The sequence below is a fragment of the Malus domestica genome, chromosome 03 (genome assembly GCF_042453785.1).
Source record: "Malus domestica chromosome 03, GDT2T_hap1".
NCBI classification, from domain to species: Eukaryota; Viridiplantae; Streptophyta; class Magnoliopsida; order Rosales; family Rosaceae; genus Malus; species Malus domestica.
This window is the reverse complement of record NC_091663.1, coordinates 30,567,958-30,640,046: the sequence shown is the minus strand read 5'-3', so window position 1 is coordinate 30,640,046 and position 72,089 is coordinate 30,567,958. Positions and strand designations below refer to the sequence as shown.

Here is a 72,089-nt window from a genome sequence, read left to right as displayed (position 1 = left end):
TTGTCTGCTTTGGGCCCCGACCACACCCTCACGGTTTTGTTTTTGGGAACTCACGCGACCAAAAGTTCGTAGTGGGTCATTCATCCTGGGAATGCTATGGCCCCATTCTCGCTTAACTTCGTAGTTCCTATGGAACCCGAAGCCAGTGAGCTCCCAAAAGGCCTCGTGCTAGGTAGAGATGAGAATATACATATAAGGCTTACAAGATCCACTCCCCTGGAAGATTTGAGATGTTACACTACATATTTATTGAATACACCCTACGTAAAAAGTTAATGCTAAATGACTTGCATGCTCTAATATGAAATGGCTGCTTAGAATCCATAAGGTTTTTAAAACAAATTTTTTTTGGTTTTTTGTTTCTGAACACCCCAAAGTTAGATAACCTATATCCTAATATATTTTTTTTTTTTTCAAGCTCTCAAACCCATTTACACCTTCTATTGTAGAACAAAATCCTAATCACTAAAACCACAAACACATTAATGAAGAAAAGCTTATATACTTTTGACGAATGGAATATGAAATTGACTATTTAGAGACTCCGGATGACGTATATTTGTTTTGTTTATTTTTAAATAAAAAATAAAAAAAATTCCATCAATCTATAAATTATTTAAGAATATTTTCTATTTAGTTATTAACATGGGTGGGGTGCAATATTTTCATTCAGGTTTTGGGTAGGAAGATCGAAGATGCTATCCTCCAGACTCATCATCCATGGAGATTATCACATTGTACTTTGTCTTCGACACAGTGATTACTCGAACTTAATTTTGGGAAGACAGTAAAACAACCCTTCTCAGTTTAGTTCCAGGCACAGAGTAAACAAAATTTATCAATATAGTGGTAATTCCAATTCCAATTCTTTTTGAATATTCGATATTTTCCTATTATATTTATCTCTCTATCCAAGTTGAGGTTCTTCAGGGATGGTAATTTATGTAGTTGATATCTTACAATATGAATCCAAAAGATTATTTGAGTAGTTTAGAAATAAAAAATTAAAAGTTGTGAAGTTATATTTGACTCTAAATATGGTGGGGTAAGTTTTATTATCTCTAATGCATGTAAATCCATGTTCAACTTTTAACTTTTGTGCATTAGAGAGACATTGAGTCAAAATTTAGTCATATAGAACATTTGTATCTTGTAATTAAGGTGGTGGTCATTTTTAACTCTAGAGTTAAACCTAAAGTCAAATGTGACTTTGCATATAACTCCAAAGACATATATGACCCTAACTTTTTCGGTGCATTGTAGAAGAATTAAGTCATTTTAAGAATCAAATATAAATTTTAACTCCAAATATTTGTTAATGGTCGTTCGTGATGATGGATCAGTCCTACAACACCATGCTTGTAATTTGACAGACCTGTTTGGTAAGAAATTATTAGTCCTACTTGGAATTTAATAGATCTTCTTAGTTCTTTATGTTGATGACACAATAGTCATATGAACCAAGTCAAATTGAGACCAATATGCTTGAGATAAAAATATGCAGTCCTTTTCACAAATTGTATTTTGCTGACCATAGCAAGTTGTACTCGTATTTTGTCTTGTATATGCGCCCACCAATAAGAATTTATTCTGGCAAACAAAAGTTGGCTTTCACCTAATTATCAAACTTTATGATGTATCCCTTTGTTACACACAAATAAATAAGAACGTTAGTAACTTTCTTATCACACAGTCCAACATATTATACTGTTAGTTACCAGCTATATTTGCTAAGTAGATAAATCAGAATGTATATGCGATATTAATTGATAATATTTAAAAACATGTCATACTATCTGAGAAGAGATGAATATTCATCTATGGAAGATTTTCTCTCCTATCTATCCTCTTACCAAGACTCAAATGCAGTAAGCCACTTTCTCAAGTGAAAGGTATAAAGACCATTCACTCTAACCCTTCAATAAAACAGTGCATAAAACACATAAAAGTTTAGTGTGATAATTCAAGTTGTATTTTGCTGACCATACCAAGTTGTATTTGTCTTGTATGCCTTCTACTGAGAATTTCTTTTTGGCAAGAAAAGTTTTTACCTAATAAAAAACCTTATGATGTATTATTTCTTTGCTATATAGAATTAGTATGAGCATATAAAAATTTCTTGTCACACAATTGAACATATTATCTTGTTAGGTATTATCAATCAAATTGTTGAGTTGATAACGTACGTTTAGATACACAATTCTAACAAACAATCTGATAACATAACATGTCGGACTATCTAAAATAATATGATTATACCTTAAAAGATTTTCTCTCCCATCGTCTCTTTTTTAAGTGAGACTCATCGTAAGAAATGAAACTTTCTCAAATAAAGACATTATAAGTATTTTCATTTACTTTCATCATTCAATAAAACGCTGCATAAAATGGTATTAGTGGGATGAATTTTTAGCTCGATAATGTGACAAAGTTGAGCAAATAAAGTTGTGTAGGGATGGTGAGCAGTCACTCCAACCAGTAAGAAAGGTTGTTATAGTAAACTTATTATAAGGAGTAGTAGTAATTTTATCCTGTCGGATTAGGTCTCTGAGATTAGGGACATTTGAGGATGGAACATGGAAGTTCGAGGGACCACACTCCACACTCACATATTTGATACCTGATCCTCTCGTCTATCACAGGTTCATGATAGTTCCATCGAATTTTTAGGGCAGATATTAGCTGTCAACCGTATGACTTTTTATTAATACTTTTTTGTTAGTTTGTCTTAAAAGTCAAAGTGAATAATTATTAATATATTTATATTAGAAGTAGAAAAACCCAAGAATTCAGAGACCATCACATAACAATCTCAATGAATCATTGAGGGGATAGAAAATGACCCTGCATGCGCCCCAACAATCGTAAATTATCATGACAGACTTTGAAAAAAAAAATTGAAGATTGATTTTATTCCGATCCCTTTTCAGCTCATCCCAAATTCTTCATAGGTAACATGAGAATTCTAATATCATAATCATGCACCATGATAATGGTGCTCGAAGAAAAAACAACAAATATTAGTGTGTAGGATTAGGAGTGTGCTTCACTAGAAGAAAAAAGTTCATCTATCACGGTGAATGCCCGTGATAAATTGTAATCCACCACAAACACTGTGCCCGTTAGTATTCTGGATGTGATAAAAAGTTTCAATTTTTACCAGGGGCTATGTCCGTTGTTAAATGCAATATAACCACGGATTGTACCCGTGGTAGATTGAGATCTAACACCACGTGCTATGACCGTTGTCGATTACTAATTAACCACATCTAATGCCCGTTATAAATGATTACTTGATAATATTATAACATAATTTAAAAATACTTGAGTTTCCATATGAATACATAAACAACGGGAAGTCATAAAGTAGTATCCATGTAGTGGCTACTGAATACATAAACAATGGAAGTCATAAAGTAGTATCCATGTAGTGCCAAAGTATCATTTTCTAGTCTAAGTATGAACTAAAATTACTCTCCAACTCGGATGTACTTTGATGGCCAGGCAATTGTACTAGATATAGCATCCTCCAGGACACGAAATTCATTTGTAGGGCGGTACAAAGATATGTTCTCCACTCTGACAACAGTTACCCAAACTTTCCAGCAATTAGGACCAAGCACCATGTGATGAACTTTCGCCTCAGGATTTGTTGATTCTATTTCTCCAGTTGCAACAACTTGTCCATTTTCAAGCCAATTTAGTAACTTGCATGAAGACCCTTGTAAAATACCAACAAGTTGTAACTAGCATAAAGAAATCAAATAAGAACATCAATTTTAAATGATTAAGTTATCAAACTATTTAGCAAATATTATCAAGTGTGAGTTACTACCTGAGAAGTGGCTTTAGAACCTTCTTTTCTCTTAATGTTGTCTCTTTTTATGTTTGGACTACTTCTCTGTGACAACCAAACATGGAAGATACAAAATTCGATCAGTTTATATCAAAATCTCATAAGTTTCATAAGCTAACTATTTAGTACTTGTTCTCGTATACCTGGGAACTAGCTTTGGAAGCTTGTCTAGAAGCATCGTCAACTTCTCGTGCACTTCTTCTATCACATTGTATCTAATAACAAAACAAAAACAATCTAATTATCAACATCTGTTATGTCCTAGTATATCTGTACATAGGAATGGCCTCACAAAACAAAAATAATCTAATTATCTAATAACAAAACAGAAATTTGCTCTACCGCCAATGGAACCACAAAGAAGGAAATTGGCCGAGCAAAAGAATACATAGTGAAACAACTAGGATTAGAGAATGGTCAGTTGGTGGAGATGGGAACAATACATGCTGGGGACTTTATGGTGAGAAGTTTTTCGTTTTGATTTAATTCTGATTTAAAGAAAAAAACAACCAAACACATACATCTTACAGAAAATATCAGTTTTCCTAAGAAGAGATCCAAAAAAAGGTAGAGAAATTTGTGAAAAATGTTTTCATTCAATAATAGTCTAGTTATACATAGGAATGGCCTCACAATTTGCCCGAACATAACCTTCATCTTCATCACCTACACAATCATCAAGTCTATAAACATCTAATGGGGCATATGACATGTAAGCATCCTCGTCAAACTTTCCCTAGTCATAAGCTCTACTTGTTTTACTTGGTTTCCCAAGTCATAAGCTCTACTTGGTTTATAAACATTTAATGGAGCATATGACATGTACTAACTCTTTGAGACAATCAAACATAGAAAAAGCTAAGTTTGATTTACTTATATAAAAAATTTATAATTTCCACCGTGCTATATTTGGGATCATATATGTACCTAAGAACTAGCTTTTGAAGAGTGTCTAGAACCATCGTTACCCTCTAGTGCACTTTTTTTATTACATTGTAACTAATAAAAAGATAAATGCAAATAATCAAAATCAAATGAAACATCTGATAACAAGATAGATGCAAATAAACTATTAGCTGCATAGACTAACTAAGCTTCAAAGTGAACATGTTCACTATTTTATTTCTATCTAATGATGAAGACATCGAGACAAGTTATACAAAATCAGTTTCATACCTGGGGAGATGATCTGGAAACCTGGTAACTGGAATTGGGAACCTGTTTTACACCATTCTTAGTTCTTTGGAGATCTATACTGCCTCCCTGCGACTAGTGAATATGTAAGAAATAGAAGTTGATCAGTTTTAGATTCAACAAAATACCAATATTTACCAATGACACATTTTTACCTGAGGCCTATTTGTGGAGACTTGAATTGCATAATTGGTATTAGTTTCTTTACCATTTCCCTGCAGCGATATGATTAGAAGTTAGAATATATTTCCCTGCAGCTATATGACGTAAATCTTTTATCATTTTTATAAGTATATACAAAGTTGCATATATAATTACCTCATTTTGTTGTATAGCCAACACAAGATCAAACACTTCCCGCAATTTTCCTTCGACATTTTATAGTCGGTCTCTAAGCTCTCAATTACTCATGCCGGCATATGTTTGGGCATCATATCTAGAAGGTGTAACCCCATAACCACCTCCTCGAAGTCGACCTCGATGTTCAGGTCCAAGTGCTTGTTATAAAGCATCATATTTTATAGAACCATTGTTTGTTGTTGGCATTTCATTAACCAACTTAATGTCATCCTATACATTTAAAAATCATTTACAAGATTAAAAGAAAAATGAATAAAAAATAACACAAGGATAATTTCAAACTGAAGCTTTATACCATTTTCTTTTACACTATCTCATTTACGGGTTGACCATTTTTTCTTGTACGAGCAGCTATCCAGAGATTGACTCTATTTAAATCCTCCTCAGGTGTGCCTTTGTTTCTCTATTAATTAATCCATAATTTAAACTCCGTATAAGTGTGTTGTCACTGAAATGAAATTAAAAGATACATAAATGTTCATACCAACTCGTCATCCAAGCATGCATATCCTTTACGACTCATCACATGAGGGAGAGTATGGAATGATTTCGACTTTTTGAACTTCTCACTAATTGCCTAACAAAGAAAAATAGATAACAAGAAACTTCATTTAACCAACATCCATTCATTGAAAACCTAATCATTAATGTTGTTTGTACCATACTTGACCAATCCCGAAACTACTAAGCACCGGTCAACGTTATACCGTTAAGGACCCAGAAGAGTTTCCTTCCAACCAGGAGGCCAATCACAGCGCGACACGTGTAGATATTAGAAGCCAATCATAGCGCGACACATGTAGACATCAGAAGCCAATCATAGCACGACACGTGTCAACATCAGATGCCAATCACAACACGACACGTGTCAATGTCAGAATGAAACTAGAAACTCTCTTCTATAAATAGAGATCATTCTCTCACAATATTTTCTAATGTCATTTGTACTAAATCATTCACTAGTACTCACAAAAGGAAAGCTTGAACCTATGTACTTGTGTAAACCCTTCACAATTCATGAGAACTCCTCTACTCCGTGGACGTAGCCAATCTGGGTGAACCACGTACATCTTGTGTTTGCTTCCCTGTCTCTATCCATTTACATACTTATCCACGCTAGTGACCGGAGCAATCTAGCGAAGGTCACAAACTTAACACTTTCTGTTGTACCAAAGTCCTCACTGATTTTGTGCATCAACATTTGGCGTCGTCTATGGGAATGACACTTATTCCCACTCTCTTCAGCTTTGCCAAGCTCGTTTCCACCATTCGCACACTCTCTTTTGACCAGGCATCCATCTCCAACATGAGGAGCGAAGGAAGCCATAGCACACAGAATGACACCCCTCTTGCACCTAGTGTGAAGCAATGAAAGAATGAAAGAAAGAGGGTTGCTCTTCAAGCTAAAGTCGATAAGCTAGAAGCTCAAAACAACAAGATAGCAATGAAGAATGAGGTTTTCCAAGAGCAGTATGAGAAGCTCTTTGAGACGCTCCACGAAACTAGGCGTACTCAAACACACGAGCTCGTTGCCCCTGTGGGCATCAACCATCATCTGGGTGCCCTCTAACACGAAGGGTCACTTTCCTTCGACATGGGTATCCCTGATGAGGAGCAAGCTAATCATCAAAACATTGATCAACATAAGACTTCTCTCAACCCAGATGCTTCGACCCAAAGCAGAAAACAAATGAGGAAGACACTTCCTTGCAGAAAGGTTGGAAGGATCAAAAGTCGTTTATCATGACTGTTGAGACTTCTTAAAGCAACGTCAAGATAATCCCCTCCACATATGCTCGAAGATCAATAACCCAAGGGTTTCTGAAAGACTTGGTCTCCTCTCACAACCCAGGCCAGCTGCCAATCTAAGGAAGGAACGACAGGTCCCAGAGGAACATGAAGGTACAGGGGACTCTGAGATATTCCAACAGACTCGCCCTAGAAGTTAGTAAGCGAGTCCAAGAAAAAACCACACGCCCTTGCTCAAACTTTCCTACTTCCAAGAGGCGATGGAGACTTATGAAAGAAAATTTCAGTGGTACATGACTCCACTCAGGACCCCCTTGTCCTACAGCTCCTTGAGGAAGTAAACAGGTTGAAGACCGAATGTCAAGTCGAGATACCTGACTAGAACCAACCCAGGCCTGGCCCTCTCACAAGAAGGATCCTCGACACCCCCTTCAAGCGAAGACAAAACAAAAGCTTGGTTTACAACTCTATACTGAAAGGGAAGACCCAATTGAACACCTTAACCTCTTTGAGTTCACCATGGCATATCGGATTCACATCGACAAAGAGCAATGTCTTCTCTTCCTCTCCACCCTCTCTGGCGGAGCTCTAAATTGGTATTGCCGTCTTTCACCTGAAACAGTATACTCATTTGAGGAACTGAGGAAACTGTTTGTCTCTCAACACATCTTTCAGACCGATTGCTTGCATTCTGCAGATGACTTGTACACTATTCGCCAGAAGTCAGATGAGTCACTACGAGAGTATGCCAGTCACTTCAGCCATGAGTATTCTCGCTGGCTGAGGCAGATGACAAGACCACCCTCAAGGCCTTCACGGCAGGCCTACGTGATTGTTTCTTTAAGTACATGATCAATGCCAATACTTAAAAGACTTACTCTGAGGTGATGGCACATACTTACAATCACGCCTCCGCCGAAGCAAGGACATACCAAGGGAACCCCCATATGGTTAACCCCTATCAACAAGTGGGAAGTGGAAGTCAAGTTCTACCAAGTGAGGAGATATTGGCCATTCAGACACCCATTACATCATCTTCTGCCTCATTTAGCTACTCGCTAAGCCACCAAACATATATGTTTCTTGGTAAGAAGAAGGATTTTTACTCTCAGCAAGCCCATTACAACAAGATGGATAAAAGTTCGTATCAAGACAACCAGGGATGAATGTACCGTCGACTATTATAACTATGGGGCCAAGCCTCGCTCTTTCAAAGTGGGGGACTAGGTACTGAAGGAAATGCTATTATAAGAAGGCATACACATTACAAATGTTTTGACTCTCAACCGCTTGAGATCATTTGTCACACAAGCCATTCGGCAAATATTTAAAGAAGAGGGAATTCAGACAACTTCTTCTGAGTCTTTTGCGTTCGTAGCACTGGAACACTTGGTCTACGCTGACCTACCCTTATACTCAAACTCATAGCTTCAACATGCGTAGTTTGACACAAAGTATGTGATACTAAGTGTTACAACCAACATGGTTCACATATCAAAAGCATGGATCCCTTCATGCATAACAAATCATTCATAAGCATCACTCATATCAATCAACATAAACATCATACATTCCAACACATTCATACATAAACATTATACATTCCAACACATCCATACATAAGCCAGCTGTGCTTCGAAAAGGTTCAACATACTTTATGTCATTCGACACTTGATACAATGTGCCTAGACACCTTGCCCTTATTCCACCAACCAGGTGATGAAATGTACAACCCATACTCTCCTTCATGCCACCAACTAGGTGATGAAATGTACAACCCATACTCTAACATCATTTGGCAACTTGCCATGCATGCCACCAACCAGGTGAACAAGGAACTCATCTTTATGCCATCAATCAGGTGATGAAATGTACAACCCGTACTCTCCTTCATGCCACCAACCAGGTGATAAAAAGTACAACCCGTACTCTAATATCATTTGGCAACTTTCCATTCATGTCACCAACCAAGTGATGAAATGTACAACCCGTACTCTCCAATATCATTTGGCAACTTGCCACTCATGTCACCAACCAGGTGAAGAAGGAACTTTTCCTCGTGCCACCAACCATGTGATGAAATGTGATGAAGGAACTCACCTTCGTACCACCAATCAAGTGATGAAAGCAACTTACCATTCATTCCACATACCAGAAGACGAGTGGTACAACTTGTACATATGAACTCCTAGCATTCACAAATAATAAAAAACCCTCAAGCTTGACAACTCAACTAGGGGAGCACTTATGCCCAACAAGAGTTATAGTCACCAACAAAGTCTTATTGCAAGCCAACAACAACTTCAGTGCATGCCATACAAAGATCAAGCTATTCAGCCCTCTTGCATCTGCTTCAAACATTTCCCATCTGTAACAATGCAAACATTACAACTCGTAGAAAGCTTCACACACCCTTGATCAAGACAGTGTGAAGCAAAACCAATTTATGGTGCCAACAAGAGCTTCATCAAAGGAGTTCAATCACAATTCTCAAAAGCTTCACACACTCTTGATCAAGACAATGTGAAGCAAAACCAATTTATAGTGCTAACAAAAGCTTCATCAATGGAGGGCAACCACAATTCTCAAAAGCTTCACACACTCTTGATCAAAACAGTGTGAAGCAAAACCAATTTATGGTGCCAACAAGAGCTTCACCAATGGAGGGCAACCATAATTCTCAAAAGCTTCACACACTTTTGATCAAGACAGTGTGAAGCAAAACCAATTTATAGTGCTAACAAAAACTTCATCAAAGGAGTTCAACCACAATTCTCAAAAGCTTCACACACTCTTGATCAAGACAATGTGAAGCAAAACCAATTTATGGTGCTAACAAGAGCTTCATCAATGGAGGGCAACCACAGTTCTCAAAAGTTTCACACACTCTTGATCAAGACAGTATGAAGCAAAACCAATTTATGGTGCCAACAAGAGCTTCATCAATGGAGGGGAGGGCAACCATAATTCTCAAAAGCTTCACACACTCTTGATCAAGACAGTGTGAAGCAAAACCAATTTATGGTGCCAACAAAAGCTTCATCAATGGATGGCAACTACAATTCTCAAACCTTCGAAGCAAATTCAATTTATATGATTCATCCAAACCTTCGACTACTACAAGGTGTGGCTTGCATCAAAATCTCTTGCTCAACAGTGTGGAAGCAAATGTATATGTTGTCTCTCCCACATTTTCAAATTTCTAGTTTCCCAAAAAAAAAAAAAAAGGGAAATTCAACAAAGCTTCATCAATGGAGGATAACTACAAATTCACAAAAGCTTCACACTATCTTGATCAAGATAGTGTGAAGCAAAATCAATTTGTGGTACCCAACAAAGCTTCACCACAAAAGCTTTACCAACAAAAACTTCATCAATGGAGGACAACTACAAATTCTCAAAAGTTTCACACTATCTTGATCAAGATAGTGTGAAGTAAAATCAATTCATGATACCCAACAAAAGCTTCAACTCCAAAGCTTCACCTACAAAAGCTTCACCCACAATAGCTTCACCCATAAAAGCTTCACCAACAAAAGCTTCATCCACAAAAGCTTCCCCCACCACAAAAGCTTTACTCACAAAAGCTTCACCTACAAAGCTTCACCTACAAAAGCTTCACACTATCTTAATCAAGATAGTGTGAAGCAAAATCAATTCATGGTACCCAACAAAGTTTCAACCTCAAAGTTTCGTGATTACTCAATGGCTTGGATCTTGCAAGTCCCCAACCGAGGAGCTTCCCTTACTCAGGAACTTAGGGGAACACTGTTTGTACCATACTTGACCAATCCCGAAACTACTGAGCACCAGTGAACGTTATATCATCAAAGACCCAGAAGAGTTTCCCTCCAACCAGGAGGACAATCACAGCACAACACGTGTCGACATCAGAAGCCAATCATAGCGCGACACGTGTCAACATCAGAAGCCAATCACAACACGACACGTGTCAATGTCAGAATGAAACTAGAAACTCTCTTCTATAAATAGAGATCATTCTCTCACAATATTTGCTAATGTCATTTGTACTAAATCATTCACTAGTACTCACAAAATGAGAGCTTGAACCTATGTACTTGTGTAAATCCTTCACAATTAATGAGAACTCCTTTACTCCGTGGACGTAGCCAATCTGGGTGAACCACGTACATCTTGTGTTTGCTTCCCTGTCTCTATCCATTTACATACTTATCCACGCTAGTGATCGAAGCAATCTAGCGAAGGTCACAAACTTAACACTTTCTGTTGTACCAAAATCCTCACTAATTTTGTGCATCAACAAATGTAAAATTTAATACAAACAAGCTTACAGCAAACTCAGGAGAGCATCGATGTTTAACAAATTTGTCCCAATCAGCTTATTTCTTAACATTAGCAGGCCTCAAGAATGCATACACATCTCCAAGTTCGATGAGATAATTTAAATGCTTATTCAGAACAAGAAAACGAAATCAAAAGATATAGGATAAAAGAAACCTAAGTGATGTAGAGAGGTTGCCAATAATTGAGGGAGAGATGACCGGAGAGACGACCAAACCGAGACCGGCTGGAGACGGAAGAGATGGAGAAACAAAAGGATTGACGTTTTCTTTTTAGGGTTTTTGTCTAGTTTCACAATTTCACACGAGGGGAAATAATTGGGATTTTAGATTTTAATATATCGTCCAAAATATTTAAAAAAAAAATCCACCACAAGCCGATGGCGTGGTGAATTTTCAAAAGGTGGCGTGGTCATTTGAAGTAACCACAACGAGCATATTGTGTGGTGCTTTTGATATTCCATCACGGGATTAAAAACCGTTGTAGATTATTCACTTTTAACAACGGATCAGAATCTGACTGTGGTGAATTAATGTTATCTACCACGAGCTACATTTAACCGTGATAATTGAATAGTTTCCACCACGAGCTGTTGATTCCTGTGATGGAATTGATGTGGTACATATGCTGTTATGTAACAGATAATTTCCAACGGGCGAGAAACACTTGCTCAAAAGTTTTGGGATATGAGCATTGGCGAAGCTACATAGGGGCAAGGAGGGGCGACCGCCCCCCTCCGGTCGTCGGAAATCGCAATGAAAGCGAGAATTCGACCACTCCGATCTTCTGAACCTGCTGAAATTTGGAAGCGCTACACTGCTGAGTTTTAATTTTATTGATGTGGTCTTCTTTTAGAAACGCACTACCAGCGCACCATTTTAATTCTCTTCCCTCTCTCTCATTTGTTTAGACTATAGAAATACAAAAGGTTGATGTTTGTTATTGTTCTTTTTCAATCCTTGTTATTACTTCTAGTATTTAAAATTATAATACAAATGATTGATGTTTGTTATTGTTCTTTCTCTATTCTTGTTATTATTTCTAGTATTCAAAATTATTTTATATTTTGTTCTTTAATTCTTGAGAAATGATGATTTTGAGAACTTGATTCAGATATACAAAACTTTTGTGAGGAAAATGATATTAGTGTTCTTATTATGTGAGAGATGTTTTTGCTTTTATTGAGAGATGTTTATATTGCAATAGATGTACAACAATTGTGTGATAGTTTGATTTATATATTGAGATGTTTTTATTGATAATGAGTTTATTATGCGACCGTTTCAGGACATGAAGCATTGCCAGCAACAATTGCAAGTTGTTTGTATTGATAAATTATTAACGACATTAATATTATCTATTATCTAAAAGAATAATTTGATTGTCTCCTTTTTTTTTTTTTAATCTATTATGCTTTTAAATTTCGCCCCTCCCATCGAAAATTCCTGGCTTCGCCACTGGATATGAGTGGCTGGTCCAACAATTGCACTGGCTACTTTACATTCCACAACTATCTTGCACAATTATCGTGACGAAAAACAACAAAATGATGGGAGTTATTCACAACCAACCGTAGAGCACGATCACGAGGAAACCTCAAATTTATTTGGTGAAATTGACAAGATCTCCCAATACGATATAAAATAATAAAAATTCTCTATAATATCAAAATCATGTTAATAATAATAATGGAGTACATGACTTCATGGAAAACATACGGCTTGAGCCAAGTAGTATAGAACTTCGGATTTTCCAATGGAAGCTTTCGATGGTGGTGGCGGTGGAGATCTAAGATGGTGGGGAGAGATTGGTGGTCAAATATCATTTGTCAGCTGGGAATTTGTATCTCGATTTACAACCTTGCAGTTGGGCTATGGGCGGAGTCGGTGGTGGTCGTGATTCATCACTGGTGCGGTGATATCTTGTAGTGGTGGTTTGGGCAACGAGATTAGATACGTCTGTGCTTGTGGTAGTGGCTTGGATGGAGACGGAGAGATGGCGATGGTAGAGAGAGATTGAGCGTCGAGAGTCGAGACAGAGAGAATACAAAGAAAGTTAGGACTGGGAGCCTTTGGACTATGGCCTTGGAGAGGTATGATATAGAATCCAACAATAAAGATTTAATCTCACTTGACTAAGTAAGGTTTTTTTAGTAGTTTAAAATTACCAAACTAACATTTTTCTTAATGGGTTGAAAAAGGTTACTCGCAGGTAGACCTGTTAAGAACTCGTTATTAACTAGCTCTTAACGAATTCAATAACGACTCGATTAGTTAACGTGTTTCTTGATTCATGTTGTTTTCGTGTCATTTCGTATCAGATTAAATGGTCGTGCAAGGAATTGCCAGCTCTTATACGAGCTATGGCAATTCAATCTCTAATATGAGCTTAAAACATAAATATTAGGCTTTTGAATTGTCTCTTAGTACTATGGTATAGTGATATTTCTCTTCACTTGTAAGAGAAAAACCTTAAGTTCGATTCTCGCCAAAGACTCATTATCAGGTTTAGCTCTTATTTAAAACAAAAAATGTGTGGGATTAGTCCAATCCGTTCTCTTATCATTGCCCAAGTGAATCCAATTGAGCCGGTGAGCGAGAAATGATCCTTCGAGTTTTCAACTGCACATCCTGTCAACTCTAAATTCACCTAAACCAGGAATCGCTTTCTTTACATCCCTTTTATAACCATTTTGATAATCATTTTCTTGACGGAAATGATAAACACACATGTTTAATTATGATCGTTGATTGTATTTGATTTAACTAATTTGATTGATAAAAATAAAAAAGGGAACTTTAACGAAAAGCACCCGGTACTGTTCACTTTAATGAAAAACCACATTTTTACACTAAAAAGTCAATCATGTTACTATTCACTTTACCCTTTATTTTGTCCTTATCATTAAAACTCAAAGTTTTCAAGCCCTTTCATTAGTTTTCCTAATAAAAAAAGGTGTGTGAAAATGAACTCTTTTTTTGTACTAATGAATTTTTATTTTATTTCAATTGATATCGTGGGAGTGAAAAATCAAACTCGAAATATGTAGTGCAAATGTGAATGCTCACAAATAAATGAGTTACAAATGATTTTAATAGGTACATCGTGTGAATGATGACAACGTAGAGGTCCATTACAACCCGACTACAATGCATGCATGCATGACAAACAGCGAAACGCCAAACCTAGACCTGTAAACGGGTCGGGTTTATCGGGTTTGGGTCGGGTTCAATCATACCTATTAAGCTAACGGGTCACCCAAACTCGACCCGTTAAGTTAACAGATCATCCGAACCCGACCCGTTAATCTATCGGGTCACCTGTTAACATTTTTTTTTTTTCAATACAATTACAAAACTGCAAGGATGTATAAAAGGGTGCTGACAGTGAAAAAGGTACTGACTTGGATATATAGTAAACAGACAAGGAGCTGCGACTTGGATTTCTCTGGTTCTGGAACTCTTCCCGGAGACTCTCGAGCTCCTCTCTGCAATTTGAAGTGTCACGAATCCCTAATTACGCGAAAATATCGGTCGCTCCTGCCGCAAATGCTTTGGATCTGCTTATCAATTGTCGAACCCAAGTTGGCTTTGTCGTCGCAGTAGTAGTGCTACTACTCATCACCCAAAGCACTTGGTCGTAATATTCATCATCTAATGAAGATGTAGTTGTTATAATTGCAACTGAATTATTCCATGAGAATAATGGTACAAGGTGCTTGAAATCCTGCAATTCTCCTGGCAGACGCATCACATGGAAAACCTCATTGTGTAAGTTGAACGAAAGAACAGCGAGCTCGTACCCCGTCTGCAGTACCAAACAATACAAGAATCCATTCAAGCCTTGAATGGAGCTACGGATGATGTCTTCGAAGAGGATGGAGAGGAGGGTTGACCTGCGGATCATGGAGCGGGGGAGATTTCTTGGGAGAGATGGTGGAGGGAGCGGAGGAGGGTCTGGTCGGAGAGCTTGGGCGATAAGAAGGCCCTTGCCGATAAGGTGTGGTTATAATTTATAACGGATGCTAACGGTTGATTCAAAATGATCTGTTATTTAATAGGTTCACCCGTTAAGCATACATTTAAATATTAATATTAACGGGTCAAGCCGGATCGGATCTAAAATACCAAGTCTAGCCAGACCCAAACTCGGCAGACGCCTTCACAGTAACCAACTAGGAGTCTTTGATTATACCGCAGCTCTCATGCGGTGACATCGGAGTTGCTTCGGTAGCCCAAAAAATCATTCCGGATAACGCTAATGGTACCGTAGTTTGCATAAAGAACAGATCCACCGGAGAAAAACCTATTGGCTTACGATGATAGTGACGTTCCGGGCTCGACTATCGTTGAATTCGAAGAGAAAGACGACAAGTTGCTTCAAAGGTATCAGGTAGTTACGGTGGACAGTAAGACCATCGCTCTCCGGAGCTTGTACAACAAGTTTTGCAGGCATGACAGCAATACCGACAACACTGTTAAATGTCCCACATTGGTGGGTTCAAAGAAACCCAATGGATTTAAATATAATTACTTTACTCTAACTAATATCGATGTTTTTTGTTATAAAATCTCACACCTAATGGATTGGACAGGTGGTAAAGGTGGGGATTTTAGCTTACTTTTAACAGCCATCAAACCGAGCATGACTAAAGAAACATATTTGCTTGTCGAAGAGCCCGTTCTGAAGAGGACCGTTTCCGTTGATTTCCCTTCGATGATGCGGGACTCCGCTCACAGTGCTCAGCCAAACTGCCACAAACAAAACTAGCAAAGATGATCCCGTCGCCATAACCATCAGCTTCGCACACAAATTCTCCACGAAGCTTGTCGATTAAGGCGGGCGCCAAGATCACCTTTGAAACCAGGATTCCATTTGTCATGAAAGGTAGGATATCGAAGTTTCGGTGGAGGCCAGCTACACGCACGAATACGGTGGACTGTCAGATCCAGGTTCAGTTGGCGAAAGAGGAGGTAGAGGTGAGCATGACACCGTCATCATCATCGTTATAAAAAAATTAAAGGGTTTTTACACACGTTTGTTGCATATATGCTTTTAGTTTGTGCACCAAACTTGGATCGCAAATGATAAATTAATAACACTGTCATGCTAGGAGATTCAAGCCACTGCGGCTTGGCAAAACCCTGGAATTGGTGCAGCAGTATATCTCGACTAGACCTGTAAACAGGTCAGGTTTATTAGGTTTAGATCGGGTTGAACTCGATCCGTTAAGTTAACGGGTCACTTGAACCCGACCCGTTAAACTAACGGGTCACCCGTTTCACCCGTTAACAATTATTTTTTTTTTTTTTTTTTGCATAAAGTTTATTTTTTGTTATTAAGACTTTACTAAAATTACTAAAATATTCTCAACTAACGGGTGTTAACGGGTCCTAACGGGTCTAACGGGTTGACCCAAAGTGATCCGTTATTTAACGGGTTGTTAACAGGTTCACCCGTTAACGACCCGACCCGTTAAGCATCCACTCAAATACAAATATTAACGGGTTGAGTCGGGTCGGGTTAACAGGTTAGGTCCAAAATGTCAAGCCTACTCTTCACCAAGGAAGAAAATATCGGTAATATCGGAAATATCGGTAGTCCGAAAACACGGAAATATCGATGGAAATATCGGGATAATATCGATATCGATAAAAATTACATGGAAACCATGGAAATTGTAAGAAAAACTTGGAAATTTTTAATGAAACTTTGCAGGATGTTTATTTAGTCAATTATCTATTAGTTTATCACAAAAAATTGGAAGGAAATGCATTGCATGATGGATTTAACTGATTTAAGTTCATTATATAGCGAGCTGGCAAACATTGTAAGTAGAAAATATGTAGTAATTAATGAAAGAAGTTTAAACACACCATAATCATTTATATATAATTAATTAGTACAATATTGGGAGGTTTTATTTAGGATATTAAAAAAAAGAAAAGGGAAGTGAATAAAATGATAAAGAATAATGTGCCGAATTTGACACTGGTTTTCCGACCAAACCACGGCGAGTTGTCTGGCGTGCTAGGTATCAATCTCTTCGTCTCGTCGAGTAGTACAACTTTCCTTTTTGTTTCACTCAATTTCGTTGAGTATTGAAAAAGTTATACTTATTTGAATCTTACCCAGTTTCCGGCGACCTCAGTGACTTTCGAGGCATTTTCCGGCCAAACCACGACGATTCAGACGTCGTGTAGGTACCATTCTCTTCGTCTCTTCGAGGGCTACAACTTTCGTTTTTGTCTTGCTTGCTTTTGTTGAGTTTTGACAAAGTTATGGCCGTTTAAAGTGGGTGTGGATTTCCGGCCGAAATTCCTATTTTCTTCCTTGGTCGAGTCCCACATCGCCCATGCGAAGGCAGTGAGCAAGCAAGAAGGCCTTTAAAATCCACATTCCCAAGCTCAGAAAAGTATATATTGGTTGGCCTTTGAGCTATGATCAAGTGTAGTATGTGTTGGGATTTCTCAACATTTTTAAGTATTTTTGAATATTATATTTCGATATTATTGATAATTTTGAAAATATCGTGATATTATCGATAATATTGTGATATTTTCAAAATTATCGATAATATCGAAATATAATATTCAAAAATACTTAAAAATGTTGAGAAATCCCAACGCATACTACACTTGATCATAGCCCAAAGGCCAACCAATATATACTTTCAAATCTTCAAAAAAACGATAATATCGGCGAAATATCGCCGATATTATCGATTTTTTCTTCCTTGCTCTTGACAATGTCCCTTTAATTTCTTCCTTGCTCTTGACAATGTCCCTTTAAGAAAACAACAGTCCAATTGAATCGTTCCATGACTCAGTCGTATTGTAGATCGATGTCTCAGTTCCGCCCATTCTGTTCAATTTCAGTTCTTTTATGCTTTTAAATTGATGCTCCGAATTACGCGGTCCTTTACACTTTGCAGAACACTAAATAATATGAAACTGCAGAATGAATTCTTCGCTCAATCAATATTAAAAGTGCAGAGTGACATACACAAAAATGAAAGCCAAATGAGAAAAAATGGCGTTACAGACAACACAGCCGATGAGGCATTCAATGATTAGCAACAACAAATTTTAGCCTCGGAGTGAAATTTTCAATTGTTCACTGGCAGTAAACCTTGGGATACAACCCCTATAAAACTATTTCTACCATTAAAGTGCGCGAGCAAGAGTTTTAAACTCGTTCAAACAAGACTGGAGTGTCTTTTGACGCTTCTGAAGCGATTGTCGCTCATTCTGCAGTACATCAATTGCGCCAGGTACGACAAACATGTCCATGAACTTCTCATCGCTCACAGCGAACAAATCCAAACCAATAGCCAGAACAAGCCGATCCCGACTGCATAAAACAGGAAAATATATAACAATGTTACCATAACTGTCATAAGTCTGCCAAGGAATGATTTCCATGAAAATATACATATTAGTATGATTTATATCCAAGCCAAATTATGTGGAATAAAACAATAGAATTTAAAGAACGACGAATTTGTTTTATTTGTAGCAGGGTTCTGAAGCATTAAGTATTTGAGGGCATTTTGCAGGGTTCAGTAGGAAAGTTAAAAATACGTATGAAAGAAGTACGAAAGACAGACAGGAGGAAAACAAAGACATGAAAAACGAAATGACGCGTATATTTCGAAATGTTCCAATTTCACGAAAAATCTCGCTGTCTTGAAAGTTTTGAGTTGCAGAAGTAGACTAACTACTAAAATAGTGAAGCAAGGTCTTTGGTAAGATCAGCAACCTGTGTGTTCAATCAAAATATAGTTAAGGAAACTCACCAAGGTGTTAGGAAACCAGAATTCAAAGCTGATGCCACATTTCTCTCCACAAGAACTTCACGTATCCGCCCGAAATGCTGTGCAGCTGATGAACAGATTTCTGTATAAGCTGTGGTTGATTTTAAAGTGCCATCAACATTTCCAAACAAAAGGGAACCACCATTTTGTTGTGTTCTTGTATTGTCAGAATTTCTGTTATTTCCAGGCATTCTTGAAATCCGCTTTCTTGCTCCTATGTCAATGCCATTCCCAAGATCCTTCTTCAAGCCACCATCACATGGCTGATCAGGTGATGGGGTCTCAGGCACCGTCATTTGGCTTTCTCGAAGAGCATCTCTGGCATCTGTACCTTTTCCAGGAGTAGTTTGTTGTGCATTCTTTTCTGGAGGTATATTCTCCTGATCTTTCATCGTGGCATCAGATAACTCAAGTAAAAATGATGTGACTGAAGGCTGGTTAAAGTTATAAGAAGAGGCTGTACTGGAGCCAAAACCGCTTTGAAAGTCATTGCCATAACAAACCAAAGAGTATGGACTTGTAACTGAATCGAGGTGGTGCCGAACTAGTTGCTTGCACTGTTTAGCAAGCTCCTTTATAAATCGGTTGTGTGCCTGCCTAAGAGCAGCATGGAAACCAATATATCCATCCATATTTCCAGATTTCCTCCCACCTACACAGTAAACAAGTAGCCCAAGGTTTTAATACCAGAACTGAGTACTATGAGTCCCATAAATATTAACGTTCGTATTTGAATCCTAGGTTGGAGAACTCAACAAAAAGAAATCAGGGGAAAATATAAAAGAGAAGCATTTATGTAATAGGTGTTAATGCAGGAAGCCAAAGATACAGTGAATATTCAAATCCAAGGAGCATGAAATTTCTCAAAGTTCCACATTCTACTCATTCCCTCATCTGTTAATGCACATTTCATGTAAAACATTTGATCTGGAAAAATGAAAGTGCAAGGAAGACAGCATTTTACATTCTGAATCACGGTTGTGAGTTCGTTCTATGGCAAGATCAAAAAGATTTCCCAAAACAAATGCAAGCCGATCGCATGCAGAGTCAAGAAGAGGAGCAAGCCATGAGCGTGCAGCAGAACGTGCAATCTCTGCAGCTGCATCCATCACTGCTCTACCCCCTCCTCGGCTAGCATGGGCAAGTAGGATATTTGCCACCTGTTAGAAGAAGTCTTAGAACTCGCCTCTGTACAAATTATAAAAAATTCCTAGCTATATTGATCTAGCAGAATATGTATTACCTTCTCCCTAGACACTGGAGGACATTCAATTGAATATGCCGCACAGTGAAATTCATGCATAACCCTTTCAAATGCAGCTCCTCCATAAAGTCGAAGGGTAGCATTGGGAGGCATTATATCTGCTGTGATGCCAGGCCATCCCCCAATACCACTTTCCGATTGCTCCTCCATAGTTGTTTTCCCCCATTGCTCAGGGGCAGGGTCTGCTGCTCCATCAATCAAAGTAGCCTTCGAAATTTACCAATAAGAGGGAATACAGTCAAGCTATACCTCTCAAACTCAAAATTAATCAGAACCTCGAAAAGAGAAGATTTTATTGTAGCATATGAACAAAAGATGATGAAATACGCTGACAAATTACTTGTAAATAGAATGAGAATCAACAATTAAATTTTTCTCTGACGAGTGCTTTTTTGGTTTGCAGACTAAGTTTTTTCCTGACTACTTGTGGCATTCGCATTAATGGAGCAGCAATGGAGGATGATTGGAAAAAATAGAAAAGACACGCATATAATAAGCGTTGAGAACTTCAGGAAATACTATGGAAAGTTAAACTTAAATTCAAGTAAAACTTATACTTTGTATTATATTTTTGAAAACATGTCACAGATATTAGTTATTACTTACCACATGATTGCTTATAGAAGCTGCATACAACATTGCAGATCTCCTGAGCTGAGCAACATCAGAGGTGGCCTGTATTTTTGAGTCCACTTTGGCTAGTTCACAGGTGACATCACTGCAGCGCTGCTCAAGCAAAGCAAGAGTTGCTGGTGCGGCTTCTTTGTACCTTTTCTGAAGCTCGGATTCTAAATAGTCTCTCAAACAGCTAAATCCAATATATGGTCTGAACTTCTCTTCATCAAAGCCTCCCTTAACACCCTCACGAAGGTGTCGTAAAACTTCACAATCTACTTGAGCTATCTGCCGGCGAAATTCATCATTTGAAATAGTATTCCTATCCTTTGGCAGTGCAACAAAAAATGGATGAGTGTTATCGCCAAGATAACCACTTGCACTCAAATAGCGGTCCACCTCCCACCGGTCACTAAACTCCTGCATATATTACATTCATAAATCCAAAATTAACATATCAGACAGCATATCAACAGAAGTACAGAGCCAATTTACACTGCACCATGCCATGAATACTTAGTGAGCTATTCATATATTTCAGTTCTCAGTAACATTATTTACCATGCCATAAATGGGCTAATGAAGATTTAAACAACTACATACCTTTAACCGATTATCAAACTTCGAGACCACGATAATCGTCCTTCGAAAGGTCGGATCAATATCCCGAATGGCGTCCAACCACAACGAGGAGCACCACTCCACACTACTTTGTTGGAGAAACAAGAGTATACGATGTGGAGGACTAGCCAGTGACTTCACCATGGAAAGAATTTCATCAGGAGTTCTTTCAGGTTCTCCTTTCTTTGCCTACCAGCAAAATTCAAACCATTAACACAAATCAAAATAAACACACATATGTTGCAGTACTTGAATCGTAAAACCCACCTTAAGAACAAAGCCCGGAGTATCTATAATGGTGAGGTTCGGGCAGTGTGCGTATTCTGCTCTCATGACAATTGGCTTTGAAGAAACTGCACCTTTAGTTTTCTTCAACAGTGTCTCAGTGCGGGACTTAATGATGTCTGCAATGGCCGATGGCAAAACGACTGGGCTTCCATATTCTTCAGTATCCTCTTCCTGTTTACAATACTCTAATGATTAATACATTGTGTAATTAAACCATCATATATCACACAACTGAAATTATTGGAGGAAGTCCAAGGGCATTAAAAAAAATTGCAAGAACATCACCTACATAGTCAGGCTTGAAAGTTTAGATTTCAACAGTATGAAACTTTAGTTATGTCGAATGTTGTGTAGTAAATGACTGAGTAGAGTTACCGCTTTCCTTTGGAACCAACACCAGATAAATGGAAACCCTTTTTTCTTTCCGTTTTTCATTTCTATCAGTTTTTCGATTTGCTTTAAACCCAAAAAAAATATATCAAAAAGGAAAACAACATTTCAGAAACCATCCTACCCAACCTTTGTGCCAAAAACTCGATCAGTACACCATTTATAACAAGTTTTCTGCATTGATCGTAATTGCGTTAGTATTCCACATTTCTGCATATGACAAAGACTAATAAAACTCAAATCTTCATGGCCGTTTATTTCCCCCAATTTCTCAGAAACAGAATATAGCTCATTACACACAATTCCAAATGTGCTTTTTTTATTCCCATATGCTTCGAAATGTCGAAAACATTAAGAATCCGCAGAAAACAAGTACATTTAAAGCTCAAACTATCGTCAATTTTCCCAAGAATCCTCAGCAACCAAACAGAATGGACTAAAAAACCCTAAAATCATCACGAACTAACTAGAACAACAAAATGCAAAACAATGAAGGAGCTACGAATGGCATACGAAAGAAGGCAGACCTGGAATCGGCAGCGGGGCTCGAGTGCGGTGGGGTCGTGGACCATTTGGAGAATGAGAGGACGGCGAGTGCCCATCTCGACTTCCCGGACATTGAAGCGAAACCCGAGGAGTGCTTCGAGGAGAGAGCTCTTGCCGTCCGACTGTCCGCCGAGGGCAACGATCTCTGGAATCGGGAGTTTCTCTCCGAATGCCACCGTGGCCGCCTGGAGGCGATTGTAGGCCTCGAATCGGGACTTGGAGTTGGCGAGGGAGGCCAACGACGAAGACGACATTTCGCTCTCGGCGGTGGAATAGGGGTGAGAATGTTTCCGGGAGCGGGATGATTTTCCCGACGGGGTTTTGGTCGGGGTTGTGCGGGTGGTGGTGTTTGCGGACATTGCTGCACAGAGGAGTGAGAGAAAAAGGAAAGAGAGAATGTGAGCGTGGGAAAATTGGGGGGTTTTTTGAATTCGAATTTTAAGAAATGAAGCCGATCAGACGCGAACGGCATGCCGTTGTTTTGTGGGTTGGGTTTGGTTTCGGGGGTGAGAAGAAGATGGGCTGGATTTTCGGCTCATATCTCTTTTAGGTCCAGCTAATCGTTTATTTTGCTTGACAAATAAGGAGTTTTGTTTTTTCCTTTGAGTAATTGCTTTACTAAACAACAAGAGATAGTACACTTTTTTTTTTGTTAGTCATCGACAGAGTTTGAACCCACATCATCATGCAAGGGCTTAACATTTTTCTACCACTGTAGTAAACGACCACTTGCACAAGAGATAGTACACTAAATAGCACAAAATTATTCATACCAAACATGAATATCATAGATTGAAGTTACATCTTTAATAAAAGACACGCTGCTTAATTATGAAGTTGATTACTGTTTTTTATTTTGTCAATAGTTTAATAAGGACAATTTTGAATGAGAAATGTTGAGGAGACTCTTTCAAAAGTGAAACTCTTCGTGACCTATTTGTCATCTTATGTTTTTCGCATTATCTTCTATATATATAAAGCCAAAAGGAAAAAATAGTGAAACATTCATAAATCCAAAATTGACCCTTTATTTACAGTTATGAGAAAAACAAAAAATATAAAAAATAGGGATAAAATGGTAAAAACGTGGGGTAGGAGAGAAAAAAGAGGACACAAATTAGACATGCAGAGAGACTTGGAAACTGTATTTGAAACAGTTGTTGTAGTAGTCCCACTTCAACTTCCCCACACCAACTTCCCCATCTTTGTGCTCCAACTTCTTCCCGTTCCTCCTCCACTCTCTCTCTATGGGTCTTACTCCTCCATACAAAAACCAAATTGTTGTCTAAAGAAACGGAGTCCATTCCATCGTCGCCAAATCCCATCATCTTCTCGAACTAGTAGTTATGTTGGAGAGACCTTGACGCTGCTGCGAAGGCACCGCAATGGGCGTCATCATCCTTTATTTCCAATCTGGTCTCGGAATCGGTAATCGCCAATTAATTTTTAAATTTTTCCTTGATAATTGTCGAATTAGCTTGAAATTGCCATGAAGATCCAATTAATTTCTGAATTCTTCCTTGATAATTGTCGAATTAATTCGAACTTGCCCAGAGAGATGAAGAAGATGAAGATAGTGACGTAAAACGTGAACAGGCTCAAATTGCTGATTTTATTAGATCGGCTTACAGGAAACCAAACTACAACGGCGGGAATTGACCGCCGCCCTGGTCATGGCAGAGGGCTACGAGCCCTTCTCCTGCAGCCGCACCTCCGAAAGAGGTTGCACCAGGTACTCTAGGTAAGTGTTTGTTGAAATGCCTCAATCACCCACACCACACTCTTCAAATGTTGCACCTTTAGTTTCGAATTTTGATTCAATTTTTTTGCATAAAATGTGGTTTGGTCCGACATTTTGCCAGTTGAAGTTGACGTTATCGGGTGACGAAGTGGTGTTGCCGGTGGCGGCGGAGGAAGCATTCACTGGAGTTCTTGACAGTGGGAAAGGACAAATGAATGCAGTTGCAGAAGGGCTTAAGGAGTTTTTGAGAGATGACCTACTGAAGTTGATGGCAAAGGGTGGTGTGTTGTAACGGATCATGGGCATTTTGGTATGTTTGGCTTAGATTCACGCTTAAAATTCAATTCTCTGTGATTTCATTTTTTGGAGAAAGTTTAAAGATTTGTATTTATAGTGGTTGTGTAGTTCTCTTTTCAATTTGAATGGGCCTCGAGCAAGGAAAAATAAAACTGTAAGGATACAGTTTAAGTTCAAGTTTTTCAATTTGTAGTTCTCTTTTATATCATTCAGAACGTTGGGCAGAGGAAATCCTCAATCTGCAAAACACGTTATTGCAGGTTTGGAGTTACACTTTATTTTTATTGTAATTAGTTGAATGCAAGTGTATTATGGGACATGCGTACTTTCTGTGCAGACTGAGTTAGAGAGGGAGCGTATGGCTTTGGAGTTGGAGGAAAAAAAAAGCCCAAGCTGAAAGAGAGAAGATGGTGCAACAACAAGCTAAGAAAATTGAGAACCTCAGCTCAATGGTGTTGTATTCAAATAGAGATAGAATCGCGATTGCTTTAAAAAGGTTTGCATGACTAATTAATTTTCATTTCGAACTTCTGTATAATAGTTGATGTTCATATTTATGTTCAATTCCTAATTTTGTTGTTCTGAAAATGAAAAGTACCTACTTAAAAGAGTAAAATTCTATTATCTATAAACACAAAAGATGTGCTTGATATTATAATGTGCCGTTGCCAATGAGATAAGATTTAGTTAAACACTCTCTGTTGAATCAATAATTTTAGCACGTTACGAGTTAGGAGACGTGGTCGATGATCGCCAGTGCCAACTCAAGAACTCAAGACAAGCCTCCAATTTTGCCTTCACACGCTTCCTCTCTTTTATTTGGAGCAATTGGAGATGGCGACCCAAAATAATAACTAGCCAAGGTATACTTCAGTTTTCCATTTTATTAATTGTCATATGTAGAGAGACAAATAGAGCAGTTATGTACTATGAGTATCAGGTCTCTTTGTCTACATTGCGGGTAGTCAAATGGTTGAAACAGTTTGTTGTTAAATGGCTTTATTTGCATTTTACAACTTTCATTGGAATAATATTTGATTGAGTTAAAACCTTGATTTATGAATTTACACGTTTTTATTTGTTTCTCTATCATGTGGTTGGCATCATTTCAGTCCAATAACTCTCGAGATAGTTAAGTTGAGGAATTTAGTGCTGATGATTTCCTTTTTTCCTGCTGTTTATAGATATGCATGTCATTTTATTCATTTTTCATGTTAACTTTGTTCTACAAGCTTCATGTGGCTTAAAGCATTGAAGTTATTCATTTTAAAAATATATCTATTTAGGTGTTTTGGAAAAGGTATTTTATGTGCATAAAGGCTATTAAGCTTAACAAATTGTACCCTCTTGCTAACTTCATCAACTTATGTTTGTGAGGCAAAAATGAGATGACTTGGTTGTTTAATCAAGTTAATATTTTGATTAAAACAATCCATTGTTGCTGCTTATTAATTGTTATTTAATTGAATTTGGTTTTCTCAAGATTCAGGATTATGTTTACTTCTTGGCGAATTAGAGAAGTTTTGATCGACTATGAGGCAACGTGGGATGCTATTAAATTTTAGTTATGCCCTCACTATTGAATGCTTTCTCTTAATTTCTTTTTTGTAGAACAACATTGTTAATTGTCTTCATATGTTCAGATTGATTTCTTCTGCTTTCTGTTACACCATATGTTCAATAACAATGATGTAGCCGGGTTTGCTATGCAAATATGTGTTTTTGTTACACCATAGGCTCAAACATGAAGTTTAAGACACATTACATTTAAATTTGACGGTGCAAACATTTTTTCATACAATAAAACCCGTAAAACTCACAGTCAATCTGTTTGTCTTTATCCATGTCCGCTTTCTCTTCATATTAATTCTATTTGTTCCTGCTTAGATGATTTTGTGTATTGTCTATCCCAAATATTTAGCTTACATAGGTGCATGTCAATTTCATTCAACGCATGTGACTTGGAGGGAAGCATAAAAGCCATGGTTAACACAAAATAAGGAAAAGCTTCCCGAGTAAGAGGAATGTTGGTAATGTTACTTCCAACATTAAGATTCAAAACATATGTATGTATGCACGAGACGTAGTACGTAGTTTCTGGAAAAACAAGAGACACATGAGTGCTAGTAAAGTTACCTTAAAATAATTTCACCATAAAACTGGGGAAGCATTTTGTCTCAGCAATGTCTAGCTCTTCAGACTCTTGTTTTACAACTAATTAAATTAAATCATTGAGTTCCACTCCTCTTTTTATTCTCCAAGTCTTATAAAAAGACTAATAAATCCAGAACAAATTTAATGATTTAATGACAAAGAAATACTAAGGGGACTCTCTCTAAAAAGCGAAACTCTCCATGGATCTCTACCAGCTCACAGTTTAACGTTTATTTTCGTGCCAACATTGTAAAATATTGTGCCAAAAGTATGAGGTGACAGATAGTCCATGCAGAGTCTCATTTTGAGAGAGTCCCCTTAGCGTTTCTCATAATGATAAGTAAAGACTTTAGATTGTTTCAATTTTGATGGATCTGTTCTTCCTTTGAGTTTCATCCTGCTCTTAAGCCCGAAAATTTTGATGTTTCTCCAAGATCGTAAAATCCCTCATTGGCGTCTGTTATCGTTGATTTAGGATATTCAAACACCTGTAATTAATCTGCAGGTGGTCGACATCAAGTATATAATTTGTGAAGCAAACATGGTGGCAGATCAATTAGCTACGTATGGATGGAGTAACTTGCGTGCTACGTAACATTTCTAACGACTCAAACGAAGGATTTGAGAGCAGTGGTGGATCTAGGGTTTGAACCTTGGGGTCCTAGTGTTAAGTTCAAGTTTTTCAGATAAAAACAGAGCGCAAAGCACACAAAAACATAAATCAGTTTATTCACTTGGTGGACTTGTTGTAAACATATCAACAGATATCAGCACATGCCGAAGCAATCAGATAAGTGATATAAAGAAAATTTGTCAAGTGTTGTCGACGCAACATGTCGAGATATGTCTAACATGCATTATATCAAACATTTAGTAGGCACAAAAGAGATCCGTATCAAACATTTGAAGAGTCATCGAAAGACTTCACCTATATATTTTCCTCACTCATATGGTCCTGAGATCACCTTGGTCCCTATTTCCATTCACCTTGTTTGAGAGTATGTATAAATAAAAGCCCTAATAGACAATAATTTGGGTTCGAAGTGGCGCGACATGCACTATTGCACTTTGTCTTTCAATTTGGATTTCATGAAAAGCTACCTCACTTCAATTGGAGCTAGCATTGTACTTCTTAAAAGACAAATCCTGGCGGAGTTAAAATTTCACGTCAGAGGAGACCTAGCAGTTCGCTGGAGCTAAACCTCCAACTCTTCAATGCACATGGCACGTGATGGTAAGTATCCAAAGCCCTATGTAGATTTGTTGTGAGGTGCTAAAGTGCAATGCTCCTTGGCGCATAGAGAAACAAGTATCCAAAGCCCCTCAATTTGTAAACAACTTGTGACAAATTAAAATAAATGTTGATGCATGGTAAATAGTGAATTGTCTTAATAGTTAGGGGTCTTTATTTTCAATTCATTGTGGCCTAAGTTCAAATCTTTCTCCCTTATTTTAGTGTAGAATATCGTTTGTACTAAAAATAAACGTATATTACTCATTTAGCCTTTTTATGTTTCTAGTTTTTCTAACAAGGTTAAAAAAAAAAGGAATAAGGGTTGCTACTGACCTTCTAAGTCGTACCTTCTATCTCTATCTTCTTGGTTCTCCACCACATTATGCAATCTTGCACGATAATTAGAAACCGTCTACTTTTTAATTCATGCTTTAAATATCAACTTCGTGAAAGACCAATCAATTGTTTAACCGTTTGATTAATGTTGTCATAATTTTAGTGTTTAACAAAACGACATGATTTCTCTATTTATTAGACAATAGTTAGATAACTAGATAATTTTGATAGAGTTAATTTTTAAATAATAATTTGAATCATCGTGCAATATACAAAAGATAATAAATAAAAAATAGAAGAAAAAAGTTTAAACGAAAAGGTTGCCATCATTAGACAAAACTTCACATAAGGCGTCAGATGTAGGTGGCCAGAATAAAAAGAAGAATTAGCTAGTAATTGGGTCAACACGCGTAATCTCTGTTTGATTTGGTCAGAAATCAGAGGGCAAGAGTGCACGAGAGCTGTCAAACGCTTCCGATTTTGGCAGTCCTGATTTGTTTATATACGTTGACAAAACATTGGATCAACCAACCAACCTTAGTGGGTGTAACATGGCCTCCTTGTGACATAAACGCACTTTCTGCCGAAATAGAAGATCCTCAATGAGCAATGCTTATTACTTATTTTTCAATGATTATACTGAATTTTATATTACTCCTTTTTAAATATATCACTCTTATTATGTTTTACGGTTTGTATTTTGTTTGTAAATGATAAAACTTTCTGTTAAGTTTACACAATAAGTTAGCATAATGATTTGGTATTGAATCATCATTTATAGAAATAAAAAAATGTATATGTACACATACTGTTGTAATTAAAAATCTTTGCTTAATGCTGTCTAGGCACTAGCCAGATGATCACCGTTCCGATTAATTTCCAGATGTTTGAAAATTAATAAATGACGCCTAGAAATGTTTAGGCACCCACCCATATCACAATTCTCACTTAAACAAAACATAGATAGCTTACATTTTGCATTCTAATTTTTCACTAAATTGTTAGAGGCTTGTTGAATATTTGGATGAACACTCATTATATGTTTGTTCCCCATGTTTTTAATATGTTCTAATACTTTATGATCTATATGTCATTCTACTTAGCAGTTCATAAATCCCAACATAAATATGTATTTCTTTTAAATATTAATAGATACTTATTTATACGATATATAACAAGTTTACCTATATGCCTCACCTAGCCACTAAGCCCCAACCTGACCCTCTGCTAGCACTTAGCGTTTTTTAAAACCTTACACATCAACACATTTCCTGAAAGCTAACATTTTTTACTTGAAAATAGAGAGATATTTGTAAATAGATCAAAATCCACGACAACTCATGGTTTTTACATTTATCGAAAAATAAGAAGTTTTGAACACATTACATAAACCACTCACATCGAAGACATAAAATCTCGCCAAGACAAGCTATCTGCCGAATCTCACTAATCCTGAATAACACAAGACCTTCCATTTACATATTTTGAAAAATATCAATATTAAGTAATAAATATATCAAATTATTTTAGCAATAGTAAAAGAACTCTCAAGATCGTGGATGAGAAATAAAAATATGTTGATCGTATGGTGATTGTATGTGACACATCTTCCTTTTGTCAATACACATGTTATCATCATGTTAGACAATGCAATGAATATAAGAATTTTTTTAGTAACTCTTACAAATATTTTCTTATGTTATTTTTTATAAATGATAATTTTTAGTAACTTTTACAAATATTTTCTTATGTTATTTTTTATAAATGATATAGAAATATTCACAAATATTACATAAAATAAACTCAAAACAAATTACGACACTACAATAAAACAAACCACAATTAACTTATTAGTAAATTCACCACAAATACACACACACACACACATACATGTATACACACAATCCTCATTCAAACAAGGTGGAGATCACAAGTAGCACTAGACCAAAGACTATTGGTTATACATATTTATTTGTTTATTAAGTGATTCTTATATATGCTCTAATTTCAACTCTTGTTACTTAATTTGAAAATTATTTTTCTGAAAATCTATTATTAAATAAATAAAAGTCTTAGTTGACAACTTAATACATGTACAAAAGTCACACACACAAATGTTTTCTTCTTCTTTTATATGTATAGGTGACTATACTTATGTGAAGGGTTGCCAATGTGACAACGAATCTAAGGCTCTTCCAAGGGCGGAGAATTAGGAAGCCAACTTCTTTGATCTCATGTGCTTTAGCCGAATATAATGCACTAATCAATGAATTAATCTTAACTCATTAGTTGCGCCTAATTGGTTTATTCTCCTTGTTTATCAATTGCAAAGTAGACTTTCCTTGAAACTCAACTTTTAAGTTTTTAATAAAATAGAGAGAGAAAATAAAAACTCAACTTTATAAATGTTTAATTTTATATTTAAACAAACAACCTACAGTATAAATATCCACATCCTCCCTTTCTTTACACTCTTGTGGCCAACGAACCCCCTATTTTTTGAGACAATGGCCAACCTCCTCAAGCTCACCACCATTTTCTTCCTCATGTTACATTCATTCCTAGCTCTGCATTTTCAAATGGCCTTCTCATCGTCGGAGCTCGAAGACAATGACGAAGTGTACGTAATCGACTCCCCGAATCCCAACTTCAGATCAAGAAGCAGGTTCTTGGCCAGCATCATCAAAAAAGGTGCACAATGTAACCCAATCAAGAACATTTGCAATGGGATTTCTGCAAACAAAGGGACCGGCATTCTCTATTGCTGCAAGAAACATTGCCGAAATGTTCTTAGCGATAAGAACAATTGTGGAAAATGTGGGAATAAATGCAAGTTTGGAATGCGTTGTTGCAATGGAACTTGCATGAATACTACTTCGGATGCCAACAACTGTGGCAAGTGTGGTAAAAAATGCAAGTATGGGGTTAAATGTGAGTATGGATACTGTGGGTATGCTTAGAAATATATGTTCATTGTTAATAATAAATATGATGTGGTGGACAAGTTGAGTCGAACATTAATTGTGAATGTAGAGAAATACGTGTTCTATCACTGGAGCTAGAAGCCCCAGTTTTGTATTTCATTATTGCGTTTATACGTCACAATGAACGATATAACTACTTTTAATAAGGTGGCTTGGGTGTTCATCTTGTTTTAATTATCATGTTCTTCGCAATTTAGTAGCTAAGCTAGGTTTGTAATCTGTTTAAACAGCTGCTTCTTTTCCAATTTTCTTCAAAAGCAAGTCCTCCTTAATTTTCGCTCAAAGCCTGTAAAGGTTGTTTGTTTTGCTTTCCAAATGCGATTGAGAGTTTGGAAAACTTGCTGAAATATAATTTACAAATTTAAATTACTGAAATGATTATTTTTTGGGATTTGATCTATGTCGTCAATGCATCATTTTCTTTAGGCGAAATTAATGTTAGTGGTTTTATTAGCATTTTAAGAAAAAGGACAACTTCAAATAGGACGTCCTGGGTTAAATCTATGGATCCTCAAACAAAAAACAAGGCCAACTTGCCAATCTAATAGCCACTATATCAGGGAATTTTTGTGTGTGAAAAACATGAGAACACATCCAGCACTCCAAAGCCAAAAGAACTTCAATCCCGGCAACTAAAATTTCAATCATTTCATAATCCACCTCATGGGAGACTCTGCACACAAAATTTCCAACAAAACTAGTAAGAGAACACTCCTTTGCATATATACAAGCAACACTAACTCTAAAGAAAAATGGCAAAAGAAACAAATAGTGATCACGACAATATGGACTATGCACACAGAACCACCAATGATGCTATTGGTTAATCAGGATAAACCGCATCAACGACACCACGAGACATGAACAAAATAGAGCCAAACTTCGATGCAGCGTATGCCTGAACTTTTGAAGAGAACCTCAGGCTTTTAGGCTACAAAAAATGCCAACTCAAGACTCCTTTAGATCCATGAGCAGTTATATAACATGTAACAAGTGCTCGCAACTTTGATAAAACCAATTGGTGTTACATTCGATCAAACCAATTGGTGTCCAGGCATTGCGAATGTTCGGGAGAGCGTCTGCCCTATTGGGCTTAGTTCAGCCCTCTCTGTACCAACATAAATCTTCGATTAAAAAATTAGTAGTAAAGGTGCACACAAATTAATCGAGAATATGTTGAATATATCAATGACATAATGACATTAGAAAAAGAAAAAAAGATATGAGAGATTTGAGTGAGTTTAAATTGGAATTACTGTAATATCGTTAATTTAAAAGTAATTATTAAGACTCTTTATTAAAATAAGGGATGCTGGCTAAAATGATTTAACATCAAATTTCAATTTTTGAATTGAACAAAATTAAATCGACAACATATGGATGAGATGTCAACGATATAGCGAGGAGATATCAACTACATATTTAAACATTTATCATTTGAGCAATCAGAGACTGAAATTAGATCGTCTCAGCCAAAAGCCTTAAAAAAAAATGAAATATAGGAAAAAAATGACATCCTATTATCCTAAATTCCTAATTTGTTTTAACAACCCTAGGAAGGATTTTGGTTTTTTTTTTTTTTTTGAGCAAAGGATATTCACTAAGGGTGCGTTTGTTGCACCGGACTGTCTCGGACTGGACTAGCTTCAAGGACTAAGCTGGACTAACTTAGTGAAGCATTTGGTGCAGTGTCGGATTAAGAAGCAAAATAATTAACAAACTTTAAAATTATATTATTTAATCCCTATCTTTTTTAATATGTTTTTATAAATTATCAAATTATAATATTATACTATTTAATCTATATGTTTTTTAATACTTTATTTTTTTTTCATTTTTTTTTCTTTTTCTAGAATTCTCTTGTCTCCTTCCCCAAATCTCTCTACTTTCCCGTCCATCTCCCTCTCAATCTCTCTCCCTCTCTCTCTCTCTCTATTTTCTCCATCATCAACAATTCCATTCTTTTCACACATTCTCAGAAAGTCGGGTGAGGAAGTCGACAAGTATCCGACGAGTGAGGAAGTCGGGTAAAAAACCTACCTCACATTCAATTCGATTACTAATCAGTCGGGTGAGGAAGTCGACAAATATCCGACGAGCAAGAGAGAAGGCAGTTTGGTAATTACTGGACAGCCATGGCGGCAGATCCTGTATCAAACAACAAACCACTGTCATCTTCCAAGGCCCCAGATCCAGCCAACCCAAACTCTTCTCCGAGGTGGAGCCCAGCGATTTGAGACCTGTTGGGAAAGTTGGCGAGCGAAGCAAACGAACGAAGAAGACAAGCAAAGCTGACGAACAAAGCCGGTCTTAGTAGTCCTGTTGTTTTCGGGGGGGGGGGGGGTCTCGGTAAGACCACCTAAGGAGGTTGCTAGTCGAGGCGAGTCCCTCGTAGTACCATTAAAAGTAGTATGTGTTCCAAACAAACACTGGACTATACTCCAATCCAGTCCAGTGAGACTTACAGAAGCCAAACAAACGGGCCCTAAGGGGTTGAGAGCGGGTTAAGCCTCACAATGGGCAACAATAATATTGTTCAAATTCGCATTTGGCGAGAATCGAACCTAAAACCTCTAACGTACAAGTGAAGATGAAGGATTTTGGTTTATTAGTTAGTATCCGTACACGGTTTTTTTTGTTGAAACATACACTTAGCACTCCTATGCTCTCTTTTTTTTTGAGAACCTTGAGGGGGGACATAGGACCAAACCCCTCCAAAATAAAACCTAAAAGGTAAGAACATGCAAGAAAAGCTGCAAAACAAAAAAGATTATCCAAAAGGATTAGGTAAAAAATAAAATGACACATCAACAAGAACAAATAAAATTGTAGGTCCCGCCTATGAAATCTAATTGCAGAAAAGGAAGAATCTCAAGAGGAGGATCGACATGCCAAACAAGAGAAGATGAGAGAAGCTCAAAATTGGATAATTTGTGAGCAACTGCATTCCCCTCTCAAAATGTATGAGCATAACGAAAAACCATATGTTGCAACCAAGAAATACAGTTTCTCCAATGAGTCTAGAGCAACCAAGGAGGAAAAGGAAAACCAGAAGCAAAGTAAGATACTGCACCATGCACGACTTAAAATTTTCTATTCTATTTCCACATTTTATTTGTAAGATGCTTTATATATATAGGGCCAAGTTTTGGGGACACACAATTTGACACATGTTCTTGTAGAACTCACTCCGTAATGTATTTCAACTATTTGAACCATTTATCTTTTAGGTCTTCCCTCAAAGATCATGTCTACCAAAACCCCAATCCAAAACCATATGACCGTTAGGTTAAACTTAGTCTTTGTTTGTAGAATCGTATTTGTTCATTTCTTCACTACAGATGAATGCCTTAATGATTTCAAATTTGTCTAATTTTTTTTAAGGATGATCTATTTAGGATGTTCAGATTGTTGATATACATTACAAAGTGGGTGCTACAAAACGGGTGTCAAAATGTGTGTCAAGGTGTTTTTTGCTGTGCACAACGCTAGTATACCAATCAAATAAAAATGTCTAAATAAAATAAAAATTTGAAAGTCACGCCTAGAGCACATGATTAAAAGCTCTAAGTCATATACGTAGTGTGTCTGAGTGCTTGTGGAGAGATTATTTTTCAGTTTTATAAGAAAAAAAAATTGTGGACTATATGTTGCATTTTCGGATCTAAATCAAGTCTTTGAAAAACAAAAAATTGTGGCTAAAGAAGAAGGACTTGAATACGACAGTTGCATTGTGGCCACGGTTCATCGGAGTGGCACACAATGCACTTGACCCCATCGGTATGAGAGTGATCATTGATCAACCGCACTGCGGTCGCCTCCCGATCATATATTTTTCTCCTTTTTTTCTCTATACCTTTCTATAAAAAAAAATTCCACACATCAACTTCAAGAGTGGTTAGTTGTCTTCCAAAAATGGTCTCTCTACTTCATATATGCTCTTTACTTCTCTTCCAAAAATGGAAGTTGTTCATGTATTTCAAACTCTTATTCATATAGATGCTTTTGCTTGCAAGGTTAAAAAACGTCACCCCGTATGTCTTGATAATCGCTACCACTTGCTAGTTAAGAATAAGATGGGTACAGCGACTAGTGAGTAGTGACTGGATCTCCGAGGATTATTACATACGTACGTACGCCCAATGCGAAAGCAATTTAATGTTAGCGGGATTGTGAAACGAAATGGCAACACATTATATATAAAGAAACATCATCAGGCATAAATGATAATATAGTTCAGGTAATTAAAAAGTTACGTATGAAGAACGGTCATGTAGTTCAAGTGATTAAGAATGTTTCTATGCACGCGTCAAGCTCCCGTGTTTGATTTTCTCTCTTCCCTCACAAAGTTAAACACGAAAGCAGGAGATTCCGACGACAGAAAAAGCACTACTGGATTTGTGTTCTTCATGGGAGACACTGCATTCACATGGATGTCAAAGAAGCAACCGATTGTCACTCTCTCTACCTGCGAAGCTGAATACGTAGCTACTACCTCATGTGTCTGTCATGCAATCTGGCTAAGAAACTTGCTGAAAGAATTAAGCATGCCACAAGAAGACCCAACAGAGATCTATGTCGACAACAAGTCTGCAATAGCTCTAGCAAAGAATCCAGTATTCCATGACAGGAGCAAACACATAGATACCCGCTATCATTACATAAGAGAGTGCATTGCAAGAAAGGATGTGCAAGTGGAATATGTGAAGTCTCAAGACCAAGTCGCCGACATATTCACCAAACCACTCAAGCAAGAAGACTTCGTCAGATTGAGGAACACAATTGGCGTCACAAGACAAGACTAAGGGGGGATATTGAAACATAATCTTGTTCTTGGCCCAAGAAGATGATCTAGCCCATAGAAAACTCATGAAATGTGCTAGAAAATTCTAGCAAAAGGTTGTCGGTGCATTAGGCATGCATACTAAAAAAATCTAGAGAGTTCTTGCAATATTTAAGTAGGCTTGCAAGTAGAAATATCTAGAACCACAAAACTTGTGGCTAGAAGGAATTTAGTCTAACTCCGCCGACTTGGTGAGTCGGTTAATCAAGGCTATAAATAGAGATTGTGTTGCTATGTAAGTAGCAAGAAGAAGTGAGAGCAAGTAAGAGAGCAAGAAGTGTGAGAGTGTGAGAGTGTTTGAGTGTTTCCTCTTATACTAAGTTTGTGAGTGAATGAAAATCTTGTGTAATACATTGAGTGTTCTTTCTTTCTCTTGCCTATTAATTCCGCTGCATTACATTCTTCTTTGTGAGATAAACGTCTCCAAAGTAGTGAAGTCTTTTTAAGCCCCAACAAAGTGGTACCAGAGCTATGGCTAGCAACGTTATGGCAGCCTTCCAAGTTCCAGTTCTCGACAACAACAACTTCGATAATTGGAGTATCAAAATGAAAGCCCTTTTGGGAGTACATGATGTATGGGAAGTCGTGGAGAAAGGCTACACTGAGCCAGAAGATGAAGCTACTCTGTCTCAACCCCAGAAGGATGAGTTTGAAAGATTCAAGAAAGAGAGACAAGAAGGCTCTCTACCTCATCTACCAAGCATTAGATGACAATGGCTTTGAGAAGGTCTCGAGTGCAACCTCTGCCAAGCAAGCATGGGAGAAGCTTCAAACCTCTTACAAATGAGCCGAACAAGTGAAAAAGGTTAGTCTTCAAGTACTAAGAGGTGAGTTCGAATCTCTACAAATGAAAGGGTCTGAATCAATCTCTGATTGTTTTTCAAGAGTCTTAGTCATTTCCAATCAATTAAAAAGAAATGGAGAAAAGTTAGAAGATGTTAGAATTATGGAGAAGATACTACGCTCGTTGGACCCTAAGTTCGAGCACATTGTCGTGACGATTGAAGAAACAAAAAACTTGGAAGAAATTAGTATAGAGCAATTAATGGGTTCGCTACAAGCATATGAAGAGAAACATAAGAAAAGGCAAGGGAATGATGAGCAGCTCCTCAAGACGCATGTCCAACCAAAAAAGAAAGAAGAAAGCTTGGACAACGAGAGAAGCCAGTATGAAAGAAGTCGAGGTCGCGGACGTGGACATGGACGTGGATGTGGTTGGAACTTCAACAACCATAGCAACTACGAAAGAGGAGGAATATGAACAAAAGGTCGTGGAAGAGAGCGCTCAAACTTGAGGTATGAAAAATCTCAAGTTCAATGCTACAACTGTCAAAAGTTTGGGCATTATGCTTGGGAATGTAAAGCTCCAAGCAATAGGCCTGATGAGAAGGTCAATTATGTGAAAGAAGAGAAAGAAGATAATGGCATTGTGTTATTAGCATGCAAGAACAATGATGGAGACCAAGACTATACATGGTACCTTGACACCGGCACTAGCAACCACATGTGCGAAAGAAGAAGCATGTTCGTAGAGCTCAATGAATCGGTGAGTGGCAACGTTTCTTTTGGAGACGAATCCAAAATACCCGTCAAAGGAAAAGGTAACATCCTTATTCCCCTAAAAAATGGCGGTCACCAATTAATTTCAAATGTCTACTACGTGCCCAATATAAAAAGCAACATTTTGAGCTTGGGACAACTCTTAGAAAAAGGTTATGATATTCACATGAAAAATTATAGCCTTTTTCTTAGAGATGACAAAGGAAGATTAATTGCCAAGGTGAAAATGTCAAAGAATAAGATGTTTCCCATGAACATTCAAAACGATGTTGCAAAGTGTCTCAAGATATGTTACAAAGACACATCTTGGCTTTGGCATCTTCGTTTTGGGCATCTTAACTTTGGGGGACTGGAGTTATTATCCAAGAAGGAGATGGTGAGAGGCTTACTGTGCATCAGTCGCCCTGATCAAGCTTGCAAAGGATGTTTACTTAGGAAACAGTTCAGGAAAAGCTTTCCAAATGAGTCGACCACAAGAGCCCAGAAGCCACTTGAGCTCATTCACACCGATGTGTGTGGTCAAATAAAACCAAGGTCTTTGGGTAAAAATAATTATTTCATTCTCTTCATTGATGAATTTTCAAGAAAAACCTGGGTGTATTTCTTAAAGTAGAAATTAGAGGCATTTGGAGCATTCAAGAAGTTCAAAGCTGCTGTAGAGAAAGACAGTGGTTGCAAGATCAAAGCCATGAGATCTGATCGAGAAGGAGAATTCACTTTAAAGGAATTTCAAGAATTCTGTGAAGCCAATGGAATTCGTCGACCTTTGACAGTTCCAAGATCCCCTCAACAAAATGGTGTGGCAGAAAGAAAAAATCGAACCATCCCCAACATGGCTCGAAGCATGCTAAAAAACAAGAGATTGCCTAAGAAGTTGTGGGCATAAGCGGTAGCATGTGATGTCTACCTATCCAATCGGTCTCCAACAAGAAGTGTGTAGGGAAAGACTCCGCAAGAAGCATGGAGTGGAAGAAAACCAGGTATCTCTCATCTAAGAATTTTTGGAAGCATAGCCCATGTACATGTACCAGACGAGAGGAGAACCAAACTCGACGACAAAAGTGAGAAGTTCATCTTTATCGGCTATGACTCAAATTCAAAAGGCTATAAGCTGTATAATCCAAACAATGGAAAGATGGTGATCAGTCGAGACGTGATGTTCGATGAAGAAGGAGAATAAGATTTTTGCTCTCATGCAGGTGATCTTCACTTCTTTCCTCAGTTTGAAGAAGAGAATGAACAAGGGATGATAGAGCAAGCAAGAGAGGTTCAACAAGAGTCCACTACTCCACCTGCTTCACCAACATCAACCAATCATGGTAATTCACCAGCATCAACATTATCAAATGGGAGTCTAAATGAAAGAGAAGTACCACGCACAAGAAGTCTATGAGATCTTTATGAGGTAACTGAAAGACTTGATAATCCTACACTTTTCTGTCTTTTTGCTGATTGTGAACCAGTTGACTTCCAAGAAGCAGTGCAAGATACTAAGTGGAGGAAAGCAATGGATGAAGAAATTGAAGCAATCCAAAAGAGCGATATATGGGAACTCGCTATTCTTCCGAAAGGACACAAAGCCATTGGAGTCAAGTGGGTGTATAAGACAAAGAAGAATGCCAACGGAGAGGTTGAAAGATACAAGGCGAGACTAGTGGCGAAGGGCTATAGTCAAAGAGCCGGAATCAACTATGATGAGGTATTTGCACCCGTTGCTCGGTTGGAAACTACACGATTACTAATTTCTTTGGCATCTCAAAACAAATGGAAGATTTAACAAATAGATGTGAAGTCCGCTTTCCTAAATGGAGTCATTGAAGAAGAAATCTACATTCAGCAACCGCGAGGCTATGAAATCAAAGGGCATGAAGACAAAGTTTTGAAGCTGAAGAAAGCCCTTTATGGGTTAAAACAAGCTCCACGAGTATGGAATAGTCGCATTGACAAGTACTTCCAAGAAAACAACTTCACCAAGTGCCCTCATGAACATGCTCTCTACGTCAAAGTCAAAGATGGAGATATTCTAATTGTGTGCTTATATGTGGACGATCTAATCTTCATCGGAAGTAATCCAAGCATGTATGAAGAGTTCAAAAGAGTGATAACCAAAGAATTCGAGATGATCGACATCGGGATGATGGCATACTACCTAGGCATTGAAGTCAAGCAGAACGAAGAAGGCATTTTCATCTCCCAAGAAAGCTACACAAAGGAAATACTGAAAAAGTTCAAAATGGACAACTGTAAGCCCATAAGCACGCCAATGGAGTGTGGAGTCAAACTAACCAAGCATGACGAAAGAGAAAGTGTAGATCCAACATTTTTCAAGAGTTTAGTTGGAAGTTTGCGCTACTTAACTTGCACAAGACCATATATTCTATACCGTCGGATTAGTCAGTCGCTACATGGAGAATCCCACAACTACACATTTGAAGACCGCCAAAAGAATTCTTCGATACCTTAAAGGTACTGTTAACTTTGGCTTGTTCTAGTCAAGTTCTAGTAACTACAAACTTGTTGGATATAACGACAGTGATTAGGCAAGAGATTCCGACGATAGAAAAAGCAGTACTGGATTTGTGTTCTTCATGGGAGACACTGCATTCACATGGATGTCAAAGAAGCAACCGATTGTCACTCTCTCTACCTGCGAAGCTGAATACGTAGCTACTACCTCATGTGTTTGTCATGCAATCTGGCTAAGAAACTTGCTGAAAGAATTAAGCATGCCACAAGAAGATCCAACAGAGATCTATGTCGACAACAAGTCTGCAATAGCTCTAGCAAAGAATCCAGTATTCCATGACAGGAGCAAACACATAGATACCCGCTATCATTACATAAGATAGTGCATTGCAAGAAAGGATGTGCAAGTGGAATATGTGAAGTCTCAAGACCAAGTCGCCGACATATTCACCAAACCACTCAGGCAAGAAGACTTTGTCAGATTGAGGAACACAATTGGCGTCACAAGACAAGATTAAGGGGGGATGTTGAAACATAATCTTGTTCTTGGCCCAAGAAGGTGATCCAGCCCATAGAAAACTCATGAAATGTGCTAGAAAATTCTAGCAAAAGGTTGTCGGTGCATTAGGCATGCATACTAAAAAAATCTAGAGAGTTCTTGCAATATTTAAGTAGGCTTGCAAGTAGAAATATCTAGAACCACAAAACTTGTGGCTAGAAGGAATTTAGTCCAATTCCGCCGACTTGGTGAGTTGGTTAATCAAGGCTATAAATAGAGATTGTGTTGCTATGTAAGTAGCAAGAAGAAGTGAGAGCAAGTAAGAGAGCAAGAAGTCTGAGAGTGTGAGAGTGTTTGAGTGTTTCCTTTTGTACTAAGTTTGTGAGTGAATAAAAATCTTGTGTAATACATTGAGTGTTCTTTCTTTCTCTTGCCTATTAATTAATTCCGCTGCATTACATTTTTCTTTGTGAGATAAACGTCTCCAAAGTAGTGAAGTCTTTTTAAGCCCCAACACACCGCAGTGTCTGTTACCGACATTTCACCAAAGCTGTAGAGAAATGATTGATACATGGGAAAGTTTGGTGGCCGAAGAGGGTTCATGTGAGTTAGATATGTGTGGTCTTCGCTTGAGAGTTTGACAAGCGATGTGATTTCTCGAGCTGCATTTGGAAGTAGCGATGGGGAGGGAAGGAAAATATTCCAACTTCTAAAAGAGCAAACGAAAATTTTCGCAATAAGTTTAAGAAGTGTTTATATCACAGGATGGAGGTAAAATTTAAATATATATATATATATATTTTTTTTTTATGGAAAAAGAAGAAAAAAATGTTACAACCATTGAAGAAAGTGCTTCAATTTGTGCAGTTTTCTACCAACCAAGATGAACAAGAGGATGAAGGGCATTAACAAGGAACTAAGACGGTTACTCAAGGGTATCATAAACAAAAGAGAAGAAGCGATTAAGACAGGTGAAGCCCCAAAAGATGATTTATTACGTATACTTTTGGTGTCCAACTCCAAAGAAACCAAGGAACATGGCGGGAACAACAAAAATGCTGGAATGAGTATTGAAGATGTGATCGATGAATGTAAGCTATTTTACTTTGCCGGGCAAGATACCACTTCAGTGTTGCTCGTTTGGACAATGATTTTACTAAGTCAAAACCAGAATTGGCAAGATCGAGCGAGGGGGGAAGTTTTTCAAGTCTTTGGAAGTAACACAACACCAACCTTTGATACCCTAAGTCGCCTACAAGTTGTAAGTATACATTAATACTAATACATTAGCGTGAGGAGATGCGCAAGTATTATCCGTTGCAACATACAATAAAGGAAAGTTTGGGCTTATGATTTTCACGTAACACTTTTCTTCGAGACCTAATGTGGATCTCCTCTCCTCCTAAACTTTAATTTGAATGTCATGAAACACAGTTCAGAGTATGAATTTTTATATATGTGTAAATACAATAAACCTTTACTGTAGGTATAAAATTACCCTGCAGGTGACCATGATTTTATATGAAGTTTTGAGATTATATCCACCAGGCGTTGCGCTGTCTCGAATCACTGACAAGAAAACACAACTTGGGAAGTTATCGTTACCAACTGGAGTGGAAGTCTCCTTACCCACACTGCTACTTCATCATGACAAAGAATTGTGGGGTGATGATGCCGATGAATTCAAGCCTGAGAGGTTTTCGGAAGGCATTTCTAAGGCAACAAACAACCGATTCACATATTTCCCCTTCGGCGCCGGTCCACGGATTTGCATTGGACAAAACTTTGCTATGATGGAAGCAAAAATGGCCTTATCATTGATTTTACTGCACTTTAACTTTGAGCTTTCTCCATCCTATGTTCATGCTCCTTCTGTAATTATAACCCTTCAACCACAATTTGGTGCTCATATTATATTACGTAAACATTGTTAATTAGTTTGTTTGTAACCATGAATACGCAGTATATGCATTTTTTTCTTATGAAAGTGCAGATGAAATATTATAAGGTAAATAAAGTTTCATTCCGCGACTCTTATTAATTGTGGAAGAAATATTGTGCCCCTCTAAAGGATGGGAGTCTTGGAGTGAGGAATTTTCAAGCTCTTAATCAGGCATTTGTTTTGAAAATTGTTTGGATTTTTTGACTACTTCTTCAATGGCTGCTAGTTTTTTTGTGCATGACTTTTTACTAGTAGTCGATCCGGTGTGCTCTTATTATAAACAGTCTTTTATTCGGCCTGGTTTGGGCCTTTATTTGTAGATATTAGTCAGAACTCCAAATAGTTGGTGGACAATGGTGCTTCTATTAACTTTTGGCATGCAAATTAGATTGGTGATTCAATTGTTAAAATGTTGGGTATTCCGTAATCTCTTGGTAAACTTTTGTTTGCGCCTATTTCAGACTTCATTCATAATGGGAATCGGTTTTGCCCTATTAATATAACTAGTTCCGCCCTTTCTAGTATATGGTCTGAAACTTTGACAATTAAGCATTCCTTGTCGATATTGGAAAATAAACTAATTTGGTTGACTACTTAGATGGTGTACTATCTTTATCTTTGGCTTATGATTTTAAGCGTAGTAAGTAAACAATTGTTTCTTGGAATAGATGGGTTTGGTGTAGATGTTTTCGACCACATAATTCAATTTTATTATTGCGTATACTTCACGGTAAGCTTTTAACTGATGATTTATAGCTTCATCGGGAATTCCCTTTTGCATCGATGTGCTCTTTGTGTTGTAAGGCTACTGAGACTTGTCAACATTTATTTTTCAAGTGCTCATTTGCTTTTGAAATTTAGCGTAGGGTTTTAGCCTTATTTCAGGTTTCTACATTATTCTCCGATATCACATCATTTTTTTCTTATCCTTTGCGGCATAGTTTTGGTACTCAACTTCAATTATTGTGTGAAATCCTGTCTCCATATTTCATTACTTAATTTTTGTATATTGTATTTATGCGAATTTATTTTATTTTCATTAACCTTATAATTTTAGTTGACTAATTACAAAGTTTGATTTGCGATAATTACTCAGTAAAAATTTGTAGGCTTTTTGGGGTCACTATTAATTTTTTCGAATAGAGTTCAATTCAATGAATTATTGGGGTGTGAATTTTATGTTAACCTCAGTTGATGAGCTTTGCATTCTTAGAGTGCTTGGAGTGTATGGAAGGCCATCAAAGGCACCTAGAATTCATGAGGTTATTTGAATTTCTCCTTGTGCTTTTAAAGTTAAAAGTTAAAACTGACGGTGCAGTTCGTGATTCTCCGGGTATGGCTAGTTTTGGTGGTATTTTCCATGATGACTTGGAAATTGTCTTGGATGCTTTGCATGATCTTTTGGTATTGCTACTGCTTTGGAGGCGGAATTTAAAACTATTATTCATGATGTTTAGATGGCTTTGGAGAATGGTTGACATTCTTTTTGGATTGAGAATGATTCTTGTTTAGCAGTGCATTTTCTTTCGAATGGATCTTCTCAAGTGCCTTGGCATTTATTAGTTGATTGGTTAAATTGTTGTACCATCTTTTGTTCCATACATGTTTGGTTTTCTCACATTTATCGCGAAGGAATCAGGTGGTAGATTGTTTGGCAGACCATGGTGTTGATCATGTTGAGGTTCATTGGTGGGGTTCTTGTCTGCGTTTTTTTATAAATGATAGCATTAGTAGGTTAATTTATTCGTTGTTAGAGACGACAAAAATCGGTGGGATCAAGCTCACACCAAAGTGAATAAACATCATTGTTTTGCACCTGATGAGTCAAAATTAGATTATATATTTCATCATATTCTTAGTATAATTTGATAATTATTTTGGTAGAATTTTGATACTTTGCTTTATATTTTCAACATAAGACATTCGACTTCATCTGGAGCAAAACGTGACCAATCAAACGAATTTTGGAGTGATTCAAATTAGAGGACGTTCGTGTGTTCCTTAGCTTGTTTGTGTCAAAATCTCAGCAATTCTACCAAGCAGTTATTTTCTGGAGATTAAATGAAGGATCAGTGCGCGTTGCTGGAAAGTGACGTTTCTGAGCTTAAACTGCGTTTTTTGAGCCCAATATGACTTCGGATGGGTTCGTGGCCTTCTGGAGAAGTGTTCAGAATAGTCAAAACTTTAAATCATGCTTTTTGGGCAAGTTTTGGAGCTGATTTGGGTCCAAAACGTGGCTGTGCAGATTTTTGGGCGTATTTACCAAATCAATTTAGAATTATGTTTCCTAATTTATTTCAATTTATTTAGTTTCCTAGTCTTGTTCTAAGACCTTTTATTAGGAGGATTTTATTTAGATGTAGTATAAATAAGCATTTTGGCAGATCTAGGGTTTTTTTAGAGAACGCATGCAATTTTTGGAGAGAAGATTTTGGGCAAAGCTTAGAGATTTGAAGACTTTTACTTTCAAGGTGTTTTCACTCTTTTTCTATTTCAATAAAGACTTTATGATTTTTATTATGAATATGTGTAACTAATTTTCTTGTGCTAAGGTAAGGCCATGATCCTTAGCAAGAATATGTAGTCTCTTTTTAATTTTCTTATGAATTTATGCATGCAAGTTTTGAATTGTTAATCACTGTGCTTTAAACTATCTATTTATTTGAGTGATTCGCAATCATTATGATATTTAGAAAAGTAATTTGATGCAATTTTGAGAGAGGGTTGTCCCTAAAATTGACTAAGGCTTCTTGTGGTTAGTATGTGTAACCTCTTATGATGGACGACACGTTTTAAAGGTTATATAGTTTTTCAAAGGGTTTTCACAAAACTTAATGAGTGTTGCTTATTCACATTTGATCTTGACACCATGGACGGGTTGCATGTTAGATATACGTTCTATGTTGGAGGTTCCAGGTATGATATACTCTAGGAAAACCTAACCTTCAAAATATGCATGTATGGTTCATAAGTAATTAGAAGAGTTACATAGGATTGTTAGGGTGACGGCGGAACCCAAGTACTTTCTCACTTTGAATTCTAAAAATTGTTTATTTCTCCTTCTTTAAAATTGTAGTTTTTAAGTAATCTTTTTAATTAAATTCGTTTTTCTTAATTTAGGTCATTAAATCACCATTTTCCAAAATTTTGTTCTAAATAATTAGTTGAGAATTGATTTGGCGTTAATCTATTTAAATTAATCCTTGTGGAGAATGACCTTGCTTGAGCCAACTATACTACAACAATCTTGTTTCTCTTACAAGTATTTTAGGTGTTTTTAACCCTTTTTGCGCAAGTGGTAAAAATCCCTATCAGCGCCACTAAGCAAAGTGCCATTTGTGTTTTGTCTTCATTATGTCTTTTATATTTTTAATAAAGGATTATTTAAGTGTTGTTCATTTTGCTTTTGTTTTTTTTTTCTTGGATTTAATTTGTCAAAAGTTTTGTAAGTGTTGTTTTATATTTATTTTATTTCTCTTATTAATTTGTTTTCTCTTTGTCATAAGTTTGAATATATGCCTGAGTTCTTGGAGTTATTTTCGATGATTGTGTTATTTGGCTTTACAATTGCAAAGGTGATGAAGGCTAATGCAATACAGAATATGATATCGACACACTCCTTTTTATTGCTCATACATTTTTTTAATTTTTGTCTTTCAGATTAGATGAATTAAAGAAGATCAACGGACATAAATTAACAAAGGGTGTGTGAGAAGTAAAAAATGGTATGTAGATAGCACATCCCATACAATATATATGTTGACCTTCAAGCATGTGGCTCTTTCTTTTTCTATCTCGAAGTTTTGTCCTAGGTGCTTTTATTTGGATTTTTTTTTTACTGAGGCCCACATCACCAACGTACTTCTTCCAACTTGCTATTTTCTTTTTGGAAGACGATGTATCTTTATCCTTATTAGAGCATTTCCACCGGAGGTGGAATAGCCCAGCACCCAGTCAAAAAATCAGGCTGGGACTCTATCAATCCCCTCTAGCCCTCAAGCTGGTCTATAGGCCAGCCCAAATTTAACTGACCATGGAACCGGCCTATTTGCCTGAAGCGTGGCTTTCACACGGTCGTGGGCGCGAGTAGCCGACAGCCATTCAGAAGCTGGGCCCACGGCGCAGGCACACCCACATCCCACCTCGTGTAGGCGACTTGGCCCACTGTCTGCCGTTGGATTTCCAACGGTAAAAAAAATTTGAATTTCACTTTTGATCTGGACTGTCTGATTACAGATCAACGGTCCATGTTTTTCCCTAAAAAAATTTTTTAAAAAAAAGGCCCAACGGTCAAAATTATGACCGTTGGCCACGTGGTAGCTTATAGGTTGTTGGATTTGAATATTTTTCAAATCCAATGGTCTAGATTAATTAACTAAATTAAATTATATTAAAAATTATGAAAAAAATACAAAAAAAAATTATTATTTTTTCTATAAGTACCTAACTCTCATCTTCCACCTTACACCACATTTCAATATTTTCTACACTTTCTACATTTCAATATTTTCTACACTTTGAGAGAAAAAAATGTCTTCGTGGAAGCTCATTGAAGATCTTACATTGTGGGAATGTTGGGTTCACACAACTCATGACCCGTTTACGGGTAATGAGATGGATAAGCGAGAAATGTGGAGTAAAATTATGAAAGCGTTTTGCAATGTATATGGAAAAGACGCCAGAAGTAGTCAAGGTCTTCAAGGTCGTTGGAAAAAACTCAACGCATCATTTACTTGTTGGAAAAACGCCATCTCTCATGCTTTCGGTAATGTATGTAATGGGACAAGTTAAGTGGATCGGGTGACAATATTTTTATTTATTTATATGTATTCCACTCGCAACTCCGCCGTGTAAGTTTATCTTACATTGCCGGTCCCAAGCCCGGATAAAGGAGGAGGGGGAGGGCGTCAGGTAGTCGACAGCCGGCACTCCATGATCATGTCGAATCCTTATGAAAATGAATCCAGAACGAAATTGCGCTAAAGCTAGGGCGTCACCCGTAAGTGGCGCGCTGTGTGGCCCGAGCACAGTGATAAGTGAGCAAGGGTCGCTGTATCTCCATCGGCACCCGGATGCAGTGTTAAATGAGCAAGGGGGCTATAGAAACTTCTTTTCGAACGACTCCACTCAAAGTTGTTTGGGAGCATATGCTCCTATCAACTTTACACGGGACACACAAAAGAAGTACTTTGATCCTATTAGACGGGGAAGGGTGAAGAAGCTAGGACAGAAGGGTAAAGTTCAAGAGAGCAAAATGCGTTTAGGAACGTGGAATATAGGAACCTTGACGGGAAAATCTATGGAAGTAGTAGAAGTTATGGTGAGGAGAAGGATAAATATTATGTGCCTACAAGAAACTAAGTGGGTTGGTCGTAAGGCAAAGGATCTAGAAAACTCAGGGTTTAAACTATGGTATTCGGGCACAAATAGAACGAGAAACGGTGTTGGCATCATCATGGACAAGACCTTGACACAAGATGTTGTAGATGTCAAGAGGGTATGAGATAGAATCATGGCAATCAAGATTGTAATAGGACAAGAACTTATCAATGTGATTAGTGCGTACGCACCTCAAGTAGGGTTGGATACGAGTTCGAAGGAGAAATTTTGGGAAGACCTTGGAGACTTGGTGCAAGGAATTGCTCAGACGGAGAAGTTATTTATAGGATGAGATTTAACTGGACACGTGGGCAGGGAGACAGGCAACTATGGAGGTTTTCATGGTGGCCATGGTTTTGGGGAGAGAAACGAGGATGGGGAAGCTATCTTGGATTTTGCAATGGCATATGATCTCTTCTTAGCCAACACCTTCTTTAAGAAGAGAGAAGAACATGTGATCACCTACAAGAGTGGGTCGTCAAAAACACAAATAGATTTTCTTCTAATGAGGAAAGGGGATCGTATAACTTGTAAGGATTGCAAAGTTATACCAGGAGAGAGCGTGGCTAATCAACATCGCTTGTTGGTGATGGATGTACATATCAAAAGAGTGAGAAAAAAGAACAAGACTTGGAAGTGCCCAAGGACTAGATGGTGGAATCTAAAAGCAGAAAAACAAGCCATTTTCAAAGAGAAAGTAATCACCCAGTGTGTTTGGGATAGAGAGGGGGAAGCTAACCAAATTTGGGATTCCATGGCTAGTTGTATCCGAAAAGTAGCAAAAGAGGTATTAGGAGAGTCCAAGGGCTTTGCCCCACACCAAAAGGAATCTTGGTGGTGGAATGAGGAGGTACAAACAAAGGTGAAGGCTAAGAAGGAATGTTGTAAAGCCTTATACAAGGATAGGACCGATGAAAATGGTGAAAGGTGTAGAAAAGCGAAGCAAGAGGCGAAGAAAGCTGTGAGAGAAGCTAAGTTAGCGGCTTATGACGATATGTATAAGCGACTAGATACCAAAGAAGGAGAGTTGGATATCTATAAACTAGCTAGAGCAAGGGAAAAGAAGACAAGGGACCTAAACCAAGTGAGGTGCATCAAGGATGAGGATGGAAAGGTTCTTGATACAGAGAACGCGGTTAAAGACAGATGGAAAGGTTATTTTCATAATCTTTTCAATGAAGGACATGAAAGGAGTGCTTCTTTAGGGGAGTTGAGTAACTCAGAAGAGTGTAGAAACTACTTTTTTTATCGTAGAATCCGGAAGGAAGAAGTGGTTGTAGCTTTGAAGAATATGAAGCATAGAAAAGCAGTAGGCCCAGACGATATACCAATCGAAGTGTGGAAAGTTTTGAGAGAGACAGGTATAACATGGCTCACCGACCTTTTCAATAGGATTTTGAAAACGAAGAAGATGCCAAATGAGTGGCGAATGAGCACTTTGGTGCCTATCTACAAGAATAAGGGCGATGTACAAAATTGCATGAACTATAGGGGTATTAAGCTAATGAGTCATACAATGAAGCTTTGGGAGAGAGTCATTGAGCATAGATTGAGGCAAGAGACACGGGTTTCGGACAACCAATTCGGGTTCATGCCAGGGCGCTCAACCATGGAGGCAATCTATCTCTTACGAAGATTGATGGAAAGATATAGAGATGGGAAAAAGAATTTACACATGGTCTTTATAGATTTGGAAAAAGCGTATGATAGGGTCCCAAGAGACATTCTTTGGAAGATTTTAGAGAAGAAATGAGTACGAGTAGCATATATCCAAGCTATAAAGGATATGTATGAAGGAGCAAAGACTGCCGTAAGAACTCATGAAGGACAAACCGAAAGCTTTCCCATAACTGTAGGATTACATCAAGGCTCATCCTTAAGTCCTTACCTTTTTGCGTTGGTAATGGATGAGTTAACAGGACATATTCAAGATGATATTCCTTGGTGTATGCTTTTCGCAGACGATATTGTGTTGATAGATGAAACTCAGGAAGGGGTAAATGCAAAGCTTAACCTTTGGAGAGAAGTGTTGGAATCTAAAGGTCTTCGCCTAAGCCGATCAAAGACAGAATATATAGAGTGCAAGTTCAGTGCAAATGGAGGCCAAAACGAGTTAGGGGTGAGGATCGGAGATCAAGAAATACCAAAGAGCGACCGTTTTCGTTACCTAGGATCTATCTTGCAAAAGAACGGAGAATTAGATGGAGATCTCAACCATAGAATACAAGCTGGATGGATGAAGTGGAAGAGTGCATCCGGCGTGTTGTGTGACCGCCGTATGCCACTGAAGCTCAAGGGAAAATTTTATAGGACGGCAATAAGGCCGGCGATGCTGTATGGCACAGAATGTTGGGCGGTGAAGCATCAACACGTACACAAAATGGGTGTAGCGGAGATGAGGATGCTTCGTTGGATGTGTGGGCACACGAGAAAGGATAAGATTAGGAATGCGGATATCCGGGGTAAAGTAGGAGTAGCCGAAATTGAAGGAAAGATGAGAGAAAATCGGTTACGGTGGTTTGGACATGTGCAAAGAAGACCTACTGACGCTCCGATTAGAAGATGCGACTATAGGACAGAGGTTCAGGGCCGAAGGAGTAGAGGAAGACCTAGGAAAACTTTGGAAGAGACCCTAAGAAAAGACTTAGAGTACTTGGATCTAACGGAGGACATGACACAGGACAGAACACAATGGCGTTCTAAGATTCATATAGCCGATCCCACTCAGTGACTTGGATTTTCCAAGTCTTAAACCGAGAAGTTTTCCTCACTCGGGAAATTAAGGGAACACTACCTCAACCTACATGCTCCACTCACAAAGCTTCAACATACAAGCTTCAACAAAAGAAAATTCAAATAACTTAGCGAAGAAGGCTTTGGTGTATTTAACACAGTACGTTGAAATGAAGGAAAGCTTATTTATTGATATCCCCGATAAGTTACAAATATGTACATATACTTGAGTCAAAATAAACAAACAAGAGGGAGCCTTCACAAAGGTTGCTTAGGAGAAGTCTCAGCAGTCGGTAGAGCCCCAGAAAGAGAAGGCACCGGAGGGGGATCATTCGGAGCCTCAGTACTGGACAAAACCTTAGAAGGAAGAGGCATCAGAGGTTGATCATTTGGAGCTTCATTACGCGGTACAGCCCCAGAAAACGAAGGCAATAAATGCCTTTGGAACAAACCCACAAATCTCTGATGATCAAGTAAAACCTGACCATCAGATTCCTTCATCTGGTCAAGCTTCCTCTTCATGTTTGTAGCATAGTCATGTGCGAGCCGGTGCAACTGTTTATTCTCATGCTTGAGCCCTCTAATCTCCTGTTTGAGACTCATCATTTCAGCCGCCAATGATTCAACTTGGCGGGTTCGAGCAAATGGGCGTTGGGCCATATTAGACACAGAACCTGCACACTGAACACTGAGAGCCAGAGAATCCTTAACAGCCAACTCATCAGACCGTTTGGAAAGTAGTCTGTTATCTCTAGGAGTGAGAAGGTTCCTGGCCACTACCGCAGCGGTCATATCATTCTTCATCACGGAATCCCCAACGGTAAGAGAACCAGCAGGGGAGACGAAGGATGGGCGCCATATGTTGTCTGGAGAAGGCGGGGCTGCCTCTTCAACAAGGTTCAAGTCAAAACGACGGTCGAAGGGGCCAGACATTTTCAAAAGTGTTGAAGAGAGAAGAGGTCGGACAAATCAAGATCTTAGAAGTGCAAGAATGGAGCTTCTACTGGTGGATATTCAAGTGTGCTTTGGAACTTAATGTCAGCCCCTATAAAAATCTGCACTCGACGAAGCTTCAGAAATCGAAGAGGCATTTGCTTTCTCAAAAGCTGGGCTGCTCAGAGACCACGAGGGTCGATCTCAGAAATCGAAGAGGCGTTTGCTTTCTCAAAAGTTGGGCTGCTCAAAGACCACGAAGGCCGATCTCAGAAATCGAAGAGGTTTGCTTTCTCAAAAGCTGGGCTACTAAGAGACCACGAGGGCCGATCTCAGAAATCGAAGAGGCACCTACTTTTCCAGCCTTGTCAGCACCTGTCACACGCACACTCAGCTTTGCGAAAATTATGGGCATTCTGTCGAAGATTTCTGGCGAAGTAGAAAGCACATGAATCGTACTGTTCAATCACCCACTTCCCACACGCAACAGTAACTCATGGGTACCACAGATAACTTTGCCAAAGTTCTCTGACAAAGTTGAGACACGTGAAGCTTGTAGCTCCCGCTACATCGCTCTGACCAAGAAGGGTAAAAGAATTGCAAAGAAACAACACTAACAAAGTTTAGACACATAAATTTTGAAGGTCTAGCTACCATATTATTACCCATAAGGGTAAAGGAACAGTACCACTGCTGGATAATTGGAATGTCCCGGTGTGTCAACCTCTGTGCTTCGTGGCAAGGTAGACTAGCAAACATGCCCAACATTTACTCACATTCGAGAAAACACTCCCAACAGGATTGCTTGCTCCAAAACCGAAGAGGCACCGCCCTCCGAATCTCGAGAGCCAGACTCCCAACATGATTACTTTCTCAAAAATCGAAGAGAGGGTAAAGGAACAGTACCACTGCTGGATAATTGGAAAGTCCATGTGTGTCAACCTTTGTGCTTCGTGGCAAGGTAGACTAGCAAACATGCCCAACCTTTACTCACATTCGAGAAAACACTCCCAACAAGATTGCTTGCTCCAAAATCGAAGAGGCACCGCCCTCCGAATCTCGAGAGCCAGACTCCCAACATGATTACTTTCTCAAAAATCGAAGAGATGGTAAGGAACAGTACCACTGCTGGATAATTGGAAAGTCCTTGTGTGTCAACCTCTGTGCTTCGTGGCAAGGTAGACTAGCAAACATGCCCAACCTTTACTCACATTCGAGAAAACACTCCCAACAAGATTGCTTGCTCCAAAATCGAAGAGGCACCGCCCTCCAAATCTCCAGAGCCAGACTCCCAACAGGATTACTTTCTCAAAAATTGAAGAGACATCGCTCTCCGAATCTCGAGAGCCAGACCCCCAGCAGGATTGCTTTCTCAAAAATCGAAGAGGCATCGTTCTCTGAATCTCGAGAGCCAAATCCCCGACAGGATTGCTTGTTCGAAAACCGAAGAGGCACCACTTTCCCAACTTCAAGAGCTGGATCTCCTTGGATAAAGCTTGTCTGTAATCTTCACACGCAACATCAGCTTTCCAGATACCACATATCACTTTTTCAAAGTGCTCTGACAGAGTTAAAACATGTGAAGCTGGCAGCTCCCACTACCGTGCTATGACCAAGCAGGGTAAAGGAATAGCATTATTACTTGATGTTAGGGAGACTCCTATATATGTCGACCTCCATCCCTAACGGACAGGCAGACCTACAAAAATGCTCAACCCTTTCTCTTATCTGAGAGGGCACTTCCAACGAAGCCTTTCGAAATATTCAGCTTTCTTTCCCCCCGATAATACCTCTGTAAACAAGCTATACTAGAGCAAGAATATCTCATATCATCAGGGTTAAAAGCAAGAGTATCCCATATCATGCTTTTTCCCTGTCTTTTCCTTTGGCCTTGTTCTTACCTGCAAGACAAGGAGAAAGAGAGCAATCAGTCAGCACTTAGAATCAAACTTCCAGCCAGGAACTGATTGCCTGGAACCCCTTACCTGATTAATTACCTGGCATTGCTCTCGAGTACTCATCTTCAACATCTTATGCTTCCAGAGAAGATACCGCATCTGCCTGAGGAACAGATAGGGCAAGTGAGAAGGATACAAGGAAGCATGTGGAGACAAGCGTAACAGCACACGTGCCGATACATCCACTACTCTGTCAAAAGAAAAAGTATCTCATATCAGCAGGGTCGAACGTACTCTAGATTTGATGGACTTGTTTTGACCCTCAAATTCTTCAGTCGGCCTTATACTCTGGAGGAAACCAGAAAACCCTCCAGCCCGGTTCAAGAATAAGTCTGTGGAAAGTTACTTCTTCAAAAGCAAAAGTATCTCATATCATCTCTTCTCATTTTTCTTCTCTTTATCCTTCATGCTGCCTGCAAGATAGGGAGAATGTGAACAATCAGCCGGAGCTCTGATTGTTTACCTTGTCTGTCACCTTTTTCAGCAGATCCCCTAGCCCGGCGACTTAGGGGACTCCTCCTACATGGTTTGTATCGCGCTTGACCAAGCCTGAAACTACAAGTAAGCTTCAAGTGAAATTGATACATTACCTTGTGCATCTCCACCAGTTACAGATACCACCCCTGGATGGAGGAAGAGTACTTCCAGAGAAGATGCCACATCTACCTATGAGACAGATAAGGCAAGTCAAGACGATACCACACTCCGGTACTTAGAAGTTTCGTGGTTACGAGATCATTCTCCCACAATATTTCCTATTGTCATTTGTACTAAATCATTCACTTGTACTCACTAAAGGAGAGCTTGAACCTATGTACTTGTGTAAACCCTTCACAATTAATGAGAACTCCTCTATTCCGTGGACGTAGCCAATCTGGGTGAACCACGTACATCTTGTGTTTGCTTTCCTATCTCTATCCATTTATATACTTATCCACACTAATGACCGGAGCAATCTAGCGAAGATCACAAAAAGTGACCGTTTTCGCTACCTAGGATCTATCTTGCAAGAGAACGGAGAATTAGATGGAGATCTCAACCATAGAATACAAGCTGGATGGATGAAGTGTAAGAGTGCATCCGACGTGTTGTGTGACCGTCGTAGGCCACTGAAGCTCAAGGGAAAATTTTATAGGACGGCAATAAGGCCAGCGATGTTGTATGACACAGAATGTTGGGCGGTGAAGCATCAACACATACACAAAATGGGTGTAGCGGAGATGAGGATGCTTCGTGGGATGTATGGGCACACGATAAAGGATAAGATTGGGAATAAGGATATCCGAGGTAAAGTAGGAGTAGCCAAAATTGAAGGAAATATGAGAGAAAATCAGTTCCGGTGGTTTGGACATGTGCAAAGAAGGCCTACTGACGCTTCGGTTCGAAAATGTGACTACGGGACAGAAGTTCAGGGCCGAAGGGGTAGAGGAAGACTTAGGAAAACTTTGGAAGAGACCCTAAGAAAAGACTTGAGTACTTTGATCTAACGGAGGACATGACACAAAACTGAGCGCAATGGCGTTCTAGGATTCATATAGCCGACCTCACTTAGTGGGAAAAGGCTTTGTTGTTGTTGTTGTTGTTGTATATGTATTCCACTCGCATCAATATTTTAATTTATTTATTTGTGTTACACGCACATTTTTTATAATACTGTCTTATCCCACATTTATAGACACTACAAGCACAAACTTTCTATAATGTGAAGAACCACAACAAATCATTCAACAAATGGGAATGTTGGCAAATTGTCAAAGATTGCCCCAGATACAAAATTATGTCAACCGGTCCAGAAGTTGTCATGCATGGCATGGGTCTACATAGTTCGCCAGAACCAGACACGGCCGAACAAGAAGGCGACACATTTGAAGACAAGGAAGGGACGCCTAAAGAAGTGCCGGAGACCCAATCGACTCGTTAGTCCCTCAGGCCTCAAGGTAAAAAGGCATCAAAGAAAAAGGTAGTTCTTCAAAAAATGACTACACTAAATATATGGAGGAACTTGCTCGCCAAGGTGAACTAAACATAGCGTGGGAAGCGGCTAGAGATGAGGAAAAAGCTGCTGCTATGGGAGCAATAATAGCAGCTACTGAGGCCCGTGACGCAGCGACTGAGAGACAAAGAGAAATAGTTAATCAAGAGAACGAGATGATTAAAGAAGCACATAATCGAGAAAATGAGATGCTTAGAGAAGAAATGATAGCTCAAGCAGATCGTGACATTATGAACAAGTCTCTAGTAGGACTGTTTCCGAATTCAAAATACTTTTGGACATCGGAAAAAAGAGATGTCGTGCGAATGAGGCGTGAAAGAGATGTGGAAACAAGTCAAGGGGGTTATAGCTACACAAATCCTAGCAACGAAGATCCTAGCACCACATATCCTAACTCCAGAGACTTTGTATAATTTCGTATTTATTTGTAGTACTTTATTTAATTTCTTGTGTAATTTCTTATTTATTATTAGTACTTTATGTAATTTCTTATTTATTTTTGTTTATAGATGTAATTTCTTATTTATTATTAGTACTTTATGTAATTTCTTATTTATTTTTAGAACTTTATGCAATTTCAAAAAAAATTTAATTTATTTAAACCCATCAAATAAGATTACATAACATTACCAAATAAACTTAAAAAAAAAAACACACACACCAAATAAAATTACATAAACTAAAAAAAAAAATACTTTATTCTTCAACCACAAACTCATTTTAATTATCTTCACCTTCTTGCAATCCCCATTGGTGCTCAATCAAGTCATTTTGGCGGGTTACGTGCTAGTATGGCTCTTGCACATCAGTGTACCGTTGAATGATCAATTCATTGTAATGTCCATCCCGTTCCAACGGCTCGTGTTACACGGGATCTTCGGTCTGGTCATAAGCACAGTAGATACGTGTTCTTGAGTTGTTCATCAGATCCGGCTCATATTCATCGACGACATCATAATCATACTCATCTTCCACAATCATGTTGTGGAGAATAATACACGTCGTAATGATGGATCGAAGAGCCTCGACATCAAACAGTCTAGCAGAAGACTTGACAATCGCCCAATGAGCTTGCAAGATACCAAAACAACGTTCCACATCCTTCCTACACCCCTCTTGACATTTTACGAAGTGTTTTTCTTTTTCAGTCTATGGATGTGGCACTGTTTTGACAAACGTAGACCATCTTGGGTAAATGCCGTCTGTAAGGTAGTATGGTCCGTCGTATTTAGTGCCATTAACATAATATGTGCATTTCGGTGATTTTCCTTGTAGTAGATCGTCGAACATTAGGATTGAGCAAGGACATTTAGGTCATTTTGAGCTCCTGGAACACCAAAAAAAGTATGCCAAATCCATTTATCAAATGAAGCCATCGCTTCTAAAATGATACTTTTGGCTCATTTTCTGTTGCCATAAGCTCCTTGCCACGTACTTGGACAATTTTTCCAAGTCCAGTGCATGCAGTGGTTGTAGCTTTGAAGAAGATGAAGCATAGAAAAGCAGTAGGCCCAGACGATATACCAATCGAAGTGTGGAAAGTTTGGGAGAGACAGGTATAACATGGCTCACTGACCTTTTCAATAGGATTTTGAAAACGAAGAAGATGTCAAATGAGTGGCGAACAAGCACTTTGGTGCCTATCTACAAGAATAAGGACGACGTATAAAATTGCATGAACTATAGGAGTATTAAGCTAATGAGTCATACAATGAAGCTCTGGGAGAAAGTCATTGAGCATAGATTGAGGCAAGAGACACGGGTTTCGGACAACCAATTCGGGTTCATGCCAGGGCGCTCAACCATGGAGGCAATCTATCTCTTACGAAGATTGATGAAAAGATATAGAGATGGGAAAAAGGATTTACACATGGTCTTTATAGATTTGGAAAAAGCGTATGATAGGGTCCCAAGAGATATTCTTTGGAGGATTTTAGAGAAGAAAAGAGTACGAGTAGCATATATCCAAGCTATAAAGGATATGTATGAAGGAGCAAAGACTGCCGTAAGAACTCATGAAGGACAAACCGAAAGCTTTCCCATAACTGTAGGATTACATCAAGGCTCATCCTTAAGTCCTTACCTTTTTGCGTTGGTAATGGATGAGTTAACAGGACATATTCAAGATGATATTCCTTGGTGTATGCTTTTCGCAGACGATATAGTGTTGATAGATGAAACTCAGGAAGGGGTAAATGCAAAGCTTAACCTTTGGAGAGAAGTGTTGGAATCTAAAGGTCTTCGCCTAAGCCGATCAAAGACAGAATATATGGAGTGCAAGTTCAATGCAAATGGAGGCCAAAACGAGTTAGGGGTGAGGATCGGAGATCAAGAAATACCAAAGAGCGACCGTTTTCGTTACCTAGGATCTATCTTGCAAAAGAACGGAGAATTAGATGGAAATCTCAACCATAGAATACAAGCTGGATGGATGAAGTGGAAGAGTGCATCCGGCGTGTTGTGTGACCGCCGTATGCCACTGAAGCTCAAGGGAAAATTTTATAGGACGACAATAAGGCCTGCGATGCTGTATGGCACAGAATGTTGGGCGGTGAAGCATCAACACGTACACAAAATAGGTGTAGCGGAGATGAGGATGCTTCGTTGGATGTGTGGGCACATGAGAAAGGATAAGATTATGAATGAGGATATCCGGGGTAAAGTAGGAGTAGCTGAAATTGAAGGAAAGATGAGAGAAAATCGGTTACGATGGTTTGGACATGTGCAAAGAAGGCCTACTGACGCTCCGATTAGAAGATGTGACTATGGGACAGAGGTTCAGGGCCGAAGGGGTAGAGGAAGACCTAGGAAAACTTTGGAAGATACCCTAAGAAAAGACTTAGAGTACTTGGATCTAACGAAGGACATGACACAGGACAGAACACAATGGCGTTCTAAGATTCATATAGCCGATCCCACTCAGTGACTTGGATTTTCCAAGTCTTCAACCGAGAAGTTTTCCTCACTCGGGAAATTAAGGGAACACTACCTCAACCTACATGCTCCACTCATAAAGCTTCAATATACAAGCTTCAACAAAAGAAAATTCAAAGAACTTAGCGAAGAATGCTTTGGTGTATTTAACACAATATGTTGAAATGAAGGAAAACTTATTTATTGATAGCTCTGATAAGTTACAAATATGTACATATACATGAGTCAAAATAAACAAACAAGAGGGAGCCTTCACAAAGGTTGTTTAGGAGAAGTCTCAGCAGTCGGTAGAGCCCCAGAAAAAGAAGGCACCGGAGGGGGATCATTCGGAGACTCAGTACAGGACAGAACCCTAGAAGGATGAGGCATCAGAGGTTGATCATTTGGAGCTTCATTACGCGGAACAGCCCCAGAAGACGAATGCAATAAATGCCTTTGGAACAAACCCACAAATATCTGATGATCAAGTAAAACCTGACCATCAGATTCCTTCATCTGGTCAAGCTTCCTCTTCATGTTTGTAGCATAGTCATGTGCGAGCCGATGCAACTGTTTATTCTCATGCTTGAGCCCTCTAATCTCCTGTTTGAGACTCATCACTTCAGCCGCCAATGATTCAACTTGGCGGGTTCGAGCAAATAGGCGTTGGGTCATATTAGACACAGAACCTGCACACTGAACACTGAGAGCCAGAGAATCCTTAACAGCCAACTCATCAGACCGTTTGGAAAATAGTCTGTTATCTTTGGGAGTGAGAAGGTTCCTGGCCACTACCGCAGCGGTCATATCATTCTTCATCACGGATGAGTTTTTGTATATTATGTGGAATGTTTGATGTATAATATTTGTATATTTTGGCACTATATGTCTTGTTAATTTTTTTTATTAACGTTTGTTTTGGCCAAAACTTGAAATTTATTAATTTGGTTATACAATTTTTTTAGTACCAATTAATTGAAAATGATGCATATTTACGTTTTTTAATTAATATTAACAATGGTAGTGTCGGTTAAGACCGTTACTATTTTGAATATTTTATTTATGTAATGGTTTTCTTACGTCGGTTTAGGAATATTTTATTTATTTAATTTTATTACAATGTCGGTTAGAACCGACAGTATGGTTGATATATATTATAATTAAATTGCTAAGTTTGAATATTTTATTTATTTAATTGTTATCTAACGTCGGTTTAGTATATTTTATTTATTTAATTGTATCACAATGTCGGTTAGAACCGACAGTATGGTGGATATATATTATAATTAAATTGCTAAATTTGAATATTTTATTTATTTAATTTTATGGGAATGTCGGTTAGAAGCGACAGTAGGGTGGATATATTATAATTAATGTTCAAATGTACGTCGCTTTAAACTGACGCTAAGGTCAGTGTCGCTTTTAAACGACGTTGTATAGTGGCGGATTAAGCGAACAAACCGACACTGAAGGCCTTTTGTGACGCAAGCATTAGTGTCGCTATTGAAATGCGACATTACATTGTTTTATGTCGGATTTTTGTCAAATTTCCGACAGAAATTGGGTTTCTTGTCGGTTTTTGCTTCGCCGGTGATAGCCTATATTGTAGTAGTGTATGTGGCTCTATGTATTTAAGCCTCCAAAGACACATCTCTTCATCTTCAAGTAATTAACAGTGCAAAAATGTATATAGTGTGAGCTTACATTCATCTGAACTTCATAATTCTCTCTTAAGGAAGGTAATACAAGTTGCGAAGTACCATCTCGAGAACACGCTTTCCTAAATATGAATCAAGAAAGAGTAATCCACATAATAAACAGCATATCATCAGATACAAAAATAAAACAAAAGTAAAAAATAAAAAATTAGTTTGATAATATTTCGTTTTTATTGTTGTCTAGAAATCGAGGGGAAATACATGAGGGAAATGTATAGAGATAGGTGCACATTAAGAACACTTGAAATTGAAACGTAAACTGTTGTAAGTTATTTTCACGTTCAAGATTTTGTTTTAAAGACAGGCCAAAGTTAAGTAACTCTTGACAATGTGACCAAGTCTAGTTTAATACATTTAATACATGAAAAAATGATTAACCCATCACACATTCAATTTATCCAACTTTCTAAGTCTTGTACTGTACTTGCACAGGCCGAGAGGAAGTTTTAAAGACATGATTGAAATCAGATACAATGATAGCGAATATATAATAAGTTTCTACTCACATAGATGCTATAAAAAAAAATTTACTAATCGGCTTTCATATCCGACTTACACCATGGCAAAACTTGAACAATATACAACTATATTGGATATTATTTGGACACACAAAACTGATTCTTTTTAACACTCTTCAATATAGGTGAGACCCATGTACAATGGTAGAGCTTATATGTAATAGAAAGTGTGTCAACAAGTATGTTAATTTTGTATCTAAAGAGTTTTATTGTACTATTATATATTGGAACAATCCTTACATGGTGATGAAAAAAAGAAAGAATAAAAACTGAAAGAGTCATACTATTCGGATACACAAAATCAACCCATCTATTGACACACTCTTTAATACAGGTGAGGTCCACATACAGTTGTAAGACTTACTTCTGTTAGAGAATGTCTCGCCAAGTGTGTTAATTTTGTATATCCAAATAATTTTATTGAAAATAAAAAATATCTAATAAAAAATAGAATCTAGTCCCTAAGCCTTCTTTCATCCTGGCCATGCACAGTGCAATTTACATAGAGAGAATCTTGTACCATATCAAGGAACCGAAAATAAGTGTACCTTAATGTCTTCTTAGAAATAAAGAACCACAAACTCCCCAAAATCCGACAATGAAACCTAGGGCTGCAAAAATATAGAACCAAGGAAGCTCATCGTGTTCATTGTCTGCATCTTGGTCAACGTTGTTCTTATTATCTGTATCAATTTCTCTGCACTCATTTGGAAGTAGAGCATCACAAAGTTTAGGGTTCCCCTCAAATCCAGAAGTGTTGAAGCTCTGGAGTTGCGTGCCCGTCGGTATTTTTCCTTGAAGATTATTGTACAAGACATTAAAATCTTTCAAGAAATTAAGGCTCGTCATTGACCAGGAAATTTTTCCAAACAAATGATTCCTGGAGAGGTCCAAAACCTCTAAATATTTTAGGTTGGGAATGTCGCCCGAGAAGTTATTACTGTTGATTATTGACTCAAACATGTAGTCAAAGTCCAAATCTTTGGGCTACTTTTGTGGTCAAAATTGTTGGATGGCATGCTACATGTGGGAAACCAAAATTGGATGCACTTATGCCTAATTCTTTTTGACTTGATGTTAGGCCTTTGGCCATTGATGTCTTTGAGAAGCTTTTCTTTGGCTATAAAAGGAGAACAAGGTGCATCTCATAAGTATGGAGAAGTAGAAAAGAACAACGAAGAGAGAAAAATAGCAAGAAGCCATTTGGCATAGAGAAGAATTTTCTCAAATTGTCTTGCTTTGTATTTTTGGTTTTCTCTTCCTATTGTAAGTGTGAGAGCTTGGGGTTATTTGGATCTTTGGGAAATTGAGTGATAAACACTATTGTATGTTCTCATTGATTATAGTGGAATACTCCGTCGTCTCCAAACTGGATGTAGGCATTGCCGAACCAGTATAAATCTTGGTGTTCTTGTTGGTGTTGGTTTTATTCTATTCTGTTTTACTATTCACTTACAGTCGAACGCCGCTTCCGCACAACAAGTGGTATCAGAGCCCAGTTTCGTGAATAGTGTTGGCGCTACAGTTCAGTGAACAGTGAACTGCTATAATATCTGTGAACAGTATTATACCTGTGAACAGTACCGTATTTGTGAATAGTGCTGAGTAGATGGCTGGAGATAAAGATGAATTTGTAAGGAATGAGTCAGCATCGTCTTCGTCTACATCCAATAGACATCCAACCACTACTACAAGGTTAGAGGTTGATAAATTCAATGGCTCTAATAATTTTGGTATGTGGCAATGTGAAGTTATGGATGTGTTGTATCAACAAGAGTTGGATATGGTTCTGGAAGATAAACCAGAAGATATTGATGACAAGCAGTGGACGCGAATTAATCTTCATGCTTGTGCTGCTATTCGATCATTCCTTGATAAGGAGTTGAAATACCCGTATATGAAGGAAACTTCTGCTAAGGAGTTATGGACGAAATTGGAGGAGAAGTATATGACCAAGAGCGCAGAAAATCGTCTCTTCTTGAAGAAGCGACTCTTCCGATTTCAGTATCGTCCAGGTATCTCTATGCACGAACACCTAAATGATTATAATAAAATACTTGCTGATTTAGCAAACCTTGATGTGAAAATTCCTGACGAGGACAAGGCACTATGTTTGTTAAATTCATTGCCTGATGATTATGATCATTTGACAACTACTCTGTTGTATGGAAAATCCGAGGTGAAACTTGATGAGGTGTCTGCGGTATTGGTGAATCATGAGTGTCGTAAGAAGGAATTGAAGACTCACAATTCACAAACTGAGGCATTTGTTGCAAGGGGTCGAACAGAGGAAAGAAAATCTGGGAAGCGGGGAAAATCTCGTTCAAAGTCACGAGGGAAGTTTCCTGCTAAAGATGAATGTGCTTTTTGTCGCCAAAAGGGGCATTGGAAGAAAGACTGCCCCAAATTGAAGAACAAAGAGAAGGAGAAAGCGGGTTCTGAAGCAAATATTGCAAAATCTGGAGATGATGATGATTTCGAGTTTGCTTTGGCTAGTTCATATGCTGATGGTCACTCAAATGAGTGGATTTTGGATTCAGGTTGCACCTATCATATGTGTCCCATTCGGGAATGGTTTTCTAATTTCGAGGAGCTGGATGGTGGAGTTGTTTTGATGGGTAATAATAATGCCTGCAAAACACAAGGGATAGGCAAAATCTGTTTGAAGATGCATGATGGAACGGTCAGAGAATTAAGTGATGTTCGGTATGTACCGGATATGAAGAAAAATCTTATCTCACTGGGTGCATTGGAATCCAAGGGTCTCAAGATCACCATGGAGGGTGGAGTTCTTAAAGCTGTGTATGGGGCACTGGTGGTGATGAAAGGTACAAGACGAAATAACTTGTATTTCTTGCAGGGGAGTACAGTTATTGGTGGAGCAGCTGTCACCGAAGCTGCTGACGCAGATAGCACAGACACCACGAGGTTATGGCATATGCGTCTTGGGCATGCTGGTGAAAAAGCGTTGCAAGGATTGGTGAAGCAAGGCTTATTGAAAGGTGCAAAGGCATGCAAATTGGAATTCTGTGAGCATTGTGTGTTGGGTAAGCAAACTAGAGTAAAATTTGGCACTGCTATTCACCACACTAAAGGCATTCTTGATTATGTTCACACTGATGTTTGGGGACCTTCCAAGAATGCATCTTGGGGAGGTAGCCATTATTTTGTCTCCTTTGTTGATGACTTCTCTAGAAGAATATGGGTGTACACCATGAAGCGTAAAGATGAAGTCTTGAAGATATTCCTGAAGTGGAAAAAGATTATTGAAACGCAAAGCGGTCGAAAGATCAAGACTCTTAGATCAGACAATGGGGGTGAATATAAGTCTGATCCTTTCTTGAAAGTTTGTCAAGATGAGGGTATTGTGAGGCACTTCACGGTTAGGGAGACACCGCAACAGAATGGGGTGGCGGAGCGCATGAACCGTACTTTGCTTGAGAAAGTTCGGTGTATGTTGTCTAATGCTGGATTAGGCAAGGCATTTTGGGCTGAGGCACTCACTTATGCAAGCCATCTCATTAATCGATTGCCAGCTGCTGCAAACGAGGGCAAAACGCCCATGGAGGTATAGTCTGGTAAACCTTGTACTGATTACAAGTTTTTACACATATTTGGTTGTTCTGCTTACTATTATGTCAGAGAAAGCAAGTTGGATCCAAGAGCAAAGAAAGCTCTATTTATGGGCTTTAGCACTGGCGTGAAGGGATACCGACTCTGGTGTCCAGATGAGAAGAAATTTGTTGTAAGCAGAGATGTGACTTTTGATGAGGCTGCTATGGTTAATCAGAACAAGCATGAAGGTGAAACTAAAGCGACCGAGACCATGAGTAGCTCAAAGCAGGTGGAGTTACTGAAGACTCCAGTTGTTCCAGTAAGGTCTGATGTTTCAAACACTAGTCCTACAGTTAATTCTGATGAAGAGGACGAGGATGATGAAGAGGAGGCACCTACCCAAGAGCCTCCACAGCAACAAGACTATATTGCAACCAGAAGATCGAGAAGGGAAATCCGAAAGCCTGCTCGATTTACTGATATTGTGGCATATGCACTTCCTGTTATTGAAGATGATATTCCATCCGCCTACAAAGAAGCTGTCATGAGTTCAGAGTGCGAGTTGTGGAAGAAATCTATGGATGAGGAGATGAAATCTCTTTATAAAAATGAGACTTGGAAGTTGGTTCAGTTACCAAAGGGGAAGAAAGCAATTGGTTGTAAATGGGTGTATGCCAAAAAGATGGAATCTTTGGGAAAAGACAATGTAAGATTCAAAGCCAGATTGGTAGCTAAAGGCTACGCTCAGAAGGAAGGCATTGACTACAATGAGGTATTTTCTCCTGTAGTAAAACATTCTTCTATTCGTATTCTGTTGGCTTTGGTTGTGCAGTTTGACCTTGAGTTGGCCCAACTTGATGTCAAGACTGCATTCTTACATGGTGATTTGGAGGAGGAGATTTATATGTCTCAACCAGAAGGTTTTAAGGTTGCTGGAAAGGAAAATTGGGTTTGCAAATTGGAAAAATCATTGCATGGCTTGAAGCAGTCTCCAAGACAATGGTACAAGCGATTTGATGGATTTATGATCGGGCAAAAGTACACAAGAAGTCACTATGACCATTGTGTATACTTTCGCAAACTACAAGATGGAACCTTCATTTATCTGCTTTTATATGTTGATGATATGCTTATAGCATGTAAGAGCAAAGTGGAGATTGAAAGGTTGAAGACTCAACTAAGTAATGAATTTGAGATGAAGGACTTGGGAGAAGCTCGGAAGATACTAGGTATGGAAATTGAAAGAGATAGAGCGAAGGGCAAGATTAGTCTGTGTCAGAAGCAGTATTTGAAGAAGGTACTACAACGTTTCAGGATGAATGAAAATTCAAAACCGGTTAGTACACCTCTTGCCTCTCATTTCAAACTTAGCGCTTCTATGTCTCCTAAAACTGTTGAAGAGAGTCAGTACATGGCTCAAATTCCTTATGCAAATGTTGTTGGTAGTTTGATGTATGCTATGGTGTGTACTAGGCCTGATATTTCACAAGCTGTTAGCATTGTCAGTAGATATATGCATAATCCAGGAAAAGGGCATTGGCAAGCTGTGAAATGGATTCTACGGTATATTCTGGGTACTGTGGATGTTGGTTTATTGTTCCAACAGGATAAAGTTACTGGTAAATGTGTTGTTGGATATGTGGATTCTGATTACGCATGTGATTTGGACAAGCGTAGGTCCACTACTGGTTTTGTATTCTCTATTGCTGGAGGTCCAGTAAGTTGGAGGTCGATTCTGCAATCTACAGTTGCTTTGTCGACTACTGAGGCAGAATACATGGCTGTAACAGAAGCTATAAAGGAAGCCATCTGGCTTCAAGGGTTGCTTGATGACTTAGGGGTTCAACAAGACCATGTGGATGTTCATTGCGACAGTCAGAGTGCTATTCATTTAGCAAAGAATCAAGTTCATCATGCACGTACGAAACACATTGATGTGAGGTTCCATTTTGTTCGTAAGATTATTGACGAGGGAGATATTATTCTTCAGAAGATTGGGACCGCTGACAATCCTGCTGATATGTTAACAAAGCCAGTTTCGTTGCACAAGTTTAAGCACTGCTTAGACTTGATTGGCATTTGTAAAATTTGTTGATTGCCCCATGGGGGATTGGGAGACGACTATTTGGAGTTCTACTTAGAGGGTTTGAGTCAAGGTGGAGATTGTTGATTATTGACTCAAACATGTAGTCAAAGTCCAAATCTTTGGGCTACTTTTGTGGTCAAAATTGTTGGATGGCATGCTACATGTGGGAAACCAAAATTGGATGCACTTATGCCTAATTCTTTTTTACTTGATGTTAGGCCTTTGGCCATTGATGTCTTTGAGAAGCTTTTCTTTGGCTATAAAAGGAGAGCAAGGTGCATCTCATAAGTATGGAGAAGTAGAAAAGAACAACGAAGAGAGAAAAATAGCAAGAAGCCATTTGGCATAGAGAAGAATTTTCTCAAATTGTCTTGCTTTGTATTTTTGGTTTTCTCTTCCTATTGTAAGTGTGAGAGCTTGGGGTTATTTGGGTCTTTGGGAAATTGAGTGATAAACACTATTGTATGTTCTCATTGATTATAGTGGAATACTCCGTCGTCTCCAAACTGGATGTAGGCATTGCCGAACCAGTATAAATCTTGGTGTTCTTGTTGGTGTTGGTTTTATTCTATTCTGTTTTACTATTCACTTACAGTCGAACGCCGCTTCCGCACAACAATTACCGTCAAGATGCAACTTACGAAGAAGCTGCAATTGGCCGATCTCAGTAGGTATACTACCACTAATATTATTGAAGGCTAGAATTATTGCTCCAGGAATGTTAGACAATGTATGAGAGAAAAGTTTTTTATTTTTTATTGGGCCGCTGAAGAGGGAAGTTCAAATTTATAATCGTCTACTCAAGATTCATTCCCCATTAACATTAGCAATCTACAAAGTTGTTTTGGAAATTCACATGAAATTTGGTTGAATGATAACCTCACAAAAAAGAGTTTTGGAAGAGTATCTAACCAACTTGGAATCGACCCTGTGATTTGATTATCACCCAAATGCAACTTCTTTAGATTCTTTAAGCTTGATAACCATCCAAGTATTTAACCAGTGAGCCTATTGTTGGACAAACTCAAGAAACAAAGATTTTAGAATCCATGAAAATCAACCATGTCATCATCAATTGGCATTACCTCGCCGTAAAACTGTCAAGGAGGAGTGTGTGAAGGCTTTTGCAACGCACTAATATCTTCATTGCCCATGTGATATTGGTCAATCGTACATAAGCAAGTGAGAGGAAGGACAAGGATTTCAAGAAAGAATCTCAGGATGTATTTTCCCTTCTAGAAAAGGACTTTACTCAATCAAATTGCATTTAGGGACCTGCATAAGTAAAGGCTTATCGGCAAGATACCAATGAAGTGATTCCCGCCTAGGTCAAGTTTACTAAGGTGGTTGGGTTTGGAGAAATTAGGCTTGGTGAGATTTCATTCCAAGTAGTTTAATCTCAAATATAGTTCTACGAGGTTTGTGCAATTCATCAAAGACGAGGGCAAATTACCTTGTAAGCTGTTGAAATCAAGATTCATGATTTTCAACTTGAAGAGCTTCCCAACATAATATGCCATTTGGAACACACCCCCCCCCCTCCCCCCGAGCCCACGAAAAATGTTGCCACTAAATTCATTGGTCCAATACTCTTATGGAAGGAGACGGTTAGAGACAAATAGGTGATGGTATATGCCCAGAGAATGAGTTGTTGCTGACATTGAAACTAATCAAATTCCAAGCTTGTTGGAAGAAAGAAGATGGAATTGCACCATGAAAGTGATTGCTTGACAAATATATATACTGAATATTTTTGGGTGGTAAAGAAAACGGTATCTCTCCAGAAAGAATGTTATAACTCAAATCAAGAATCTCAAGGCAATTCAAGGACAAGAAGAATTTTTTTCAAGTGCCCCATAAAGTGAATTGTGGGAAAAGTTCAAGTGGGTGAGACGTGTGAAATTTAGAAGTGACGAGACAAATATACCTCCTTTGAGCCCTTTGGAGGGTAAGAGCAAATGGATGACCCAACCCTCTTGATTACAAATGATGCCATTCCAACGGTAAAAATCATCAGAACTATTCCAATTTACGAGAAAAGAAGATAGACTGCAAAAGAAGAGGAGGAGAGAGATGTGTTCAGTTTGGTTGCATGCATAAATATTTGTTGTAGATATAATGCAAGAAAATAAGAAGAGGAGGAGGAAATCATGAGCCATTTTTTAATTTAGATATTGCTTACAATATATATATATATATATATATATATATATATATATATATATATATATTTATTGGGAGAAACCAAAGGATTTGCATGGTATGAAAAAAAAAAAAAAGCAAAAAGCAAAGACCTAAGTAGCTCACATGACTCATTTTCGCAGTTCCACTACTGGAAGCAAAATGAAAAAAGACCTTGTTTTTAGAGTAAACAACACTTTGACTAATTTCCATTGCAAATGGCAAATGCCACTATAACGCCATGTTTCCCTACATTTCATCCAAAGGTTGTTTTGGGCATTCTATCAAGCAGTGACATGTATGAAGGCAACTTCAACCCTTAAAGGAGCAGCATCCAAGCCATCCAAGGACCAACCAGAATTATTTTGTTCAAATTCGCCTTTGGTGAGAAGTGAATTTAAAACCTCTTACTTATAAGTAAAAATAAATACCAATATCTAGTATTAAAGGCCCATTTGGTATTGCATTTTTCACCACATGTTTTAACAACATCATTACTAGCCTATTGTGAGACTAAGCCCACCATCTTCCTTTTATTGTGAATAATATCATTTATTCAAAAATAAAAATTTAATGACCTCTAGAAGGCAACTTTTAAGACCAATTAGGTGACCCAACCCTCTTAATTATATGTGATGACATTCCAACAACAATAAATAGAACTACTCTAATTTACAGAGGAGAAGATAGAATGAGGGCGAAGGCCAGGAGACCATCCTGCTTGGTTGCATGCATGAATATTTCTTGTAGATATAATGCCAGGAACAAGAAGACAAGGGGAAGCTATGAACCATTTTTCAACTTAGATATTGCTTGTAGGTCTGGATATCTAATATATCTGTATATGTATAGATTCTTCAAGCAAAGAGAATTTTATTTTTTTCTTAATAGGGATTAGTTGTGAGACTCTTCATATCAAACTTCAACAATCAGAATTGTGTATTTTATAAGTCTCCGTTCATAGATTGGTCGTACCCAGTGCACAAGGCTCCCGCTTTACGCAGGGTCTGGGAGAGGTGAATGTCGGCTAGCCTTACCCCCATTTATGGAGAGGCTGCTTCCAAGTCTCGAACCCGAGACCTACCGCTCATGGGCGAAGACACTTGCCATCGCACCAAGTGCGACCTCTTCTCCGTTCATAGATTATTTTTATAAAAATTCAATTCAGTTAATTCTTTTCTAACAGCAACTCATTTCTTCCATTCCAAACTTCCCCACCAGCCAGAGAAAAACAATAGTATACAGGAGGTAAAACAGCAACGGTTATTAAACAAAAAATGATTTTCCATTAGGGTTCAAAACAGAGGAACGCAAGAGGTAAAACAGGGAGTGTAAAAATCAATCACTCTGCTAAACGAAATGGTTATCCAACGGTCCCAAAGGATTACAGATGACATTCAAACTCAGGAATCGGATTGCTGGAAATTTAACAGAACCAAGATATTCTCTATTCTAATAAGATAACATCCATATCAAAAGGGGACAAAGTTCGAAATTTGAAATGACAAAGAAAAGTAAATGTATGTTTCTTCTTCTCCATTGAAAGATAGTTTTGTCTACCACCAACATTATGAGTTTTGAGTCCACCCCGAAAAAGGATGTAAAGAACAGAAATAACTTAGTTTAACTAAACAGATAGGACCTAGTCATTATCGCACGCTTATCAAGCAGAAAATTGTAGTTCTCCACTCTTCTCTACCTCGGGATGTTCCAGCTTACCTTCCTCAAAGAAGATAGTAGTAACCAAGTGCGAGAAACAACACAACTAACAAAGCAGCAGGAGCGGCCCATAGCCAATAGTTAGTACTCGACTTCTTCCTCTTCATGATGGCTTTTGGTAGTGCGTCTGAACCTCTTGCTCGACCTCTGTTCCTCAGACTGTTATCCTTTTGCACCTTCGCCTTTGCCGGGACAGGAACTTCAACCTTTTCAATTAACTTTTCTGGTTCTGCAACCTCGGCAACAGGTTCTATCGGTTCCTCAGGATTGTTCTCAGGTGCAGATGATTTCTTCTTTGACTTCTTTTCACGCTCCTGAAGCAAGTCAAATTGATAACTTCTGTCAGTTTCTAATTCCAACAAGATTAAATCGAGCAAACTACTACAAAAAAAAAAAAAAATAAATAGATAATTTCCTTCAGCTTCTTCTCGGCTTCCTTCTGAGCTCTAATAGCTGCTTTAGCTGCATCTTTCTCTGCCTTCTTCTTCTTCCTCTCCAAGGCCAGCTTATTTTTTTCAATCTCCTCTACTCTTTTCATCTCCTTCAACTTGGCAGGATCAATTTTATTTTCTTTTAGGGTTTCCTTTTCAGAAACAAATATTTCCTCGTCTGCCACGTCAATATCCTCTGAAGTAGATTTTGGAGCAGTTGCTTTATTTTTGGCTTCTTTCTGAACCTTCCGCACAGGCGAAGTATCTGATGGAGCAGATCTGGTATCTTCCTTAACTTGTTTTGCATTAGCTTTTGGTGCTGTCTCTACTACAGGTGCTTCCACAACCACCAACGGCTTCTCATCTGGGTTTCTTATACGTCCATCCCTACTCATGTTCCGACTGTCGAGAGATGGCAAAATTTTTTTCTCATAATCATCCCTAAAATCCTTGTTAGTGTTCCAGAGGGACATAAATTTCTCGACCTAAAGAAAAAATACCAATATTTAGAATGCAGTTTTTATACTTTATATGGAGGAGTTAACTTTTTATAAACAATGCAAAGTCATATAACAAACCTCTTCATGTGAAAGTGCTTCAAGTGCTTTAACATCGTTCTTCGCAGCAAGATTTCTCGCTTTGGTCATGACACCACGGCTATGGTAAAAGCCAGCATTCTGAAAATCAGAACAATGTATTAAAGGGGTGATAATATCACACATACAATACAACCATTACATGCACCCCTTCATGTCAGAAGGATAACTGTTAATCTTGTGGGCTCGTTACAATAATTAGACGACAGCAACCCCAATCACCCCCCACCCCCAAAAAAAAAAAAAAAAATATATATATATATATATATATAACACCTATTTGCACGATTTACAGCTT

The 72,089-nt window shown here is 38.2% G+C and overlaps 3 protein-coding genes and 2 pseudogenes across 4 annotated transcripts in view; 3 read left to right on the top strand and 2 right to left on the bottom strand.

Moving 5' to 3' along the window:
- Positions 1-18,443: 18,443 nt before the first annotated feature.
- Positions 18,444-23,470, bottom strand: LOC103430655 (dynamin-related protein 5A). The gene is made up of 8 exons (XM_008368808.4): positions 23,004-23,470; positions 22,066-22,257; positions 21,781-21,987; positions 21,169-21,597; positions 20,542-20,769; positions 20,263-20,458; positions 19,281-19,950; positions 18,444-18,835 (listed from the first exon to the last, which is right to left on the bottom strand). Exons 1-8 carry the CDS (start codon positions 23,379-23,381, stop codon positions 18,649-18,651), a joined length of 2,487 nt encoding a protein of 828 aa, XP_008367030.3. The 5' UTR covers positions 23,382-23,470; the 3' UTR covers positions 18,444-18,648.
- A 7,773-nt stretch (positions 23,471-31,243) lies between these two features.
- LOC103430663 (protein GRIM REAPER) lies at positions 31,244-31,929 on the top strand. Its single transcript, XM_008368818.4, has one exon. It carries the CDS (start codon positions 31,292-31,294, stop codon positions 31,742-31,744), a length of 453 nt encoding a protein of 150 aa, XP_008367040.3. The 5' UTR covers positions 31,244-31,291; the 3' UTR covers positions 31,745-31,929.
- Positions 31,930-37,082: 5,153 nt separating this feature from the next.
- Positions 37,083-37,398, top strand: LOC139194308 (uncharacterized; annotated as a pseudogene).
- Positions 37,399-41,161: 3,763 nt separating this feature from the next.
- On the top strand, positions 41,162-43,173 carry LOC139194307 (cytochrome P450 72A225-like; annotated as a pseudogene).
- Positions 43,174-70,560: 27,387 nt separating this feature from the next.
- The window catches only part of LOC139194118 (proton pump-interactor 1-like), a 5,042-nt gene continuing 3,513 nt past the window's right edge, over positions 70,561-72,089 (bottom strand). Inside the window, exons 6-8 of one of the 2 annotated variants that reach the window (XM_070818444.1) lie at positions 71,774-71,872; positions 71,147-71,680; positions 70,561-71,054 (exon numbers count right to left, since the gene is read on the bottom strand). In XM_070818444.1, coding sequence (XP_070674545.1) covers positions 70,770-71,054; positions 71,147-71,680; positions 71,774-71,872 — 918 coding nt within the window. In that variant the 3' untranslated portion in view covers positions 70,561-70,769. Of the gene's footprint in view, positions 71,681-71,773; positions 71,873-72,089 lie in introns of both variants that reach the window. The other variant, XM_070818443.1, reaches the window with a different exon arrangement.

What these genes read in the sequence shown, in the direction of transcription:
- LOC103430655 (XM_008368808.4), bottom strand. Translation starts at nt 23,381, where the DNA reads ATGTCCGCAAACACCACCACCCGCACAACCCCGACCAAAACCCCGTCG. An exon ending in AGCCCCGCTGCCGATTCCAG is followed by an intron (nt 22,258 to 23,003) that starts GTCTGCCTTCTT and finishes TATTGTAAACAG; the next exon opens with GAAGAGGATACTGAAGAATA. An exon ending in CTCCAGTGTCTAGGGAGAAG is followed by an intron (nt 20,459 to 20,541) that starts GTAATACATATT and finishes TTCTTCTAACAG; the next exon opens with GTGGCAAATATCCTACTTGC.
- LOC103430663 (XM_008368818.4), top strand. Translation starts at nt 31,292, where the DNA reads ATGGCCAACCTCCTCAAGCTCACCACCATTTTCTTCCTCATGTTACAT.